The sequence below is a fragment of the Marmota monax genome, unplaced genomic scaffold, assembly GCF_021218885.2.
Source record: "Marmota monax isolate L192 unplaced genomic scaffold, Marmota_monax_Labrador192_F-V1.1 WCK01_AAM20220418_F8-fsc00632, whole genome shotgun sequence".
Classification (NCBI taxonomy): Eukaryota; Metazoa; Chordata; class Mammalia; order Rodentia; family Sciuridae; genus Marmota; species Marmota monax.
Genome location: NW_026694799.1, coordinates 162,988 through 230,267, shown reverse-complemented (window position 1 = coordinate 230,267; position 67,280 = coordinate 162,988). Strand labels below are relative to the sequence as shown.

Genomic DNA, 67,280 nt, shown 5'->3' with positions numbered 1-67,280 from the left:
GTATGTACACATGCAGAGATATACATTATGTAATACTTTGTTCCTTTTAGCCTGCTTTGGAACCTCCTGAAAATAAAATCTCTTATTCTTACGTACATTCTTTTGCAGATTTCCCTCCTTAATTTGTACCCCTTAAGCTGAGCATCAGGAAGAAGGAAACACCAGAGAAACTCAAAGATCCGAAGGACACCAACCCTGCTCAAGTCACTCTGGAAGCTGACTAGCCTGAATGTGCCCAAAGCTTGAGGAAACATCAGCCCTGCTTCAGCCACTCTGGGTTGGATGTACAAGGTGAAAGATATACTAACCAAAAGGAAAATGGACTGTTTCACTCTTTAAGACAGCTCTTATACTGTCATTGCCATCCCTTACTTCTGTCATATACAGAGTTCTTTGTTTCATCTTGACTCTAGGACTGATAACAATCAAACACATAGTTAATAATATCAGAAAAAAAAAAACAAACACATGTACCAGTTCAATCCTGAAAGGATTGATCCAAGCTCACTATTTGGAGGATGGTTTCCTTTTCTTGGTGGATTCAAAAGCTTAATTGACATAGCATGGATTATGCTATGAACTTGTTTATTGCTTCCATGTTTGTTTCCTCTTTACATTAATACTAGTGGTTCTACAATAGAAGCAGGTTTTTTTTTTAAAAAAAAAGAGAAACAACAACTATGATATTACATTATATAAAGCTTTAAGCCAAGAAGATAATAATGCCCTTTAACTTAGAGGATTAAATAATGAGCATCAAATGGGGTAATGATGTAGTTCCCAAAAGACTCCCACCTTAATTGTAACACAGAAGTCTCTCTCCTAAACAAGAAGAGATAATTTTAAGAAGTCAGCAAAATATCCAGAGCACTCATTGTGCTTTGAGCTCCTTTTTGTTGTAAAGGCCAGGTTTCTCTTTCTTGTAAGAGTTAGGCCTGCAGGGCTGGGGTTGTGGCTCAGTGATAGAACACTTGCCTAGCACATGTGAGGCCTGGTGTTCAATTCTCAGCACCACATAAAAATAAAGGTATTGTGCTCATCTACAACCTAAAAAAAAAAGTCTCCAATCAAGTTTGTTGATGTGCAAAAATTTCTGTTTTCTGTGTAAAAAATTGTGAAACCTCTGTCCAACCTATGAATGTGGAACAAAATTAAGTTTTATTAAACATTGTGCTGTGTAACCACCCACTGAAATCTTAGAGAATTTCCAGATCTGGGGTCCAGAGCTTGTTTGGTGTTAGCCCCTCTGGATTGCTGCAGCTTAAATAAATCTGCTTCCTCCAAATTCCTCAGGTGTCCAGACTCATCTTTCCTGCTTGAAATGCTAGAATGTCCTAATTCTTGAAGGGCCTGAAGAGACAGTCTCTCAGACTCTGTCACAGTATGAATTCTAGGAAAAGTAATTCATCACAATGAAACTAAATTCAGGTTTCATTATAGGGAATTCCTGGATGTAATATCAAAGTTGCATGATAAAACTTGTATACATCTATTGAGTTGCCATAATATACCCCATAAAGATATAGAAATGATATATGTGAAAAAAAATTAATCTGGGGGAAAATATGTTTTGTGAGAAATCTAAAGTGTTGCTTGCATTTTGTGTTGTTGTAAATATTATTCTGTAATAATATTATATTTTATTATTACATTTTTAAATCTGAAAAAGACATCAGAGTTTTGTACCATAATATTGTCAAAAAGGGAAAATTTTATTGATTAGAACATATGCTTTCCTGTTTTTAGAGCTAACAGTTGTATTAAAGTTTTGCACCAGACACCAACTCCATCAGAACCTCAGTCTGGTGAAACCACATCTCTTGGTGCCTGCCCAGGCCCGTGCCCATGTGTGCCTGGCTCTTTGCCACCCAATAGATATGAGCCCTGAACGAGGGTGGTGGGACCTGAATTCCAACCCCCTTAGTGCTTATGTTTGGGCCACTTGGACAGCTGTGCTCTGCTTGAATTTCTTATCTGTGAGGACTTGTGTACAATCTGCCCACAGGGCTGTGCAAGATCAGTGAAGAACTTCACCAAGTTTTAGGAAGCCTGGTTGCTGTACAGTGTGAGGAGGGACATCCTGACAAAGGTAGCTCTGTGACTGACCCCCACCCTCTTACCTGCTTTCCTTCATGGTCTTTGTGGAAGGCAGGGGGATTTTGTTCATCTGCCATGCAGCCTGCCAGCTCCAAGGCAAAGGGACCCTCCTCTGACCTCTACCTGCCAAACCAAAGAAGGCCATTGTCAGTTCTCTCAGTGGGTGAGAGATGTTAGATCGAAGTTAGTAGTGAGCACTGAAATGCAAACAAATAACAGCCAATGTCATGGGTTTTCTTTATGTTGTTCTTAAGGCTTTCTTTAAATTACTTTTAAGGCAAGTGGGTAGGCAGATAATGCAGAAAAACAACAGGTACACAAATAATCAGAACAAAGAGTCAATTAAGAAATACACCAAGAAAGATTAATGGGGCTATTACTAACTCTTGTCAGGGTCATTGTGAAGCTAGAATTTATGGTCATAAGTGTCTCAATAAATTTCAGAAGAGACATTTTCTTAGCATTACAGGAGAAAAAAGTTAAGTTCTTTCTGGCCATTGACCCCAATACTCACAGTAACATAGTATTTACTTGTAAATGAAGCCCCCCCCCCACTTAATATGATGGCCAATATGACAGTTCTGGAGAAGAACAACTAAGTAAAAACTCTACCCCTTGACATGAAGGAGTTGAACACCTGATTGTCAAAAAGTGGTGAATGTGGACCCAGTTCTCAGGGCAACCATAAAATACCAAAGAATTTGGAGACAGGACTCTTTCCTTCATTGTTCTCTGCTGGGAGTGAACCACTGTTTGGAGAATGCTCTTTGTTTGAGCCTTACTTTATTTTTACTTTAAGAAAAAGTTATCTTGCATTATCTTTGGTTTCTGACTTCAAATTTTCTTTGTTTGGAACACAAGACCTGAGGTTTGGAGTTTCAACTCCCCACTCACCAGTGACATCTAATCAAGTGCCTTGAATCAGATCGACAGCCATCTACAGGAAGGAATTTAAACTTCACCTTTTCCTCTCCCAGCTTTGGTTGAGATTATGTCTAACTTAGCCTCTGATATCTTACAGTTTGCTTTAGTTTCTCTGTCTACACTTTCCTCTGCTGAATCCTCTTCCATATGTCACACCCATGCTTTGTCTAATGTCATTTATGTGGTCACTGTTCATCTTTATTTTTCCTCTTAATAACAGTGACATTTTTTTCCTGCTGACATGTAGATGTAAACTTTCTCTTGCTTTCTGTGGCATTCTTTTGAGCAAGGCCATCAGAGAGGCAATGAGGCTCCACTGTTATGGCTGTTGCCTTATGGTGTCCCCCTGTCTCTCTTCAGTAATGGGCATCACACCACCATTTTTATAGGTTACTTCCAGAATCTGGAGGGCAATGAGTTAACCACCTTTATCTATTTACAAATCTTCTCATGGGGCACTAGTTGAAGATCCCTCATAGCTAAGAAATATATTCTCAGTTGGTGTCTTTTCTTCACCAAAGTGGTAGTTATGGTCCTTATTCTATAGTGCCTTTGCATGGACCCCATGTCCCCTCACATTTATTATTCCAAAGGAAAGCCAAGGAATACAATGATTCTTGCTCTTTTCTATGTCAGTAATCCTGTTGTTATTTTTGGACTATCTATGTTTCCAATAGAGTGACACAAAAACTCTTGGTTCCCTCCCCCACTTTTCAATATCATGCCCATCCTACTCTGATGAGGCCTTTCTAGTTCAATGAGTCAAAACATTACTGGCCTAGGGACCCCCAAACCACACCTTCCTTCCTCTCAACAATGTACCTAACACTCTTCTGTCAGTATCAAATTCTCCCACTCTCCTCTGTACCCACCATTACCTGCTCCCATTCCCGCAACCCTGTTTCCCTCATCATGAGTCTGTCCCTATTTAGCCTACTACCAGTTTATACACATTACAAGAGGAAAATGGAGAATATTGACTGGTAAGAATGCAGGTACCTTTTTCTATGCAAGGTCTAAAACAGGCCCAACAGGATTTAGAAAGGTTTGCTGATGACCCTGATAAATATATAGAGGGATTCAAACTCAGGCCTTGAGATAATCTGGAGAGATATAACAATAATTTTGAGTCAAACTCTAACAGAGACCTCAGTTTGCTAAGGTTTGGAGGATGATTTATATTTTCCTAACACTTTATACCTTGTGGGCCCTTCTGCTGTTCAAACTGAGCATCCTCATTGGACTTATGATGAATAACTTTGAAGGTGATACAGAGATCACCTGATAATTTGTCTCCAGGCAGCACTTAAAAATAATAGGATGAAACCCATTCTATGACATTGGCATCACTTGATCAGGAGTTGGCATGAAATCCCAGAACTTTTGTAGAAATATTGAAGGAAGGCTTAGTAAAATATACATTCTTAGATCCTGCATCTCTTGAAAGGCAACTTATTTTAAAAGATATATTTATTCTTCAATTTGCCCCAGATTTTAGAAATTACAAAATTGGTAGCAGGCCCTGGGACTTCCCTTAAAGTTAGCCATGTAGGTCTTTTATGATCAAACCAGGAGGAAACATGGAGTGACCTAAGAAAGGAGAAAAGAGGGACAAGAGACCGATACAATTATTGACTGCAGCTCTTCATGGCCACCCTCTTTTCTTCCCCACAGAATCCTTGAGCCTCTGTAGGTGTCTGTCATCATTACAGAAAGTGAGGGCACTAGAAGAAAATCTGCCCAATTAAGGGCAGGCTTCCAAAGACTTCTTGCCCTTTATGTGGCAGGAGAAGCCACTGGAAAGTGAAACACATGCCTGAACCCCAGTGGCTGGGGAGGCTCTGGCAGGAAGATTGTAAGTACAAAGCCAGCCTCAGCAAAGTAGCAAGGCCCAAGCAATTCAGGAAGACCCTGTCTTTGAATAAAATATAAAAATGGTTGGGGATGTTGGTTAGTGGTGAGTTTCCCCTGACTTCAGTCTCTGGTAACCCCTACCATAAAAACCAGATTTGCATTCCCCAAAAGATGCTCTGTCCTCACCACCCTTGCCATGGAGTTTTTTTTAATTGGTTGTTCAAAACATTACAAAGCTCATGACATATCATCTTTCATACATTTGATTCAAGTGGGTTATGAACTCCAAGTTTTACCCCAAATACTAGTTGCAGAATCACATCGGTTACATATCAACATTTTTACGTAATGCCATATTAGTGACTGTTGTATTCTGCTACCTTTCCTATCCCCTATTATCCCCCCTCCCCTTCGCTCCCATCTTCCCTCTCTACCCCATCTGCTGTTATTCAATTCTCTCCCTTGTTTTTTTTCCCCCTTCCCCTCACAAGCTCTTATATGTAATTTTGTGTAACAATGAGGGTCTCCTTCCATTTCCATACAGTTTCCCTTCTGTCACCCTTTCCCTCCCACCACTCATCTCTGTTTAATGCTAGTCTTTTCCTCATGCTCTTCCTCCCTGCTCTGTTCTTAGTTGCTCTCCTTATATCAAAGAAGACATTTGGCATTTGTTTTTTAAGGATTGGCTAGCTTCACTTAGCATAATCTGCTCTAATGCCATCCATTTACCTGCAAATGCCATGATTTTGTCATTTTTTAGTGCTGTGTAATACTCCATTGTGTATAAATGCCACATAATTTTTATCCATTCATCTATTGAAGGGCATCTAGGTTGATTCCAGAGTCTAGCTATTGTGAATTGTGCTGCTATGATCATTGATGTGGCAGTATCCCTATAGTATGCTCTTTTATGGTCCTCAGGGAATAGACCGAGAAGGGCGATAGCTGGGTCAAATGGTGGCTCCATTCCCAGCTTTCCCAGGAACCTCCATAATGCTTTCCATGTTGGCCGCAACAATTTGCAGTCCCACCAGCAGTGCACAAATGTACCCTTTTCCCCACATCCTCGCCAACACTTATTGTTGTTTGACTTCATAATGGCTGCCAATCTTACTGGAGTGAGATGGTATCTTAGGGTGGTTTTGATTTGCATTTCTCTGACTGCTAGAGATGGTGAGCATTTTTTCATGTACTTGTTGATTGATTGTATGTCCTTCTCTGAGAAGTGTCTGTTCAGGTCCTTGACCCATTTGTTGATTGGGTTATTTGTTATCTTATTGTTTAATTTTTTTGAGTTCTTTGTATATTCTGGATATTAGGGCTCTATCTGAAGTGTGAGGGGTAAAAATTTGTTCCCAGGATGTAGGCTCTCTATTTACCTCTCTTATTGTTTCTCTTGCTGAGAAAAAACCTTTTTAGTTTAAGTAAGTCCAATTTGTTTATTCTTGTTATTAACTCTTGTGCTATGGGTGTCCTATTAAGGAATTTGGAGCCCGACCCCACAATATGTAGATGGTAGCCAACCTTTTCTTCTATCAGACGCAGTGTCTCTGATTTGATATCTAGGTCCTTGATCCATTTTCAGTTAACTTTTGTGCATGGCGAGACAAAGGGATTCAGTTTCATTTTGTTGCATATGGATTTCCAATTTTCCCAGCACCATTTGTTGAAGATGCTATCCTTCCTCCATTGCATGTTTTTGGCCCCTTTATCAAATATAAGAAAGTTGTAATTTTGTGGATTTGTTTCTGTGTCCTCTATTCTGTACCATTGGCCCACCTGCCTGTTTTGGTACCAGTACCATGCTGTTTTTGTTACTATTGCTTTGTAGTACAGTTTGAACTCTGGTATCGCTATACCTCCAGATTCACACTTCCTGCTTAGAATTGCTTTTGCTATTCTGGGTCTTTTGTTTTTCCATATGAATTTCATGATTGCTTTATCTATTTCTACAAGAAATGCCATTGGGATTTTGATTGGCATCGCATTAAACCTGTAGAGAACTTTGGGTAATATCGCCATTTTGATGATGTTAGTTCTGCCTATCCATGAACAGGGTACATTTTTCCATCTTCTAAGATCTTCTTCTATCTCTCTCTTTAGGGTTCTGTAGTTTTCATTGTATAAATCTTTCACCTCTTTTGTTAGGTTGATTCCCAAGTATCTTATTTTCTTTGAGCATATTGTGAATGGAGTGGTTTTCCTCATTTCCATTTCAGAAGTTTTGTTGCTGATATACAGGAATGCCTTTGATTTATGTGTGTTGATTTTATATCCTGCCACTTTGCTGAATTCATTTATTAACTCTAGCAGTTTCTTTGTAGACCCTTTTGGGTCTGTTAAATATATTATCATGTCATCCGCAAATAGCGATAATTTAAGTTCTTCTTTTCCTATTTTTATGCCTTTAATTTCTTTTGTCCCTCTAATTGCTCTGGCTAGTATTTCAAGAACTAAATTGAATAGAAGTGGTGATAGAGGGTATCCCTGTCTTGTTCCAGATTTTACAAGGAATGCCTTCAGTTTTTCTCCATTTAGGATGATGCTAGCGTGAAGTTTAGCATATATAGCTTTTTCCAAGTTGAGGTAAGTTCCTGTTATCCCTAGTTTTTTCTAGTGTTTTGAACGTAAAGGATGCTGTACTTTGTCAAATGCTTTTTCTGCATCTATCGAGATGATCATATGGTTCTTGTCTTTAAGTCTATTGATGTGGTGGATTACATTTATTGATTTCTGTATATTGAACCAGCCTTGCATCCCAGGGATGAATCCTACTTGATCATGATGCACAATTTTTTTGATATGCTTTTGTATTCGATTCGCCAGGATTTTATTGAGAATTTTTGCATCCAAGTTCATTAGAGATATTGGTCTGTAGTTTTCTTTCTTTGAAGTGTCTTTGTCTGGTTTCAGGATCAGGGTGATGTTGGCCTCATAGAATGAATTTGGAAGAACTCCTTCTTTTTCTATTTCTTGAAATAGCTTGAAAAGTATTGGTTTTAATTCTTCTTTGAAGGTTTTGTGGAACTCCGCTGTATACCCATCCGGTCCAGGGCTTTTTTTGGTTGGTAGTCTTTTGATGGCTTCTTCTATTTCTTCTTTTGTTATTGGTCTGTTTAAATTGTGTGTGTCTTCCTGACTCAAACTGGGTAGATCGTATGACTTAAGAAATTTATCGATATCTTCATTATCTTCTAATTTATTGGAATATCGGGTTTCAAAATACTTTCTAATTATCTTCTGTATTTCTGTAATGTCTGTTGTGATATTGCCTTTTTCATCCTGTATGTTAGTAATTTGAGTTCTCTCTCTTCTTCTCTTCGTTAGCATGGCTAAGGCCTGTCGATCTTATTTATTTTTTCAAAGAACCAACTTTTAGTTTTTTCAATTTTTTTCAATGTTTTTTTTGTTTCAATTTCGTTGATTTCTGCTCTAATTTTAATTATTTCTTGTCTTCTACTACATTTGCTGTTGTTTTGCTCTTCCTTTTCTAGGTTTTTGAGGTGTAGTGTGAGTTAATTTATTTGTTGGTTTTTATCTTTTTTTGAGGAAAGAACTCCAAGAAATGAATTTCCCTCTTAAAACTGCTTTCATTGTGTCCCATAGATTCCGGTATGTTGTGTCTGTATTGTCATTTGTCTCTAAGAATTTTTTTATCTCCTCCTTTATGTTTTCTGTAACCCATTGATCATTCAGTAACATATTGTTCATTTTCCATGTGATGTAGGATTTTTCCTTCCTTCTTTTATCATTGATTTCCAGTTTCATTCCATTATGATCAGATGTGGTTCATGGTATTATCTCCACACCTTTATATTTACTGAGAGTCACCCTATGGCATAATATATGGTCTATCTTTGAGTAGGATCCATGTGCTGCTGAGAAGAACGTGTATCCACTTGATGATGGTTGATATATTCTATATATGTCAGTTAAGTCTAGGTTATTGATTGCGTTATTGAGTTTTATAGTTTCTTTGTTCAGCTTTTGTCTAGAGGATCTGTCCAATGGTGAGAGCGGTGTGTTGAAGTCCCCCATAATTATTGTGTTGTGGTCTATTTGACTCTTGAACTTGAGGAGAGTTTGTTTTATGAACGTTGCAGCACCATTGTTTGGTGCATACAAATTGATAATTGTTATGTCTTGATGGTGGATGGTTCCTTTTTACAGTATATAGTGTCCTTCTTTATCCCTTTTGATTAACTTAGGTTTGAAGTTGATTTTATTCAATATGAGTATGGCCACTCCTGCTTGCTTCCGAGGGCCATGTGAGTGGTATGATTTTTCCCAACCTTTCACCTTCAGCCTGTGTATGTCTTTTCCTTTCATATGAGTCTCCTGAAGGCAGCATATTGTTGGATTTGTTTTTTTAATCCAGGTTACTAGCCTATGTCAATTGATTGGTGAATTTAAGCCATTAACATTTAAGGTTACAATTGAAATATGGTTTGTACTTCCAGTCATGTTTATTTATTTATTTATTTTAGTTTGGCTAGTTTTTACTCTTTGGTTATTTTTCTCCCCCTTTACTGAGATACCTCCCACTGTTACTTTTGGGCACTATTTTTCAATTCCTCTTCTTGTAGTATTTTGCTCAAAATGCTTTGCAGTGCTGGTTTTCTGGCTGCAAATTCTTTTAGCTTTTGTTTATCGTGAAAGATTTTAATTTCATTGTCAAATCTGAAGCTTAATTTTGCTGGATACAGTATTCTTGGTTGGAATCCATTATTTTTCAGTGTTTGAAATACGTTGTTCCAGGATCTTCTCGCTTTCAAAGTCTGTGATGAAAAATCAGTTGTTAACCTAATTGGTTTACCTCTGAATGTAATCTGCCTCCTTTCTCTCGTAGCTTTTAATATTCTCTCCTTGTTCTGTATGTTAGCTATCTTCATAATTATATGTCTTGGAGTTGGTCTATTATGGTTTTGGATGTTTGGGGTCCTGTAGGCTTCCAGAATTTGGCAATCCATTCCATCTTTCATCTCTGGGAAGTTTTCTAGGATTATTTCATTTGATAAGTTGTCCATTCCTTTGGTTTGATCCTCTGTCCCTTCTTCTATCCCAATGACTCTCAAATTTGGTTTTTTTTTATGAGATCCCATATCTCTTGGACAGATTGCTTATGAGATTTAAGCATCTTTTCTGTGTTGACTATATTCTTTTCAAGTTGATAAACTTTGTCTTCATTAACTGATGTTCTGACTTCTACTTGATCTAGTGTATTTGTAATATTCTCGTTAGAGTTTTTAATCTGGTTTATGGTTTTTTGCATTTCTAGGATTACTGTTTTTTGTTTTTTTTTTTTTTTTAAATCTCTATCTCCTGGTAAAGCTCGTTCTTTGCAGTTTGAATTTGTTTGTTTAGTTCGTTTTCAAAATATACTTTCAATGCTTTGACTTGCTGTCTCATGTCTTTTCTAATATTCCGTTCCATCTGAGTTAGGTATGCCTTGATTTCTTTCCCTGTCCATGTTTCTGATGCTTCTAGGTTCTCCTGTAGATTTAAGTTGTCCTGCATTGTTTGTAGCCCTTTTTTCCCTTGTTTTTTCATGTTGTTCATGTTACTTTCCAGCTCTGTTTGACTGCTTTGTAACTGCTTTCTCCTATGCATTTGTTTTGGCTTTGTATATCTCTGTTGTCTCTCCTTTGTGGTGGGAGATTATGTCTAGAAATGTTGGGCTTTATTGTACTTTAAAGCTGATTCATTCAATTCATAAAAGGCTTCCAGGTTCTGTATGCATATAGTGATTTGTTGTTTGTTCTTAGGACTATATGTTTAGGTTAGGTGCTATGATGGTATGAGGGTTAGTATGTCTTGGCTACTTTAGAAGATTGCTCTACTGAAGGTGGATACTAACAGGCAATTGGATCAGGGTGTTGGTAGTAGCTAGGTATTTAGGAGCCCTATAGACAGCCTCGAGACATTCACCTATTTGCATTTAGACAATTACACATAATGGAAGACGTAATGCTTGGGATGAAAGTTGGGGGGTAGGGGAATGAAAGTGCTCTTAAAAAGAAAGAAGGAGAGAGAGATAGATAGATTAGAGGAGAATGAAAAGAACAATAAAACTTGAAACAGGAAAGAAAGAGAGAAGGAAAAGGGGAGAAAGGAACAGAGAGAGAAGAAGAAGAAAAAAAAAAGAAACAAAAATATTGAAGTCTTAGAGATCCATTTTCTTCTCTTCCAGTAGGTGGAGCTGTGCCCTCTGAGCGGAGCTTCTGCTCTCTACCTGCCCATAGCAATCCCTGTAAGGCATCTCCTGGGAGTCTCTCGAACTTGTCAGTCCAGAGCCGTTTCACTTTTCCGGCCCTCACCCCGCTTCCTCCTGTCAGCCAGCCAGCCAGGTCCTGTTCACCAGAAGAGGTTCCCCAGAGATCTAGTTACACTTGCAGCCCCACCGCGTGTCCCATTTAAGCACCAGTGCTGTGGTAAACTGGAGGCTAAGACCTTGGGAGTCACCGCTGGTGATATGGGGGGTTGGGGGTCGGGGATCCCCTCTGCTTCCCTACAGAAACGACCCCTGAGAGGTCCATGAAGTTTCCTGGCTGCTTGTATCTGGATGGGGAGGGAGTCACACACCTGCTAAAGTGGATTCTGCTGGGAAGGAATTCTGTTGGCCAACCTGTGATGATGTCACCTCTCTGCTATGGAGGGCCCCAGGCTCCTTGCCGGAGTGCCAGAAGGGAGGGGTGGGACTGGTCCGTCCCGGTTGGCTTCAGCTCCCAGCTCACTATTTCATGAAGGCTTGGCTAAAGACTTCTTCCTGCCAAGCTGCATCTCGGAGGCTAGCGGGACCCAGTCATGTTTGCTGCTGGCAGACAGGCCAGCAGCCACGCCGTGGCGTGCGGACTGTGGCTATCGGATCTGGACCTCTGCGTCTCCTGGCAGGGATTCGCTCGTCTGGGGCAATCTGTCACTTCAAAAAGTCCTAGTAGCTCCTGCCGGTCTCTCTTCAGTGGAATTTTGCTAGGAGATTCTCCGTTGGTAGAATCTAAGTGTTATCTATGTGTCTTTATGACCCCATCACTGGGGGGGGGGGTATTGAAAATGCTGCCTCTCCGCCCGCCGCCATGTTGGATCTCTGAAGTTTTCTTTTTATGTGTCTTTGCCTTGTTTTGGATTCAGGGTGATATTGGCCTCACTGAATGAATTTGGCTCTTTTTCTACTTCTGAAATAAATTGGAAAGTATTGGTATTATTTCTTCTTTAAAGGTCTTGCAGAATTAGGCTGTGTATGAGTCTGGTCCTGGGCTTTTCTTGGTTGGTAGACTTTTGATGGCATCTTTTATTTTGTCACTTAAAATTGATCTGTTTAAACTGTGTATATCTTCTTGATTTAATCTGGGCAAATTATATAACTCTAGAAATTTGTTGATGCCTTCGTTATTTTCTATTTTATTGGAGTACAAGTTTTCAAAATAATTTCTAATTATCTTCTGTATTTCTATAGAGTCTGTTGCAATATTTCCTTTTTGATTATGTATGTTAGTTGAGTTTTCTCTCTCCTTCTCTATGTTAGCATGGCTAAGGGTCTGTCAATTTTATTTATTTTTTCAAAGAACCCACTTTTTGTTCTGTAAATTTTTTCAATTGTTTATTTGTTTCAATTTTATTGATTTCAGCTCTGATTTTAATTATTTCCTGTTTTCTGCTGCTTTTGGTGTCAATTTGTTCTTCTTTTTCTAGGGCTTTGAGATGTAATGCTAGGTCATTTATTTTTGACTTTTTCTTCTTTTAAGGAATGCACTCTATGCAATGAACTTTCCTCTTAAAACTGCTTTCATAGTGTCCTAGAGATTTTTGATATGTTGTATCTGTGTTCTCATTCAGCTCTAAAAAATTTTTAATTTCCTCCTTGATGTCTTCTGTAACCCATTTTTAAAATTCAGTAGCATGTTATTTAGTCTCCAGGTGTTGGAGTGCGTTTTATATCTTATTTTATCATTGATTTCTAATTTCATTACATAATGATCTGATAGAATGCAGGATAGTATCTCTACTTTTTAATATTTGCTAAGAGTTGCTTTGTGGCATAGTATATGGTCTGTTTTAGAGAAGGATCCATGTACTGCTGAGAAGAAAGTATATTCTCTCATTGAAGAATGGAATATTCTATATATGTCAGTTAAGTCTAAGTTATTGTTTGTATTATTGAGTTCTATAGTTTCTTTGTTCAGCTTTTGTTTGGAAGATGTATCTAGTGATAAAAAAGGTGTGTTAAAGTCACCCAAAATTATTATGTTGTGGTCTATTTGACTCTTGAATGTGAGAAGAGTTGGTTTGATGAACATAGATGCTCCATGGTTTGGGGCATATACATTTATAATTCTTAAGTCTTGTTGGTGTATGGGTCCCTTGAGCAGTATGTAGTATCCTTCTTTATCTTTTTTGATTGACTTTTGTTTAAAGTCTACTCTATTTGATATGAGGATGAAACCCCTTCTTGCTTTCACAGTCCATGTGAGTGATATGATTTTTCCCCAACCCCTCACCTTCAGTTTGTGAATGTCTTTTTCTATGAGATGAGTCTCTTGGAGGCAGCATATTGTTGGGTCTTTTTTACTTGATACAATCTGCTAGTGTATGTCTTTTGATTGGTGAGTTTAGGCCATTAACCTTCAGGGTTATTATTGAGACATGATTTGTATTCCCAGCCATTTTGTTTATTTTTTGTATTTAACTTGATTTGTTTTCTTCTCTGATTAGATTTTCCTTTAGTGTAATCCCTCCCACTGCTGATTTTCATCATTGTTTTTAATTTCCTATGGTGACTTTCTGCCCTGAAGGGGGAGTGGTGGAAGGGGATGCTGTGTGCCTGGGACCTGCACAGGCTGGTATGAGTGGATCTGGTCCTGGCTTGATGTCCTGCGGTAGTCTGCTGGCAGGAAAGGGCGGCATTATTTTGATCATTCTAATCTTGTTCCTGAGGCTCTGCCCTGTTGGAGGCAAAAGCTTTCCAATTAAAGACTTTTTAGAGTGTATGACATATGTTAACTTTTCTTTGGTCAATGACCTTCCTTCCTTTTGAACATGAAGTATGGAGGTTGGGAGAGACTTATGTGGCCTTGGACAGTGGGGGGAAAGAGGCCATGTGTTTTCTCTTAGTTATTTCAGGTCCTCACCATTAGTAGGCTACTCTGAACTGGTTCCTAAGACCTTTGGGTTGGTGTCTCCTGAGAAAAGGAAGGTCTCATCTCATTGCTTGGTCCCCTTCTCCTGACCTGAGGTAAAGTCCAAAGTCTGGGTCACCTATTTCTGGTTGCTATTGGGCTTTCTCCTCAAACTTCAGACCTCCTCTGGTTCACTGGCTCACTGGGAACCTGTCTCTTCACCTTCTAGTGGAGCATGTGAAATTTTCAGGGTCCTGGCTTCCTATGTGCAGAAGATAAGGAGTTTCATGCTTTCTGCAAGCACATTTCTCTGCCAGTGCTTTGTTCCACATTGGGTGTGGCACCTATGTAGGCATATTAGTTTTGTATTGGCTGCCAAGTTACTACAAACTTATTGGCTTAAGCCAACAGAAATATATTATCTTACATGTTTATAGGTCAGAAGTCCAAGAAGGTGTGGACAAGCCTTTGTTCCTTTCTGGAGGCTGTTGTCTTGTGTGGTTTCTAGAGGCCATCTATATTCCTTTGTTTAGGGGCCTGTTCCTCCATCTTCAATGCCAGAAACACAGCATGTTTGATAACTCTATCAACAGGATCTGTCACTTTGGATCCAGACTCTGCTCACTACAGGCTTTCTGTGTCTCATGAAAAGATATGTCTGACTTGGAAGGAGCCATGTGTGTCCCATAATGAAAAATGCAGTGTGTTAGGTCTTGAGGGCATCACATCAGGAAGATGTTACTGGGAAGTGGAGATAGAGAATGGATCTTTCAGCAGGTGGACTCTGGGAGTCTGTAAGTAAGTGAGCAGAACACACTGGCACAAGGAATTACCAGATAGGGGGTTTTGGGTCATGGAGAAGTTTAACAATAGATATTGTGCCAAGATAGATCCTGTGACTTCATTATCTTCTAGGGAGGATCCCTTCAGGGTGGGGGTTTTCCTGGACTACAGTGAAGGGGATGTCTCCTTCTATAACATGATTGATGAGTCTCACATTTTCTATTTCCGTCCAGCTTCCTTCTCTAGAGCACTCTTTCCATACTTCATGATTATGTATGAAGATGTTCCCATGACAATCTGCTCCATGAAGAGTGGGTCTGTACCCCTTAACAATTATCCTTTGGAGGAGATCCTGAGCATCCCAAGGGAGAGGTTCAGCTCAGGCTGTGGTGTTGATGATGCTCCCCCAGAGGCTGAAATCCATTACTTCCCTGACACTGCAAGGTTTTCTTCCCACATGGTCCCTTGCTGTTCCTGAGTTCCCACTGTGGTCCTTCCTTTGGCTACAGACTCCCTGTGACAAATCCCCTGATATGAGACTTGGAAGGCTCAGTGGACTTGTCCTCCTGCTCTTGTTCAGATGTATTGTTATGAGAGTTCTCTTCATGTCTTATAAGCAGATAGCAGAAGATAAAGTTGACTGTCTTGTAACTGGTTTAGGGAATGTGGAATTTAACTAAGAGGAGCATTTATTTTATTTTTTTTTGGTATTAAAAGTTATTTCAGACAGGTGTGGCAGCACATACCTATTGTCCTAGATACTGGGGAGGCTAAGGCAGGAGGATAAATTTAGCCCATAAGTTTGAGACCAGCATGGGCACATTGTGGTACATTATCTAAAAAAAAAAAACTAACTAAGGGGACACCACATTACTGGACTTAAATGTTTGCAGAGGAACCTTGAGGTTGAGAATGTTTCCCCGTTCTGTTTTCGCAGATTTGTACTATGAGATGATAGAAAGTTTATCATCCAAAAATTTCCAGAGAAATGAATAGTGTGTTAGTCACCTTTTTGTCTCTGTGAGGCAATCAACCTAAAGGAGGAGAGATTTATTATCCTCAAAATCTTAAGGTTTCAGTCCCTAGTCACCTGGCTTTATTGTTTCTGAGGCAGAATGTGATGTGATGACAGGGAACAGTTGGTGGAGCTAGTGGCTCACCTCATGGCAGACAGAAGGCAAGGGGGTGGGGAGGCAAGAGCAAGAGAGACAGAGGGCCTAGGACAAGACATAGTCTTCAAGAACACAGCCAAGTTACCTATTTCTTTCCTGTTTCCTAGTCCCCACCTCCTAAAGTTTCTACCACCTCCCAAAAGGGCCACTAGCTGGGGACCAAGCTTTTAACACATGATTCTTTGGAGGATATTTCAGTTCCAAACTCCAAAGAATGATTGAGTATTAAGAGAAGAGTCCAACATTCTATGTTATCTGCTTCTTATTCTGGGATGAATAAAACATACCTGTTTTTCCATACCTCAGTAAATTTCTGGTACCATTGAGAATGTTGTGCTGTGTTAATCCAGGGAATTAAGAATAAGGCAGTAGATCCCCTCCTTAAAAAGCTATTAGTACATATTCATTGTACAAAACATTGGGTTTTATTTTGATAATTCCATACATGCATATAATGTACTTTGATCATATCCACCCTTCCTGCTACCCTTTTTGACTTTTCTCTCCATTTCCCTTTTGTGTCAATACTCCAACAGAGGAAAGAGAAGTATTACTTGAGGAACATAAATGAAAATGAGAATTTTCAGATGCAAGATGAATTGCAGCAAGCTTTGACCATAAGCATAGGTCCAGTTAATTTGTCTTCTCTTGGTGCTTCCAAGTCTGATGTTAATGGTATGGAAAACCACAGAAAGAAGAAGAGTCAGGACTATTGAAGAATTAGACCCTGTAAAATAAAGGTGTGTTCACTCTACCAGGTGAATAACTGTGACCAGTTGTTATGACTGGGGGAAAGATGACACAGGGAACTGGAAGATAGAAAGTACATATAACCACAGTCTTTCTAGAAATAAGAACTTGAATAGCTTTGTATATTTTCATTTTGCTTGTGGTGTATATGTGTGTATTTGTATATATTGACCATTTGCTTCCTCTCTCTTATATTTATGATTTTCTATACAAATTATTATCTTTTAGGTAACAGTATAGTCAATGAGTCTGACTGAATTTGAAGAGTAGATAATATAGCAGTGTAGTGTACAGTGCTTGGGAGTGCTTCTTTCCTTATGTGGGGAAACAGATGAGAACCTCTTCATTTGTCTGGTGGCTTTGTCATGATAGATTTGTTGTTTTATGGAAGTTCAAATGGTTTGGTGTAACATGTATGCATACATAAAATATAACGTCAAAAGTGTGGACAGAGTCCTGTATCATTTCATTGCATTCCTGTTACAAATCCACTCTATGTTGGTCTTCTTTAATTATTGGAACTGGACCTTGTAAACACTTTTTTGCCATCTGACACAATGTGAGATTGTTGGTACAATGCACTGGAAGGGCCACTGCAAGGCAAGTTAATTCATTCTTTCTTTTTCTTTCTTTCTCTCTCTCTCTCTCTCTCTCTCTCTCTCTCTCTCTCTCTCTCTCTCTCTCTCTCTCTTTCTTTCTTTCTTTCTTGGTACCAGGGATTGAACCAAGGGATGCTTAACCACTAAGCCACATCCCAATATTTTTTTAAAAAATATTTTTCTTTACTTGAGGATGGACACAATGCCATTTAATTTAGTTTATTTTTTTAATGTGGTGCTGAGGATCAAAGCTAGTGCCTCACACTTGCTTCACCACTGAGCTAAAACCCCCAACTCTTTTTAAATTTTAAGACACAGTTTTGCTACATTGCTTAGGGCCTGGCTAAGTTGTTGAGGCTGGCTTGTGATACTCCTGCCTCAGGGATTGCAGACATGGGCCACAATATTGGGCTGTTTTTTCTTTTTGATGCACCTTCCAGTGGTGTGCAAAAGGCTAACCTTTTGGTCACATAGTAAGAAATGTCTATATTGATATTTTATCTATAATTTTAGTCGCTGCTTTAGTTTCCTGAAAAATTGTTTCTCTCCCTTGTCCCTAAAAACAGTTACTAATATCCTTAGAATTTCCTGGTGGAGATGAAAGCAGAGTCTGTTGTTATTAATAACCAGCCCCTTTCAGCCATCTGAGTTTATGTTAATAAGGTAACTTTTAGAAATCCCCTGTATTACTTCAGGATGGGGGCAAGTTGCCAAAGGAACAAATTTTGAGTAGAAAATTGAAAGAGGGGAGAAGGTAGGGCAGAAGGTTGAGTTAATTAATTTCAAGCAGTCACTGATTTAATTAATCATAGTGGGAGTGTTTCTCCATAAAAACTTTGAGGGACTTTCTGAGTTGATGAACAACCTGTATTCTTATGGTGCCTCTCAAACTCCACCATGGGGACAGATACTCCTGAGCTCAAGAATTTTCTGGGCCTCAACCTGTGTACATGTTCAGCTGGCTATTCACTATATCCTTTTCAAGATCTTTTGTAATAAATGGTTAGTAAACAGAGTTGTTTCTCTTGGTTTTGTGAGCCACTCTAGTAAATGGCTGTAGAAAATCATCCAATATGAGGATGGATCTTGGGAATGGAGGATGGGCCTTTGGAATGGGGTAGAAATTTAGGGATACTAAGGAAAAAACTGTGTAAAGGAGAAATATGCCTATTGGGATGTGGAACAATAACATGTGAACTGCCTGTAACCTGGACAAAGAAACTTAAGGAACAGAAAGAGACCAAAATATAAAAATGCACCAAATAATCCCCTAAATTACTTTACAACTTTCCAGTTCTGCATAAATTTTCTGGAATGCAGCAAAGCAGAAACAAGATTTCAATAGAAAGACAATTCTACCCTTGTAAAGCAAGGGGCTAACATGATTGGATCAATCACCTGATCAATCAGATGAAACAAGATACAAGACTAGATTCCCTGAAGGGAAAACATCTTGCTCAATATTTCCCAATCTCCAGGGAAGTCCTGTCCCTTTGGATCATATATTATACTTTTGTACCCTAATAAAGAAACCTGACCTTAATCCCTGGTTGTGTGTCTCTTTTTGCCCACATTATTCTCTGAGGGTTCCTATATTCACTTTTCATTTTCTAATGATGGTCTTCCTCTCTTTGCTAAAGCCCAATACATCCTTAAGTTCTTTTCTATGTTATGGGCAAGAGTCTGAAAGGTCTGAGTAGAGGTTTCCTTTCCTACTGGAGAAACTTCACTGGATCTCCTATGGTGACAGGAATTTCAGAAACAAGTGGGTAACTTGAGGAGTCATCTTGTGATTGTCATCTGAAGTCAGGGGGGCATACTTTTAAGACTGTGGGGCCCACTTGACCTGTGGGGTCTCTGCTCATCCCTTAATTGAATTACAGGACACACAGATATGTGCAGAGAATTGGAGAATAACTTGGTGTGGAAAACTCCAAACATTTGGTGTCAGAAGTATTCTGGAGGGCATTATGAAAGAGGACACCCAATTAGTTGGAGTATTATAAATCCCTTTCAACCTTCCAGTGGGCCATAGTCCCATCTTACCCATTGAGTTCTGCACCTCAGTCTCACTGGAAACCCTATCGTACATTTCTTCCTTCCTTTGCTACTCTGCCTCATCCCAAGAGGTAGTATCTGCTCACTATATATGTCATTTCTGCATTCTTTGGAGCCACCTTTTACTTCTTTTAGTAGATAACCACCTTTTACTTGTTAATTCTTTTCTTTTTTAAGTGCTAGGGAATAAACCCAGGGCCTCAGGCATGAATAAGACTGTACTAAGTTTTCCTTGTTCAAATGGTTTCTGGACTTTGATAGAAGCATCTAAACCACAATAATTTAGTACCTTCTAAAGAAGAGCACTGGCATGCTCACAGCATGTGAAGAAGAGCAATTAAGGCATTGATCAATTTAGTAAAATGGTTAACTCCAACAATAATGTTATATAAATATCTTGATTTTTTGTAGATTTTAAGTATTTTCTATATGTAAATAGATTATTTGTCAGGTCAATGGAAAAAGTGTCAGCAACAGATGAGGAAGGAAAGAGAAGGAGGAGGATGAGTTCATCTCCTCACTCCACAATTTTTGTTTCCTCATCTTGCTTGCAGTCTACTCAGAATTATATCATCTGATTTAGAATGTGATTACATTAATCCTATATCATGTTGCTCAGAATTTTTTGGCCATACCATTGTCACCATATTCTGCTTGTTTCATTGCACTGCTTCATCTTCTCTCTAAACTTACCTGTTTCTACTTGGAATGTATATATTCCATATATATATATATATATATATATATATATATATATATATACTGGGCAGCATATATATGGAATATATATATTCCATATATATACTGGGCACCATAATGAATATATATATATATATATATATATATATATATGCCCAGTGGGGCAACATGGGGGTGTTTGATCCAACAGAAATACAAAATTGAGGTCTACTGAAGTCACACATGAAAGAAGCCATGATCAAATTTGTTTCCACTTGCTTCATTTACTCATGTATTTTATAACATGATTTTAGCTGTGATAAATGTCTGAAGCCAGAGAAACTGTGGTTGGAGTTAATATACACTACAGTGGCATATGATCAACCCAAACTGAGTCATAGGACATACACAATTTAAATAGATCAATTTCAAGCAAGGAATTAGATTATACCATCAAAAGCCTATCAACAAAGAATCCTGAGACCAGACAGATTCACAGCTGAGTTGTACAAGACCTATAAGAAGGAATTAATACCAAATACTCCTCAAATTTTTCCATGAAATAGACTAGGAAGTAGCCCTTCTGAACTCATTCTACAAAGTCAGTATCATCCTGAAACCAAAACCAGGAAAAGACACATCAAGAAAAGAAAATTTCAGACAAATATCCCTGATGTAAATTGATGCAAAAATTCCCAGTAAAATTCTGGCAAATTGCATACAAAAGCACATTAAAAAAGTAGCACACCATGATCAAGTGGGGTTCTTTCCAGGGATGCAAAGTTGGTTCTACATATGGAAATCAATAAATATAATTGATCACATCAATAGATTTAAAGATAAGAATCATATAATTTTATCAATTGATTCAGAGAAAGCATTTGACAAAATACAGCACCTTTTCATGTTCAAAACACTATAAAATCTAGAAATAGTAGGAACATACATCAACATTGTAAAAGCTATCTATGCTAAACCCAAGGCCAACATCATTCTAAATGGCAAAAATTGGAGGCATTTTCTCTAAAAACTGGGACAAGACAGGGATATCCTCTTTCACCTCTTCTATTCCTTGAAAAACTCTGCCCAGAGCAATTAGACAGATGAAAGGAATTAAAAGTGTACAAATAGAAAAAGAAGAACTCAAATCATTATTTGTTGGTGATATGATTCTATACTTAAAAGATCCAAAAAACTCCACCAGAAAACTCGTGGAATTAATGAATGAATTTAGCAAAGTAGCAGGATGTAAAACCAATACCCATAAATCAAATGCATTTCTATATATCAGTGATAAATCCTCTGACAGAGAAATTAGAAAAAATACCCCATTCACAATGGCCTCAAAAATATATAAAATCCTTGGGAATCAACTTATCAAAATAGGCAAAAGACCTCTACAATGAAAACTACAGAACACATCTTAGAAAATGAAAAGATCTCCCATGCTCTTGGATAGGCAAAATTAATATTGTCAATATGGCCACACTACCCAAAGTACTATACAGATTCAATGCAATTCCAATTAAAATCATAATGTCATTCCTTAAAGAAATAGAAAAAGCAATTATGAAATTTATTTGGAAAAATAAGAGACCCAGAATAGCCAAAGCAATCCTTATCAAGAAGATTGAAGCAGGAGACATCACAATACCAGACCTTAAACTATACTACAATGCTATAGTAACAAAAACAGCATGGTATTGGCACCCATATAGACATGTAGACCAATGGTATAGAATAGAAGACAGAGAGAAACCAATTTAAATATCCAATTTAAAAAACCAATTTAAATCTTATAGTAGACAATGGCTCCAAAAACATACATTGGAGAAAAGATAGCCTCTTCAACAAATGGTGCTGGGAGAACTGGACATCCATATGTAGCAAAATGAAATTAAACCCCCACTTTCTCCATGCACAAAACTCAACTCAAAGTGGATCATGGACCTAGGAATTAGTTCAGAGACCCTGCACCTAATAGAGGAAAGAGTAGGCCCAAAACTTAATCAGGTCAGATTAGGCCCTGTCTTCCTTAAAAAAAAGAGTCCTAAATTGCAAGAGATAAAATCAAGAATTAATAAGTGGGATGGACTCAAACTATAAAGCTTCTTCTCAGCAAAAGAAACAATCAATGAGGTGAACAGAGCCTACATTTTTGGAGCAAATTTTTGCCATACACACGTCAGATAGAGCACAAATCTCCAGGATTTATAAAGAACTGAAAAAACATAAAACCAACAAACCCAACAATCCAATCAACAAATGAGCTAAGGAGCTGAATGGACACTTTTCAGAAGAAGATTTATATTCAATCAACAAATATATAAAAAATTTTCAACATCTCTAGTAACTAGAGAAATGCAAATTAAAACTACTCTAAGATTTCATCTCGCGCCAGTCAGAATGGCAGTTATCAAGAAACAGACAACAATAAATTTTGGCGAGGATGTGGGGGAAAAGGCATACATATACATTGCTGATAGGACTGCAAATTGGTGCAACCACAATTCAAAGTAGCTGAACTGTGGAGCCAACCTAGGTGCCCTTCAGGGATGAATGGATAAAAAAATGTGGCATATATACACAATGGAATTTTACTCAGCAATAAGAGAATAAAATCATGCCATTCACATGTAAATGGATGGCATTGGAGATGATAATGCTAAGTGAAGTTAGCCCATGCCCAAACAAACAAATGCTGAATGTTTTCTCTGATATAAGAAGGCTGACTCATAGTCGGGTAAGGAGGGGTAACATGGGAGGAATAGATGAATTCTAGACAGGGAAGAGGGGAGGGAGGGAAATGTAGGAGGCAGGGGAGTAGCAAGGATGGTGGAATTTGATGGATATCATTATCCAAAGTACATGTATGAAGACACAAATTGGGTATCAACCTACTTTATATACAGAGATATAAAAAATTCATGATATATATGTGTAATAAGAATTGTAATGCAAAAAAAAAACAAAGTACATGTATAAAGACATGAATTGGCATGAACATACATTATATACAAAGATATGAAAAATTGTGCCCTGTATGTGTAATAAGAATTATAGTGCATTCTTCTGTCATGTATTTAAAAAAATCAATTAAATAAAAAAAATTGGTGCAATCAATCTGTAAAGCAGTATGAAGATTCCTTAGAAAACTTGGAATGGAACCACCATTTGACCCACTCCTTTGTCTATTCCCAATGGACACAATAACGCAGCCACATCAATGTTCATAGCAGCTCAATTCACAATAGCTCAACTGTGGAAGCAACCTAGATGCCCTTCATTAGATGAATGGATGAATAAACTGTAGTATATATACACAATGGAATATTACTCTGCATTAGACGAGAATAAAATCATGGCATTTGCAGGTAAGTGCATGGATTTAGAGAATATAATGCTAAGCGAAGTAAGTCAATCCCAAAAAACCAAAGCCGAATGTTGTCTCCGATAAGTGGATGCTGATCCAAAATGGGGAGGGAGAGGCATGAGGAAAATGGAGGAAATTTGATTGGGCAAAGTGGAGGGAGGGTGGGGAGGGGGCACGGGGACAGAAAGATGATGGAATGAGGTGAATATCATTACCCTAGGTACATGGAAGACTGCACATAGGCTACATGGTGTACAACGAGAGAAATGAAAATTTGTGCAGCAATGTATATAATGAATCAAAATACATTTTGCTGTCATATATTCCTAATTTTTTTAAAAAAGATATATTACAGTGAACAGTTGAGGAGTCAGTGACTACTTACATCATCCTGAGAATCATGACCATAGCAGTATATAATTTTGTATTTGAACAAGAGTATTTTTACCATATAAAATATTTTAAAAACAACAGAAAAATATTAATTGTCATATTCTTCCTTCCATTTAGACTGTACATTTATGAACTATATTATTTTTGAAGGAGCTACAGGCACACTTCTTTTGAAACAGAAAAGATAGTATGCAGATAACATGATTTTATCCATAGAGAATAGAAGTAATCTTTCTAACAAGTGGACCAGCTGCCTAATTCCAGAGAGAGTGTTTAACATCCTCACTATTGGTAAAGCTTTGTTAACATTGTTTTGATTTATAAATTACCTAGGTATACATATTGCAATGAGTTTATCCTGGGAAGTTATACTGATCAAGGTTGTAAAGTAATTTTCTGAGCTTTTAAATTTTGTTAAAAGGGAAATGTTTTATTATACAGAAGGAAGACTTTTTTCCTGGCTACATTTATTACATCCAAATCCATGATGTAGATCCTTGAAACCCTACTGTCTTTGTTTTACATCAGAGCTCACTTCTCCAAAAGATTTTTTGATGCTTCTCTACAGGCTCAGGTTCTGCAAAGCCCCCCAGATTTCATAAGGGCGTGAACTTAACCCCACAGGCCAGCTCCACTTCACTGTCCACATTGAATGGCTGCTGCAGGGCCTGTTTGAGCAGTTCTACTCAGTCTCTGGTTGTTTTGTCATTCTTTATTCCTATTTTAATACTAAATATATTATTAATATATTTAATAATAAATATAATATATTATTCATGGCATCCATTCTTTATATTGCCATGAAAAATTATTTAAAACCTAATAATGTTAAAGAGTTGGGTTTGTGTTCTTTCAGTGTCATACTGGAGCAATAATAGGCTAATACAAATATTATGTATTACTTGTAGATATGTGTACATGTGCATTTGTGTTTGTGTGTTTGTTCATATATTTTCTTTATCTATCCATCCATCCATGGACACCAAGGTTGATTCCATATCTTGGCAATTGTGAATAGTGTTTCAGTAAACATGGGAGTGCAGATATCTCTTTTCCACACTGATTTCCTTTCCTTTGGATATATTATTAGTCTTGGTATTGCTGGATCTTAGCATCTTTAATTTAAATTGTATTTCTTGTTGCACAATAAGTATCCTATTCCTTAAAATACTCTGTGAATTAGCCTACAGTAATACCAATTGTTATACTGATTAATTAATTAAATAAGTTCTTTGATTTATATACTTATCCCAGAATCTTATTTATTTATTTACTGTTTTTGTATCAGAAAAATTTATGAAAAATTTCTTGCCTCTAGCTGGTGTAGTATGTAATACTGAAGTAGCATTCATTGAAACTGGAGGGAGAAATAAAGAAAGAATAACATCAGAATGAGTCAATGTGGTTTGTTTGAGAAATTTTATATATATATATATATATAATTATATATATTATAAATTATATATATAAAAATTATATATAATATATATAATTTTCTTTTATCCTATTATATATATATATAGTATATATTTATATATAATATTATTTTCCTTTTTCTATATTTAATTTGAGCGTTATAATTATACATAACTGTGGGAGTCTAGTTCTATATTCATAATTGCGTGTGATATATACTTGGTCAGTATTTTTCCTCAGAAAGAAAGGTATTTATTTATTTATTAATTATTTCTTACATACATGACAATAGTGGAATGCATTACAATCATAATAATCCATTCACAGCACAATTTTTTGTAACTCTGTATATAAAGTATGTTCACGCCAAATTCTACCATTACACATGATCTCTCTTATTATTATTATTATTATTTTGCATTACAATTCTTAACATACCTTTATACCCCAATTTATCATATCTCTGTTTGTATATAAGGAATGTTGACATCAAATTCATGACTTCATACATGTACTCTGTATAATGATGAGGGTCTCATCATTCCACCATCCATGCTATTCCCCTTCTCCCTCCCTTTTCCTCCCACCCCTATTCCCTATCTTGAGGTAATCTTCCTCCCATGCTCTCCCTCCCTATCTCATATTGAGTCATCCCCTTATAATAAAGAAGACATTCGGCATTTATTTTTTTGGGATTGGCTAACTTCACTTAGCATAATCTGCTCCAATGCCATCCATTTCCCTCAAATGCCATGATCTTATTCTTTTTTAGTGCTGAGTAATATTCCATTGTATACAATTGCCACATTTTTTTATCCATTTATCCACTGAAGGACATCTAGGTCGGCTCCACAATTTAGCTATTGTGAATTGTGCTGCTATAAACATTGATGTGGCTGTGTCCCTGTAGTATGCTGCCTTTAGGTCCTTTGGGTATAGTCTGAGAAGAGGAATACCTGAGTCAAATGGTGGTTCCATTCCCAGCTTACCAAGTAATCTCCATACTGTTTTCCAAATTGGCTGCACCAATTTGCAGTCCTACTAGCAGTGTATGAGTGTGCCTTTTTCCCCGCATCCTCTCCAGCACTTGTTGTTTTTTGTCTTCATCATGGCTGCATTTGCATTTCTCTGATTGCTAGAGATGATGAGCATTTTTAAATGTATTTGTTGATTGATTGTATATCCTCTTTAGAGAAATGTCTGTTCAGGTCCTTGGTCCATTTATTGTTTGGATAATTTGTTTTTTTTTTTTGGTGCTTATCTTGTTGAGCTCTTTGTATACCCTAGAGACTAGAGCTCTATCTGATATGTGAGGGGTAAATATCTGTTCTCAGGATGTAGGCTCCCTGTTTGCCTCACAGATTATTTCTTTTGCTGAGAAAAAACATTTTATTTTGAATCCATCCCATTTGTTGATTATTGGTCTTAATTCTTGTGCTATAGGCATTTTATTAAGGAAGTTGGGCCCTAATCCCACGTGATGAAGATTAGAGCCTACTTTTTCTCCTATTAGACACAGAGTCTCTGGTTTAATTCCTAGATACTTGATCCATTTTGAGTTAACTTTTGTGCATGGGGAGAGTGAGAGAGATTCAATTTCATTTTTTGCATATTTATTTCCAGTTTTCCCAGCACCATTTGTTGAAGATACTATCCTTTTCCAGTGTGTGGTTTTGGCACCTTTGTCTAATATAAGATAGTTGTAATTTTGTGGGTTAGTCTCTGTGTCCTCTATTCTGTACCATCTATCAGCCTGTTTTGGTGTCAGTACCATGCCGTTTTGTTACTATTGCTCTGTAGTATAGTTTAAGGTCTGGTATAGCAATACCACCTGTTTCACTTGTCCTGCTTAGAATTTCTTTAGCTATTCTGTGTCTCTTATTTTTCCAGATGAATTTCATGATTGCTTTTTCTATTTCTATGAGGATTGCCATTGGAATTTTGATCGGAATTGCACTGAACCTTTATAGTGCTTTTGGTAGTATGGACATTTTCATAATATTAATTTTGACTATTCATGAGCAAGGTAGATCTTTCCATCTTCTAAGGTCTTCTTTTATTTCTCTCTTTAGGGTTTTATAGTTTTGATTGTATAGATCTTTCACCTGTTTTTTTAAGTTGATTCCCAAGTATTTTTTTGAGGATATTGTGAGTGGGGTAGTTTTTCTCATTTTCTTTTCTGATATACAGAGATGCCTTTTATTTATGGGTGTTGATTTTATATCAAAACCCATAAATCAAAATCCCAAAGGAAATCCTGACTCTTTGCTGAATTCATTTACTAGTTCTAGAAGTTTCTTGGTAGTGTTTTTTGGGTCTTCTAGGTATAGAATTATATCCCAGCAAATAGTGCTAGTTTAAGTTATTCTTTTCCTATATTTATTCCTTTAATTTCTTTCATCTGTCAAATTGCTCTGGCCAGTGTTTCAAGAACTATGTTGAGTAGAAATGGTAAGAAAGAGCATCCCTGTCTTGTTCCAGATTTTAGAGGGAATGCCTTCAGTTTTTCTCCATTTAGAATGATGGTGGCCTGAGGCTTAGCGTAGACAGCTTTTACAATGTTGAGGTAAGTTCCCTAGTTTTTCTAGTGTTTTGAACATAGAGGGGTTATGTATTTTGTCAAATGCCTTTTCTGCATCTATTGAGATGATCATATGGTTCTTATCTTTAAGTCTATTGATGTGATGAATTACATTTATTGATTTCCATATGTTGAACTAACCTTTCATCCTGCGGATGAATCCCACTTAATCATGGTGCACAATCTTTTTGATATGCTTTTGTATCCAATTTGCCAGAATTTTATTGAGGATTTTTGCATCTATGTTCATTAGAGATATTGGTCTGAAGTTTTCTTTCTTTGAAGTGTCCTTATCTGGTTTTGGAATCAGGGTGACATTGGCCTCATAGAATGAGTTTAGAAGTACTCCCTCTTTCTCTATTTCCTGAAATAGATTGAAGAGTATTGGTATTAGTTCTTCTTTAAAGGTCCTATAAACCTTGGCTGTATATCCATCTGGTCCTGGGCTTTTCTTGGTTGTTAATCTTTTGACAGCTTCTTCTATTTCCTCACTTGATATAGGTCTGTTTAAGTTGTGTATATCTTTCTGACTCAATCTGGGCAGATCATATAACTTAAGGAATTTATCAATGCCTTCACTGTCTTCTATTTTATTAGAGTATAATGTTTCAAAATAATTTCTAATTATCTTCTGTATTTCTGTAGTGTCTGTTGTGATATTGCCTTTTTCATCTTGTATGATAGTAATGTGGGTTCTCTCTCTTCTTCTCTTTGTTAGCATGGCTAAGGGTCTGTCAATTTTATTTATTTTTTCAAAGAATCAACTTTTAGTTTTGTCAATTTTTTCAATTGTTTCTTTTGTTTCAATTTTATTGACTTCATCTCTGATTTTAATTATTTCTTGCCTTCTACTGCTTTTGCTGCTGATTTGTTCTTTTTTTCTAGAGTTTTGAGATGTAGTGTGAGGTCATTTATTTGTTGGCTTTTTCTTATTTTAAGGAATGAACTCCATGCAATGAATTTTCCTCTTAGTACTGCTTTCATAGTGTCCCAGAGATTTTGATATGTTGTGTCTGTATTCTCATTTACCTCTAAGAATTTTAAAATTTCCTCCTTGATGTCTTCTGTAACCCATTGTTCATTCAGTAGCATATTGTTTATTCTCCATGTTCTTCCTTATTTTATCATTGATTTTCAATTTCATTCCATTATGATCAGATAAAAATGCATGGTAATATCTCTACTCCTTTGTATTTGCTAAGAGTTGCCCTGTGGCATAATATATGGTCTATTTTTGAGAAGGATCCATGTGCTTCTGAGAAAAAAGTGGATCTGCTTGATTTTGGTTTATATATTCTATATATGTCAATTAAGTCTAAGTTATTAATTGTGTTATTGAGTTCTATAGTTTCTTTATTCAACTTTTGTTTGGAAGATCTGTCCAGCGTTGAGAGAGGTGTGTTAAAATCACCCAAGATTATTGACTCTTAAACTTGAGAAGAGTTTGTTTGATATACATGGCTGCACCATTGTTTGGGGCATATATATTAATGATTGTTATGTCTTGCTGGTGTTTGGTACCCTTGAGCAGCATGTAGTGTCCATCTTTATCCCTTTGATTAACTGTGGCTTGAAGACTACTTTATTTAATATAGTATGGACACCCCTGCTTGCTTCCACAGTCCACGTGAGTGGTATGATTTTCCCAACCTTTAATCTTCAGTCTGTATATGCCTTTTTCTATCAGAGTCTCCTGTAGGCAGTATATTGTTGAATCTGTTTTTTTTTAATCCAGTCTACTAGCCTATGTCTCTTGATTAGTGAGGTTAAACCATTAACATTTAGGGTTACTATTGAGATATAGTTTGTATTTCCAGTCATATTTGTTTACTTTTGTTATTTAACTTGATTTGTTTTTCCTCTTTGATTAGTTTTTCCTTTACTACCTCCCACTGTTGGTGTTCATTATTACTTTTCATTTCCTCTCCATGTAATGTTTTGCCAAGGATATTTTGAAGCACCAGTTTTCTAGCTACAAATTCTTTTAACTTTTTTTATTGTGGAAGGTTTTTTATTTCATCTGCAATCCTGAAGCTTAATTTTGCTGGATACAAGATTCTTGGTTGGATCCCATTATCTTTCAGCGTTTGAAATATGTTGTTCCAGGATTTTCTAGCTTTCAGAGTCTGTGTTGAAAGATCAGCTGTTAACCTAATTAGTTTACCCCTAAATGTATTCTCATTGCTTTTTCTTGTGGCTTTTAAAATTCTCTCCTTGTTCTGTATGTTGGGCATTTTCATTATAATTTGTCTTGGTGTAGATCTCTTGTGATTTTGCACATTTGACATCCTGTAGGCTTCCAGAATTTGGATTTCCATTACATTCTTCATGTCTGGAAAGTTCTCTAATATTATTTCATTGAACAGAATGCTCATTCCTTTGGTTTGGTCCTCTATACCTTCCTCTATCACAATAACTTTTAAATTTTGTCTCTTTATGCTATCCCACATTTCTTGGATGATCTGCTCGTGGTTTCTTATCATTCTCACTGTGTGGTCCACACTCTTTGAGATGATATACTTTGTCTTCCTTGTCTGATATTCTGTCTTCTAAGTGTACTACTCTGCTGGTGATACTCTTTTAAAATTTGGTTTATTATTTCCTTCATTTCCAGGATTTCTGTTTCTTTCTTTCTTTTTCTTTTTTTTTAATAACCTCTCTATCCCTGTAAAGTTGATCTTTTGCTTCTTGGATTTGTTTATGTAATTCATTGTCAAAATGATCTTTCATTGTCTGCATTTGCTGTCTAAAGTCTTCCTTAAGACTCCAGATCATCTGACCTATGTATAACTTTAGATCTTTATCTGACATTTTTTCTGCTGTAGATGATTCCTCTTCTAATGTTGAATTGTCCTGCATTGTTTGTGGTTTTTTCTTTCTTTGCTTTTTCATGCTGCTCACGTTTCTTTATATCTCTGTGTGACTGTTGTGTTATTGTTTTTCCCCTGTAGATTTGTATTGCTCTTGCATAGTTTCAAGATCTCTGCTTTGTATGGGAAACAATGTTAACAGTTCCCAATATCAACTATATATCATCTATGAGTTAGTTTTTGTTATTAATACATTTATAGTTAGTCTTTATTCATGGAGATGTTGGATTCAATTATTATTTAAAATATATTCATTAGTTTCATAAAAGGCTGTTTCCGGTGACATATAGAGGACTGAGGGTCAGGAATCAGATGTTATGTTCAGGGGGAAAGATGTGAGGGTGTGGGATAAATATATATTAGCTTCTTTGGAGGAGAACTCTAATGAAGGGATTTATTATCAGGAGAATAGACAGGAGGTATTTTAGGGTAGTTAGTTAAGTATGTGGGAGGACAATAAAAAACAGAAACAAATGCCTATTTGCATTTAGTAAATTACACATTGTAGAAATAGTAACTTTGGGAGGTTGAGAGAGGAAGAGAAGGAGGAAGAAAATTAAAATGAAAAGAAGAAGAAAAAAGGGGGAAAAGATAGAGAGAAAGGAATAAAAAAAGAAAGGAAAAGAGAGAAGAAAAAGCTAAAAAGAAAAAAGGAAATAACAAAAAAAATGCACTCTTAGAATTCTGTTTTCTTCTCTTCCAGTAAATGGCATTGTGCATCCCAGATTGAGTCTCTGCCCTCAGGGTGGTGAAAGCAATCCATTTGAAGAGGCTTTCCCTTACCTGCTGGGTGCCCCTCCAATCCTGGTCTCTTTGGGTTGCCTGCGGTCTCTATCCCCCTTCCCTCTCCACCAGACCCCAATTGATGGATCTCTTGTCCGTAGCCCTGAGTTTATTCTGGGCATGCTGTGCCCTGGTCGCCCCATGCTCCTGATCAACTGAGTGCTATATCTGTGTAGTCACCAAGTGATCACAGCTGTGGAGAGGGGGAGTTGGAAACCATCAACCTGTTCTGTCATATTCCCTCTGATAGCCACGCCCACCAAGAGCTGACATGAAAGGTTTTGTGTTATCACAGCTGTGGAGATGGCAATGGCGCTGACAGCTACACTGGCCAAAAATTGATGAGGTAGATTTTCCAAGATGGCAGCCACCCATTTCTGGGCTGTGGTGTCCAGTGAGGTGGAGGGGGCTAGGTTATTCCTATACTACATCCAGAATTCAGTCCTTGGTCCAGTGCCCTGTGTGAGCTGGGTGGCAGTCTGGTGTGCTCCAGCCCTGATGGATCAGTAATCCTGTGTCTCCATGCTGCCAGAACTCTGTGGTGCTCAAACTCCACCTGTCTGTGGCAGTTCCTGCACCCCTACTGAGGGTCGGCATCCACGTCAAAGAGCGACTCTGGTTTCCCCACATTCTGGCCTGTGTGTTCAACAAACCACTGTTTAAAATCCTGCCACACCCTCAATGAAGCTTAAATTCATGAATGGGAGCCTCTGTGGGGGAAAACATCTGACTGCTCACTCAGAGTCATGCTAGTAATGGGTTCTCTTCTCCTCTGCCATCTTGGAACCTCCAAGAAAGATATTTATGACTATGAAAATTATACAGTATTTTCTTGCTTTCAATAGATCAATTTTATACAAATTTTTATATTAGTTGTATATAGAACATTTTTTATATTAGGTAATTTTAATGATAGACATGTTTCAAAATTTCTTTTTATTAATTTGGAAATATGAAATATTGAAATATAAGTTGCAACATACCTAAATATTTTTCCCTTGCATAACTGACAAGAGTAAAGAGAGCAAGAGACTTTTGGGGATCATCCCTACAGGACTGGAACTCAGATCCTTGAAATCTCATCTTATAAACATAGACCCCATTTTCTTTCCCTTATCTTGGTCTTCCCCACAGCTGAGTACCTTCCAGTTTCCACTTCATCACAGAATTCTTGGCTAATGTTTTCTTTGCCTCATTTTCTGTATGAATCTTCCATTGCTGTCCACCACCTTTCCACTCACCTTTCTGATTATCTCTGCATCAGTGAAGAGGACATCTGATGGGAAACAGAGTTCTTTACCAAAGGGAGAGGGACTCTCATAAAGGCCAAGGGATGTTTGGGAGAGTTAGTTTCTGTTTTCAAGAGTCATCCTCCCCAAATGGCTTTGGTTTTCCTTCTTTGGTACCTCCTGTGTGTCCTCTCACCACACAAAGCTCTGGAGAAACATCCGAGACTCTTGAGTGAATCCCAGACTAGATATCTGATCAGTGGTTCTAAGGGAGATCATTAACCTTTCACTTCCATTGGGTCCTATATTCTTTCCTTCTTTTTCTCCTCTACTTTTCTACGTTGACTAGCCACATGGGCTTTGCAGTGGGGTTGGAGGGATGCTCTAATAATCCTATTATGATCAAGATATTCTTCATGTCCGTCATCATTTCCAGTACCAGCAGGATACTTTAACAAAGTTTTATGTGAGCTGAGCACCATGAGGAAGGGTACACAGCTCATCTGTTCCTTTATCAACTTACCTCTGAAGGAGGTTCCTGCCCCATAACCTCTAATTCCCTCTGGAGATTGCTCCTTTGACCTGGACTTTGGCATTTTGCCCTGCTCCACACCAGAAAGTGTAACAAAGGATGATCTGACTGGACTCACTGTTGGGTGTATTGTGGGGCTTTTGCTTGCTCTATTAAGTGATGTGTCATTTTTCTGAGGGATGACAGGGGTGGGATCTCTCTGGTCTTATTTCCAGGAAACAATGGAGTAGTACCATGCTATTATGATTTGGGTCTCCAATGTCCCCACATTTAAATGTTTGGCTCCCACCTTGGTGCCAGTGGGAGGTGGTGGATCCTTTAGAAGGTGGGGCCAACTGGAGCTCTTTAGGTCATTGTGGATGTTCCCTTGAAGGAAATTTTTAGGACACTATTCTCTTTGTGTGTCTCACTTCATGGCCATGAGATGAGAGGTTTTGCTGCTGCATGTGCTCCCACCATGATGAGCTGAGTCACCCCAAAGCATCAGGGCAATCCATGTGATCAGTTATAGTCACTGAAAAAATATTTATTAAGTAGCCCTGATATGACAGGCACAGTAATCTCAGGCTTTGGGAACACATTTACACCACCATGAAATTTATATTCTAGAGGATACTTGGACATTAATCAAATAATGAAGACTAACTGTAAACTGAAAAATTTTATGTATGCTTTATGTGTGTTATAAGGATTTTTCAGCGTTATTTTAGCCATGCATAAGTTTTACCTGCCTAAAACCTTTGTGTAAGTTGAATAGTATTTTTTTCTCTTCCCCTCCATAAACTCTTTCCTTCTATACATATATTTTTTTGTAGTAGGGATTGAACCAAGGGGTGCTTAATCATTGAGGCACATTCCCAGCCCTTTTTATTTTGTATTTTGAGAAAGAGTCTTGCTCAGTTGCTTAGATTCTTGCTAAATTGCTAAGTCTGGCCTCCAATTTATAATCCTCCTATCTAAGCCTCCCGATCTGCTGGAATTACAGGTGTGTCCACTGTGCTCAGCTTTTTCTTCTTTTTAGCATTGAAAGTGAATGAATGCCCTGATCACCAGTTTCCAGTTACATGGTTTACATGTGTGTGTACCTGAGGAAGCACCCCAGATTAAGATATGAAGCCTTCCTTTATCTTAGAAGGTGCCATGCTGTCTCTTCCTGTCTTAACTACCTCCTCAGCATGCCAGAGAGCTCCTCATTAGACTTCTGTCATCATAGCTTCCATCTCTGTATTCTTTAATTTCATATATTTGGAAACATACAGCATCTGGCATTTTATATCTGGTTTCCTTTGATCCCTTCCACATTTTTAAGATTCATTTTTTTAAAAACTTGATTTTATTCATATATTTTTTATGGGTTGCTGAGGATAGAACCCAGTGGCTCACATATGCTAGGTAAGCTTCTTACCCCTGAGCAACAACCCCAGCTCCCCACAGTTTTAATGTTTCTTGTCTGCACCTCCATACCCTCTCTGTCTTCCTTCTGGAAACTGCCCCTCCTTTCTGCCACATTCTAGCCACAAGGGGCAGCAGAGGCCAAAGAAACTGGGCAAGACTGCCTGGGTGACCTTTCCATTGGCCCAAAGTAATCTGGCAACCACAGAGCATGCTCTTGCTGGGTGCTTGTTGTTCCTTCCTCTCTGGGAGGGAGTTTCCAAATGGTTCCAGATATGCTCTCTCTCTCTCTTTCTTTTTAATATTTTTTTTATTGTAAATGAACTTTTATTTTATTTATTTTTATATGGTGCTGAGAATTGAACCAGTTACCTCACACATGCTAGGAAAGCACTCTACCACTGAGCCACAACCCCAGCCCCACATGCCCTTCCTTAAAGTTATGAATTTTGAACTTGCACTTAACAAATATGTACACATACTATTCAGCTAAAAAAAAATAGATATAATGCCGTAGTCCGGCTGCAGCAAAATAACCGGGGGGTGACAAGGAACTTGTGTAGATTGATACAGCAGGAGTGGGAGCCGTTTATTGTAGGACAGGAGGGGTATTTATACATTCCACACAGCTTATCTAATTAACATAAACTAGATACAGCAGTCAACCAATAAGGAATCTCCATACTTAATGGCTTGCTGGCATTACTTCATAAACCACTCCCTCTGGCAAAATGCCAGGCGCCATCCAGACTTGTTTACAGACTCTCACATTTCTCTGGCAAAATGCCAGGCACCATCCAGACTTGTTTACAGACTCTAACAATATAAGAGTAAAATTTTTATGATAGAAGTTCTAACATAATCTTTGCCTCCCCTTTTGCCCTTCAGGTCTCTGGAACACACCAAGGGCTGGTGCCCCAAACTGTTTTAGACTGTGCTTTGGAGGCAGTCCTGCTCCTGTCAGTGTTTGTCCATGTGACCCTATGACCTTGGAAAGTTTCCACTATTGTAGAGGCTCCATCCCTCAGCTCTCAGTGAATGGTGTGCCTAAGTATTTCTTGGTGGTTATTAAAGAGCAGAGGCCCTGGCTGTGCCTGGTGGGAGGAGTCTCTGTGTCAGGAGAGGAACAGGGTGTGCAGCATCCCAAGGACTCTTAGAATGTGCCTCTTGGGGCTGGACATGGACTCTCCTGCCCTGGGCCCCTCTCTACTTTTCTGAGGGGCATAGGTCAACATTTGAGACAACTAGGCCTTTTCCATGACCCAGTTCTGAAATCCCTCCACTGTGACTTACCTGTTTCACCCTTGACTGTACATGGGCCTGATCTACCTGGGATTGGGAGGGTCAGTAAATTCTTCCTGGGTCACTGATGGGTCACACATATGATCAGTGCCTGTGCTGGCTCTCTGCAACTGATCTGACATTGCAGTAACTGGGGAACAAGTTTCAGATACTCTGGGCTGATGTGTTCATTCTGGTGTCTCATCTCCTGATAGGTCAGACCAATGGCAGGCCCCTCGACCCTTCTTCTTCTTCTTCTTTTTTTTTTAAATATTTTTAGTTGTAGATGGACACAATACCTTTATTTTATGTATTTTTATGTGGTGCTGATGATCAAACCCAGTGCCTCACAAGTGCAGGGCAAGAGCTCAACCACTGAACCAGACTCCCAGCCGTGCTCCTTCCTTTTCATGCCAGCTTTCTCTCAGTCTGCTGACTTTTCATTTAAATTTTTATTTATTGTTTGCTTTTCATTAATCTAATACATTTCACTCAATTTTCTATAGAAATGTATATTTTTCTCCTTCTGACTTCACTCCCTTACCCTTTTCTATCTCAGGGCTTGAGTGGGAGGGATACTTTATGTCCCTGGAATCTCAGATGAGGAAGGGGTGGATGCTCATGCAGAGGGTGGTGGGGCAGGTGCCTTAGCCAGGAGGGCTCAGCAGCTGAATTCGGGGGGAGGATGGCTGGGCCAGGTCCTGGCTCCAATAAGAGAGAGAGAGAGAGGCACAGGGAGGTCTCTCAGCCACTTCTGGTTGGATATTTCAGGATGTGTTCATTCCGCAGTATCAATAAAATTGGGGGTTTGGGTGAGTTAAGTACTTTATATCAACTGTCACATTTTTAGAATCTCAATGTATTTCACTAACCATTGTTTTATGGTTTAGGTATTTATCTGAAGCTATTTAGAAAACACTTAATACTTGAAAAAGATAAGAGGTATTTATTACATATTATTCATAAAAGAAAGTTAATATTAACCTCATTAGTATTAGGATCATTTAAGTTTATACAAGAAAATTATTTGTTGTTTCGTGAATAGAGTTTCTTGTCAAGGCAGCTGAACGGTGATCCTGATGAGCTGGGAGAGGACAGTGCTGAGGTTTAGTGTCCCCTGCCAGTGCTGGTCAAGGATTCTGCCAGTGTTCTTTAAGGAGACCTGACCTGCACTTTGTCACTGCTTCCACCCCCTCCTCCCCAAATGGAAGGCAAAGGGCAACCTTGGGAGGGAGAATGCTCAGGTCAGGGTGAGATAAGCTTTCTGGCCCTGTAATTGAGGCAACTGAGAGTCCAAAATCCCTTTCAGGATCTTGCTCATTTGAGTTACCTGGGTCAGGGGGCTGGGCTGGCCTGGAGATGTGGTGGTGGGAGGCAGTCTCTTGGCACAGCCAGCTCCTCCCTCATCTAGGAAGTTACTAGATTGATGTTACCAGATGGCAGGGCTCATGGCTTTATCTCTGCAGTTGTGATAATGAGACCCATAAGTAAAGTTTATGTAGCACAGTTCTTGATACTTAGTAGGGATTCAATATAATTTTGTTTTCTTATTTTTGTAAGATTTCCCTGACATCTCTAAGCCTCCAGGATTCTGCTGTTTGGGCAGGGATTGGTGGTGGCATTCTGGGCTTGTTCTGCAGTGTTCCAGGAAAATTGTGGGCACACTTTTTTTGCTGCTCTGCTCTACTGCCTTCTTCCTGGTGAAGGGAGCGATGTCCAGAGGGCAGGGCACACTCTGCCCAGGCTCCTTTGGCAAGCTTTCACTTTAGATGTTGGAAGAAGCCAGAGAGGGATTTCTCCTCTGATTGGGAGGGCTTAGTGGGGTCTCCAGTGTCAGAGACTCTGCAGAGATCACTGCAACTTATGTGTGGCTCTGCTTTTTCCCTGTTTCCTGGGGACAAACTGCCTCTTGGAAATGAAAAATTTGGGCCCCCAGCATTGGACTCAGAAGTAAGGATTGGTCTCTGAGAGCAGCCTGGGGCAGGTGCAGATTCTGAAGGCAGATTTGGGGCCTGCCAGGGTCCTTGTGAGTCTGACCTTTCTCCAGCTGTTGTGTTTAGAGACGCTCCAGGAAGTCACAGCCTTTCATAGGTGGGAGAACAGAGAAGCAGGTAAGTTGGCTTTGAAGACACCTGTGACCTAAGAGGAGGAAACCAGGGAGAAGCTGGTGGCAGGAAGAAGCTGAGGATGAGGTGGTGTGAGAGGCAGTGGGGTTGGGTAGGTGGGACAGTCTTGTTCTAGGAAGAACCAGGAGAAGCTTAATGAGGGTTGTTCTTTTATTCATTTGTTTTAATGATATTTCTGTAACATTTTCTGGGACCAGTCCTGTTCTAATTACATGTAGTGACTATAAATTCATGTCATTTTTATTACAAATAGGGAGGTAGAAGTTGTGACTATGCCCATCATATAGATAAGGAAACTGAGGCCAAGAAGGTCATAGTGAGAGTGGCTGAGCCTGGAGGGCAGCCTAGAAGTCATCTCCCAGAATTTGTTCTTCCTTATACCACAGACTGCTTTCTCCCTGCTCCTTCCAAACAGTAGGTAATTTGGGGTCTTTTCTCTGACTAGGGCTATTTTATCTCTATGCCCTGTCTCCAGGAAGGGTCCCTTACCTCTCAGGCAGAAATCTTTCTCAAAGAAAAAGAAGGCAAGGACAAACATGTTGGTGGGGAAGTGCTTGGCACCTGCCATATGAAGCACCATGTCCTGAGCCCACAGTGGAAGGGATTGGGCTGAGATTCAGGTTTAGGTGAACTCCCCATCTAAAAAGGCAAGATGGGGTTCTGGGCTTCTGTGATGGGACCACAGCCTCCTTGAATATCTCTGACACTGTCCAAGTCAAACCTGGGAATAACTATGGGGCAGAACAAGGGGGAAGCAGGAGCTGCATGTGCTTCCTGATGGGGACCCTGAATCTGACCATCTTTTCTGGTGGGTTATCAGTGGTGTGCAATAACAGAGAGTTAGAGGAATGGTTTCCACCACAGAGCTCCAGGTATGGGGAAGGAAAGAGCCTGGTGTTCTGGGCCTAGTAGAGCTGCCCCGTGGTTGGCATTGGAAAGGAAGGAACAGTTTCTTACCAGGTAACTAATGGTTTCCTGATACCACAGTCTTCTAAGAAAAGCTGGAAGGAGCCCAGACTCAGCTGTTTGTCAGTATCAGGGTTCTGGGGTCCCAGCACCCTGTTGGTATGATGTGCCAATAGGAATGCTTTGCTCCAGCAGGGGACTGCTGTCCAGCCCTAAGCCCTGCTCTCTATGCTGATGTACTGGAGCTCTGGGCTGGACCTGACTCCTGCCTGCAGGTCTTGGCCCTCATCCCCATCTCTCTCCCCAGCTCTAAAGATGGAGGGGTCGTGCAGTCGCTCCTTGCTCTGCTGTCTCACTTCTCTGCTTTTCCTTGTCCAGCTGTCCACAGGTGAGTGTTCCCATTTGTCTTCCTTTGTGGTTTTAAAAATCAAGATAGAAAAACATTTGAAAATACATTTTTCCCTCATTTTTTGTTGTTTTCTTGCCTTTTTTTGTGCTGCAAGCATTCATTCATTCATTTTCTTTTTGAAATATTTATGAAATGTTGATTATTAAGTGCTATTCTATGAAAGAATCAAACAGAAATTCTGTCATACAGTTTACCTTCTAGCAGGAGAGAGTGAGTAATAAAAGCACCTAGGCAGAGAGGCCTAAGTGTGTTGGAAGAGATGACCATGATTGGAAATGCAACAGGGCAGGGTTTGGACAGTGAGGGGCATGGGAGGCAGGTGTGGGCAGGCAGCAGTGTTCAGTGAGGTGGTGTGTAGATGGGAACATAACTCTGGAGAAGGAGAAGTGAGCTGTAGGACTATTTGGAAGGAGGGTTCCTGCAGGGGAAGGAGCCTGTGCAGAGCTGGCAGTGTGCTGAGGTGTGAGGAAGCTCAGAGGCCAGCGTTGCTGGACTAGAGCATATGGGGAGAGAAGCAGCAGGTGAGTTCAGAGGGGTCTTGGGAAGGAGGGTCCACCTTGTCAAGCCTGGGGACAAGTGGGGAACCATGTGGAGGCTACAATGGGTAGCCTCAGAAGACCAAGAGCACCAAGGGGGTGGAGAGTGAGGTGAACTTGCTCCTTGAACATGCAGTGATGGGGGTTTCTGTGAATTGCAAGAGCAGGAGTTTCACAGAAGTAAGTAGCATTTGACTCTGTTTTAAAGTGCATATATATTTCTCTCCTCCATCAGTGGAGGAGAAAAATATAGACTGAAGTAACAAATTTAGAATAGGAATAGGGGAATTTTCTAGGTTTGGCTGAATGATCAAAGAGTGCTGACCTAGGCCACAGGTATGCCCTTGGTCTGTTTTCAGGTTTTCCTGAAAAAGGGCAAGTTAGACCTGTGGTTCCCAAAGAGTGCTCCCCAGACCATCCTTGGAACTCGTTGTACATGTGCATTCATTGGTCCACCCCAGATCTAGTGAATGTGATGCTCTGGAATGAGGTCCAGTGATGTGTGCTGTATAAGGCATCCTAGTGCTTCTGGTGCATGAAATCTTGAGAACCACTGAATTTGAGATTACTTCATGGGAGGGACTTGGACCAGGAGCAGAAGCCAATGAGGGAGTGTCTTTTGTATAATTTCTGGCCACATCACTTTGATCAGAAAACCTCTTCTAAATTCATCAGACCTCCGGGGTCATCTCATGTGGCCCCTGCCCCAGCTTTCTGGCCTTTCCACCTGATGTTGTGTGTTCTATGTTGTTTGGTCTGTGTCTCTATAGTTTCCCTCCCCATGTCTCTGTCCACAGAGCAGTTCCAGGTTGTTGGCCCTCGACATCCCATTGTGGCAGTGCTGGGCGAGGATGCCATACTGCCCTGTGCCCTACTCCCAGCCATGAATGCAGAGAACATGGAACTGGGGTGGTTCCGTACCACATTCTCACAGGCAGTGTTCATCTACTGGAACCAACAGGAACAGACTGAGGAGCAGATGGCTGAATACAGAGGGCGAACCTCACTGCTGAGGGACATCCTTACTGAGGGTCAGGCTTCCGTGCACATCCACAAGGTCCGGGTTTCTGACAATGGAATGTACACCTGCTTCTTCAGACATGGAAGCTTCTATGATGAGGCTGATTTTGAAGTGAAGGTGGCAGGTTAGTTACTTGACCTCTATTCTAGTGAACTTGGGAGTACTGGGCTCTGTGGGAATATCAGAGATCATCCAATTTTGCCTCACATTTTATAGGTGAAATGGAAGAAAAAAGTGGCTCATCTTTTATTCATTGATTTAATACAAACACTGTATATGGGTCATCTGAAATATGTGGGGACTTGTTCTGTGCATTAGAGATATATCAGTGTAACAGAGATCCCATCAGTGAGGAGGTCACCTTCTAGAGACAAAGGAACAAAAGTTATAACAAATAATTCAGTACAAGATGTTATAAGGTGATAAGTACTTAAGATAAAAGACCAAGTAGAATTAAGAAAGGGGCTCAGGATGTGGGCTGGGGTGTTAGGACAAGCTGCAGTGTTACATAGGGGCTCAGGCAGAGTCTTATTCACAGTCTGAGCAAGGCTCAAAGAAAGTAGGTATTTAGCCAGGTGGGTATCTGGGGGGCCATGGTTTAATGCAGAGGGAGCCCCTGGTATGAAACCTTTGAGTTGAAGTTTGGTTTATTATTCTGTGTATAATGAGGCCATCATGGTTGATAGTAGGAGTGAGGGAGAGGATGGTAATAGTGGTATTACTGGAACAAAGAGATGATCCTGTATTAACATCACTCACAGGTGTCAGGATGAGGTCCTTAGGAGTGGACACCTGGGCTGGCACAAGAGCCCTGGAGGTTGATGGGGTGGAAGGTGAAAAGGCAGAGGGCATACAACATGGTGATTGTGGCTACTTGCACTTGACCAGATAGTTCTTGGGGTTGAGTGTGTGGGCCCTGAGGGTCTCAGGTGGTGGAGTTTGGGGAGAAGTGATGGAGGGGAAGGCAGTTACCAGATCAGTAAAGGCTTTGTGTGCTGTGTTATGGAGTTTGGATGCAGAGTAGGGGGAATCCTAAACAGAGCCATGCTGGGAATGCTCATGTTGGCAGCTGTGAATGGATGGATGGGAGGTGAGCAAGAAGGAGGCATGGAGTGCAGTTATGATGTGGAGAGAATGAGGGCCTGACCTGAGACATGGCAGTGGGGTGGGGGAGGAGGGGTCAGACAGGTTTAGAAACTAGAGTCAACTGAGTAGATTTGTGGTCACAAAGTTTGGAAGGGGAAGAGAAGACTTCAGAGACTTACAAGGTTTTATTTGAACCATTTGTTGTTTTGTGGCAGGACACTTGAAAATTATATGTCAGTTCTACTGCTGTAATAATGCTGTGTAACAAACAACCACAATCTCAGGTGCATCTGGCAATAAAAATGTATATTTTCAAGCACTGAGGGAGTTCAACTAATTGGGGTTGAACTTGCCTAATCTCATCTGGGTTTACTCATACATGTTTGTCATTTATGAGAAATATAATTAAAACAAAATCTCTCATGCTAGGAGAAAACACTTTTTATTACAGAATAAGCATCAAAACAGAGTGTTAAACATATTATGGTGATCTGTGAATGGATTACACAACCAGAAAGGAGTTTCATCTTTCTTTTTAGAGCCAAGCATATATAATCTCCTGTATGCTTGTTGCCAAGTTGAAGAATAACTAATATTCAACTAAGAGGGCTCAAAGCACTATTGTTCCACATAATTCTTCCTAAATTTACCTGGTAGTTTGGGAGACCATCAGTGTCATCTAATAGGCTTTATCTGGAAGCAAAATAAACTCCTCTAGCTTTATGACAGGAAGTAGTTTTACATTTTGGAGCAAGATACCCACATAAGTTATGCACCTACCTTTCCAGAGAAAAGGGGGGCAAAGGGTTGCTATCTTCCCTCATGCTTACATTTCAAAGAAATGGGTCCCAGGTCCTTGAGTAAGATATTCCTGAGCCACAAAGCTGGCAAAAAACCTAGTCAGTTTTCAAAATTATGTATAAACATTTTAAAAGAGGAGAAAGTGCCTATTTGTAATTGCAATTTTCTAAAGCAAATGGTGTAATAAAAAGAAATAGAGACTTCTTTTATCAACAGGGAGAATTAACTTTTTTACTTGTAATTTTTATTTGTTCTTAAGTCAGCCGAAAAGTTCACCAGGTTCACCTTCGTTTGGTGTGCTCAAGTTTCAGGTGGTCATGTGGCTGACCTAGGGCAGCTGTAGCAGGTTGACCAGGCAATGTTACAGGAGTCCATCCTCCACTGGGGAGCCCACGATTGTCCTCCTGTGGGAATGGTAGAGGTTAAAACCAAGTTGCAAATGTTTTAAAAACCTCTGCACTAGTCATATTAGCTAATTTCTCATTGCCAAATTGAGTCCCATGACTGAGCCGAGAGGCAGAAGGTAAAGGCAGTAATAAGTCTGTGGAAGTGGGAGAACTGTCTATAAAGAAGGGTGAGGAATTGGGGAGATTTTAATAGTTGTTTTGTCACAAGTGGTGCAAATTTATGAATTCAGTTTGGAGTTTTGAGTTTGAAAGGAGGAAACCTGGTAAAGTTAACTCATGGGAACATGGGTGTTGTGGAAGAGAATTCAGGAGAAAAGGTGGTCACTAAATATAATTTTGTGAAATACACAGAGATACAGATGTCTTAGGAGAGTGTGTGAGGTGAGAAGACTGAGATTCAATAAGGAAGCCCTGGGACAAAATCATTCCTGTTTACTGTGGTACTCATGGTTGGGGAGCAAAGCCCAGTGCCCTTTGTGGGACTCTGTGCTGCTTTCTTTTATTCCCTCTTCCCCTAGAACTCCCAGAATTCAACATGAAAGCTTATCCCCTGATGTTGTATAATATGTAGGCAACTCTGGAGTCTCAAGGCCGAAGATGGCCTCCTGGGGCTCCACAGCTTCCTTCCCACAGGGATGGGCTCTGACCCTCAAGTGCACATAGAAGGGCCAGAAGAGGATGGAGTGTGTGTGGTGTGCAAAGCCTCAGGATGGTTCCCAAAGCCCCAGGTGCAGTGGAGAGACCTCAGTGGAAACAAGTTCCCAGCGCTTTCTGAGGCCCACACCCAAGACACTGAGGAGCTGTTTAGTGTGGAGGCCACTCTGGTGGTGAGAGACAGTTCTGTGGGGAATGTGACCTGCTCAGTCCTCAACCCTGTCCTGGGCCAGGAGAAGGCCATGGCTATTTACATCCCAGGTCAGTGCTGCTTCCCACTCCCAGCAGAGCTGTGGGGAGGGGCTGGCCTCTCTGAGTGTGCTGGCTCTCCTGGGTGTGCCCCTGACCTGCTGTCTGCCTGGGCCACAGAGCCCTTCTTCCCTCAGGCTTCTCCCTGGAAACCAGCATTTGCTGTGATCCTGACCATGCTGGGACTCCTACTCTTGGTGGCTAGCTATTTTATCACAAAAGCACATTCTACTAGAATGCTTAAGAAAAAGGAACAGCAGGCTAAAGAAGAGGTGTTGAAGGCCATTGGTAAGACGGCACAGGGCAAGTGCAGACCTGGTGGTGAGTGGGACAGCTGACACAGGGCAGAGTCTGGGGTCCAGCTCTCTGGAGAGATCCAGGGTCCTGAGCCCAGAGGAGGAGACTGAGGCGATCAGATAGGACAGCTAGAGCCTGGTGGGGTTGAGTGGGTGTGTAGGTAGAAATTCTAGTATCAAAGTTTTTTCTTAGGTTTTTCAGGCACACAGACTTTTCTTTTTTTTTTTTTTTTTTTTTTAATTTTTTATTGTGGGTTGTTCAAAACATTACAAATTTCTTGACATATCATATTCCACACTTTGATTCTAGTGGGTTATGAACTCCCACCTTCACCCCATACACAGATTGCAGATTCACATCAGTTACACATCCATTGATTTACAAATTGCCATACTAGTGTCTGTTGTGCTCCGCTGCCTTTCCCATCATCCACCCTCCCCCCTCCCCACCTCTCCCCTCCCCTCCCCTCCTCTCTCTCTACCCCCTCCACTGTATAACCCTGAGGGTCTCCTTCCATTACCGTGCAATTTACCTTCTCTCTCCCTTTCCCTCCCACCTCTCATCCCTGTTAAATGTTAATCTTCTTCTCCTGTTCTTCGTCCCTACTCTGTTCTTAGTTACTTTCCTTATATCAAAGAAGACATTTGGCATTTGTTTTTTAGGGATTGGCTAGCTTCACTTAGCATAATCTGCTCTAATGCCATCCATTTCCCTGTAAATTCTATGATTTTGTCATTTTTTAATGCAGAGTAATACTCCATTGTGTATAAATGCCACATTTTTTTTATCCATTCGTCTATTGAAGGGCATCTAGGTTGGTTCCACAGTCTTGCTATTGTGAACTGTGCTGCTATGAACATCGATGTAGCAGTGTCCCTGTAGCATGCTCTTTTTAGGTCTTTAGGGAATAGACCAAGAAGGGGAATAGCTGGGTCAAATGGTGGCTCCATTCCCAGCTTTCCAAGAAATCTCCATACTGCTTTCCAAATTGGCTGCACCAATCTGCAGTCCCACCAGCAATGTACAAGTGTACCCTTTTCCCCACATCCTCGCCAGCACTTGTTGTTGTTTGACTTCCTAATGGCTGCCAATCTTACTGGAGTGAGATGGTATCTTAGGGTGGTTTTGATTTGCATTTCTCTGACAGCTAGAGATGTTGAGCATTTTTTCATGTACTTGTTGATTGACTGTATGTCCTCCTCTGTGAAGTGTCTGTTCAGGTCCTTGGCCCATTTGTTGATTGGGTTGTTTGTTCTCTTATTGTCTAATTTTTTGAGTTCTTTGTATACTCTGGATATTAGGGCTCTATCTGAAGTGTGAGGAGTAAAGACTTGTTCCCAGGATGTAGGCTCCCTATTTACCTCTCTTATTGTTTCTTTTGCTGAGAAAAAACTTCTTAGTTTGAGTAAGTCCCATTTGTTGATTCTAGTTATTAACTTTTGTGCTATGGGTGTCCTATTGAGGAATTTGGAGCCCGACCCCACCGACTGTAGATCGTAGCCAACTTTTTCTTCTATCAGACGGCGCGTCTCTGATTTGATATCAAGTTCCTTGATCCATTTTGAATTCACTTTTGTGCATGGCGAGAGAAAGGGATTCAGTTTCATTTTGTTGCATATGGATTTCCAGTTTTCCCAGCACCATTTGTTGAAGATGCTATCCTTCCTCCATTGCATGCTTTTAGCCCCTTTATCAAATATAAGATAGTTGTAGTTTTGTGGATTGGTTTCTGTGTCCTCTATTCTGTACCATTGGTCCACACGCCTGTTTTGGTACCAGTACCATGCTGTTTTTGTTACTATTGCTCTGTAGTATAGTTTGAAGTCTGGTATCGCTATACCGCCTGATTCACACTTCTTGCTTAGCATTGTTTTTGCTATTCTGGGTCTTTTATTTTTCCATATGAATTTCATGATTGCTTTCTCTATTTCTACAAGAAATGCCATTGGGATTTTGATTGGCATTGCATTAAACCTATAGAGAACTTTTGGTAATATCGCCATTTTGATGATGTTAGTTCTGCCTATCCATGAACAGGGTATATTTTTCCATCTTCTAAGATCTTCTTCTATTTCTCTCTTTAGGGTTCTGTAGTTTTCATTGTATAAGTCTTTCACCTCTTTTGTTAGGTTGATTCCCAAGTATTTTATTTTTTTTGAAGATATTTTGAATGGAGTGGTTGTCCTCATTTCCATTTCAGAGGATTTGTCGCTGATATACAGGAATGCCTTTGATTTATGCGTGTTGATTTTAAATCCTGCCACTTTGCTGAATTCATTTATTAGCTCTAATAGTTTCTTTGTAGAGCCTTTTGGGTCTGCTAGATATAGAATCATATCATCTGCAAATAGTGATAATTTAATTTCTTCTTTTCCTATTTTTATGCCTTTAATTTCTTTCGTCTGTCTAATTGCTCTGGCCAGTGTTTCGAGAACTATGTTGAAGAGAAGTGGAGAGAGAGGGCATCCCTGTCTTGTTCCAGATTTTAGAGGGAATGCCTTCAGTTTTTCTCCATTCAGAATAATGCTAGCCTGAGGCTTAGCATAGATTGCTTTTACAATATTGAGGTATGTTCCTGTTATCCCTAGACTTTTCTTTTCTTGTGGATGAAGGTTCACGCTGTTTTTCATTTTCTTTCAGATGAACTCCAAGCAGATCTTAGTAAGTTCTGCTTTCATTCTTAATTTTCTATGATGTGTTGATAGTGCATTTGCTAGTTCCCACCTCTCCTAATTCCTGGGTTGTTTTTCAGATCAGAGGAAAGCTTCTTATCTTTCTGGTAAGTGATTGTCCCGGTATCCTTGATTTTCTTATCCTGCCTGTGATCTGGTGTTCCCTTTCCTTGTTTCTATCTAGGCACAGACATGTGGGTTCCCATCCCTGGGAGGCTAATTGTGAGCTAGTGGAAGCCAGAACACTGCTCCCTGGGCTTTCTTAGATCTGGGCTGCTGTTTCCTATTTAGTGCTTGGAAACCTGGGTGTGATGGTGACTCCTGGTCTGTCATGTATTTTGCATCTTATTTCAATCCTGTCTTGCCCATTATATTGTGCTGGAAGCCATCCTTGAATTACTTGGGGTCTTCTCTAGATATGGCAACCAGGGAGATTTTCGGTTTATCCTTGGCTCTCCTATGCAATGGATTGCCCAAGGCACATGACCTTTATCTCAGCCCTACTAGGAAGATTCCTCATAGTAGCTGGTACTCGTTGGGTACCAGACAGTCCACCTATAACCTTTTTGGTGAAGAACATTCTATGGAAGGCCTTTGATCTTCCCCAATATAAAAAAGCAAGTGTAGGCTCCATTTTATGTTTTTAGTACAGAAACTCAATCTGTATGATAGTCCCGGCCTGTCCCCTCTTTCTAAAAATATTTTCTGTTGTGTCCTGCCTTTTTTTCATTGTTTCATTTTTATTAGCTTTTATTTTGCAGCCAGCTCATTCCACCGAGGGGAACCCCATTCCCATCACTGGTGAGGGACATGTATGAGAATATTGTTTTTTAGCCTTCAATACATCTAGCTGTTGGTCTGCACTCAGAAGCTTAAAGGCAGATACTAGATATTATTAAATGATACATATAAGGAAATGGAGTAATCGGGTTTAGGAGTGCGGCCTTCTGTTCATCTCCCAACAAATCACCATACAAGGATTATGTTTTCTCCAGCTCCCAAAGGTGCTAATCCAAGTGGGCTGTCACCACAGGTGGGAATGTAATGGAGTGAACCAAGTACTTCCTGAAATAATGTTTCTTATTCTCTAGAAATATTTCATCTGTAAGAAATTGGGCATTTTTACACCAGAACTTACCTCACGTACCTATCTTTAAATAATTCTTCACTTTTTGGTAATTTCCCAAATGTCTTTTTAAATTTTTATTTTATTTTTTCATTGTGGTGCTGAGGACTGAACTTTGTGCCTTGTGCATGCTAGATAAGCCCTCTACCAGGGGCCAAATACCTACCCCTTTCCCAAGTATATCTTTGCCAGAAAATGTCTGGATATAATAATGCCTTCTGATAATTGTGGAATGATTTATATTTTATTCTCTCAAATATTTTCACACATAGTATGATTTTTATCCTTAGCAGAAAACTGAGAAAAGACAGATAGAATATGGATTTTTATGGGTTTTGAGTCAGAAATTTTTCTGAGAGAAAGCAGTGGGACAGTGGTAGAATTTGGCCTGTAAAGCAGCCATCTTGATCTGTGGTCCAGGGCATTTCCCACAACACCCTGGGGTCCCTGCATACTGCAAGAGCACATCTCCTTTCTTGGCTCTGTCCTCCTGTGGGCAGTCTCATCTTTAGAATGGAGGGGAGGCCAGGGCAGGTACATTCATCCTGAGAAGGCTTGTTTTAACTGTGATCTCTCCATTGTGTGTTCCCTTTCAGCCTGGAGGAAGGCCCCTCTGTATGCAGGTAAGTGACTCTGATGTTTCCTTGGCCTTCACTTCTCCATCCTCCTCCTCTGCCCTTCTGTATCAGTGGTCTCCACCCAGGATGGGATGGGTTTTCCTGCTCTGCTGTCTCTAATTTGTTTCCCTCCCCTCCCAGTAAACACTTTTAATTTCTCTTTTTTTTCGTTTAATAATCGTCACACATTAATCTGTCCCCTGCCCAAACTAACCAAAGCCAAGCACAACAGGAAAGCAAAATTCTCCTAAATGGAGAGAAAAGTGATTGTAACTTGCATTGGAAGACCACAGGGACTTCTCCTTGGGATTGGACCACAGAACTCACCTCACATTCCTGTCTTTAAATCATTCTTCATTTTTTTTCAACATTTTTTTAGTTGTAGGTAGACACAATAATTTTATTTTTATGTGGTACTGAGTATTGATCCTAGTGCCTTTCACATGCTGGGCAATCACTCTACAACTGAGCCACAACCAAACCCTCAATCATTCTTCATTTTTGGTAATTTCCCTATAGTCTTGTTTAATTTTAATTTTATTTTTTCGTATTGTAGTTCTCAGGAGTGAACCTATTCTAGGACCATCCTCCCCTGCAGGTTAGGGTTAGCTGTACCCCCTGAAAACATACTTTGAAAAGGTATTTGTTGTTGGTGCAATGACACTGGAGAGTTCAGTTGTGAGGAGATCCCAGATGGAGCAGAGTTGGAGCTGTGTAGATAAGAATTGGTGGTCTCCATGAAATTTCAGAAATTATATTTTACATCTTGGGACTTACATCTTCCTAATGTGGGGCCTTGGTTCTGTATTCCCTTTACCCCAGATTCCTATTTTGGGGTCCAGGTTTAGTTTTCTTGTTTCTTTCTTGTCCTCTGGATATTGGTCTTCTCTCAGCCCCCTCATACTCTGACTCACTGTCCTAGCTAGGATTCTTCTAAGTACTTTGTTTGCTCAGAAATGAATTTCTGGTATTCTCAGTTTGGGGTCCAGGATGCTTAGGGCATCGGTGAACTACTTAAATTTATATGCAACATTCTGTGTTTGTGTTTGTGTTACAGGAACAAAATGCAAGTTAATGTTCACAACAATTTTCTCTGCTTTTAAGAGAATTTTGCTTTGTCTGTTGGCTTGGTCTTTAATGCCTTTGTTATTTTAATGTGTGAAGATCATAAAAGGAGGAACCTGGATAGTTTAAAATTGTTTACCTGACAAAGGGTATTGAGCAAATCAGAGAAGAAAGGATGAGGTGGGATGAGAGAGGAGATGAGAAGAAAAGTAGAGTGCCCAAGACTCACAATGAAATTTTGGGTGTGCTGAAGCAGTGAGAGCTGGAGGATCATATCCAAGGTGGTTTGAGTTCAATGTGAAGAGCATTTTCAGGTTCTTTGTGTGCATGTATTGTAACCAACTTCTTGATACATCTTTGAGAGAGTTCAATGAATACTTTCTCTCTCTCTCTCTCTCTCTCTCTCTCTCTCTCTCTCTCTCTCTCTGAATTCTATTAAGCCATTTCTAAGTATTTATCTCATTGGTTTTGCCTGTGATAATGAGACCACCTGAACCTTCCAGTAGCAGTTAGGACAAGTATATGCTAAGGCAGTTTCCAATGCAATGAAAGATTATCTAGAAGACTCTTTAACTCTGGGGATTAGTATAGGACCTGTGCTATCTGAATTTGTATAATCTTCCCTTTTTCTACTCTTGTTATTTCTTTTTGACATCAGGGATATAGACTGTGAGAAACAGAGAAAGGTGACCCATGGCATCAAGCAGGCTTTGGTTTCACATGTATGTGGAACACTCTTTGAGAATCTTAATGATTTTTTTGTGGACAGGTTTATTATAAAAGAAGGATCAAATAGTCATTTCTTTTTAACCAACTCCCCCATTCTCTGCTGAATTAATGGCTGTATTTTCATGTATAACTTGCATACTCTTTTATTTTGTAAGGATAAACACATTATTGTACTAGAATTAATACTTTAATATTGACAGGCCAATAGTGTGAGGTGAACTAATGTCTGATCTCATCTTGTTTATGAAATTGTAACAATGAGTTATATATTCAAATTTTTGGTGGGAATTATGTGAAGGCTGCATTAAGGTGCATAGCATGGTACTAGATACACTGGAAAATCTCAAAAGTTTTTTTTTTCTTTCACTCCTTCTCCTTTTCTCCCCTGGCTGCTTTCTTCACCTCTCTTTTCTCCTTTGATAATCTCAGTCAGTTATTACATATGAAATTATAATGGATTACCAAATAATGTCTTGGTAAAAAATGAGAAATATTTACTTTTCTCCAAGGGTCATCTGGGTCTCCTCAGTCATTTAATATGATCTAGTTTCTATGAAGAAATTCAACAAAGATGGAAATACCAATGTATCTGATTGAACCTGTATTATTGGATATGGTGGGCACAAATTTAAACACAAATCTTTAAGAAAGAAAAATGTTGTTTAGTTATTATTTTAACTATTCTAATCTTATTCCTGAGGCTCTGCCCTGTTGGAGGCAAAAGCTTTCCAGTTGAAGACATTTTGGAGTGTATGACATATGTATACTTTGCTTTGGTCAATGACTTTCCTATCTCATTCCCAAAAGGGAATATGGAAGGTGGAGGAGAGTTATGTGGCCTTGGGACTGTGGGAGAAGATGGACCTTGTGTTTTCTCTTGGTTATTGGAGGTCCTCACCATCAGGAGGCTCATCTGAACTGGTTAATAATACCCTTGGGTTGGTGTCTCCTGAGAAAAGGCAGGTCTCATCTCATTGCTTGGTCTCCCTTCCCCTGACCCTGAGGTTATGTCCAAGGTCTGGGTCACTTATTCCTGTTTGACATTGGGCTTTTTACTCTGAACTTCAGACTTTCTCTGGTTCACTGGCTCACTTGGAAACTATCTGTCTCTTCATCATCTAGCAGAGAATTTGACATTTTCTGGGTCCTCAGCTTCCTGTGTGCAGGAGACAGGGAATTTTATGCTTTCTGCAAGAACATTTATCTGCCAGTGCTTTGTTCAACACTGGTTTTGACACCTATATAGGCATAGTAGTTTTCTGTTTGCTTCCAAATTTCTACAAACTTAGATCTTTATAGACCAGAAGTTCAAGAAAGTTGGGACAAGGCTGTGTTTCTTTCTGAGGCTGTTGTCTTGCTCAGTTTCTAGAGGCCATCTGTAATTTTTCATTTGAGGGCCTGTTCTTGCATCTTCAAAGCCAGCAACACAGTATGTTTTTGACCTTGTTACTGTGATTCTATCTGCTTCTCTGACTATAGCCATGAAAGGTCTCTGTTTACAAGGGTTCATGTGAGTAGTTTTGGAGTGATGCATAGGATCCAGAATAATCTCAGCTCCAGAACCTGAATCTTAATCACATTTGTAAAGTTGCCTAGTCATGTATTTAACACATTCACACTTTATGAAGTTCAGGAATGTGGGTTCTATCATAGCTGGAAGTTTTGAAACTCTTCAGGGAATTCTTGTGGGAGGCAAAGGACTAGGTCCTAGATTTTTGGGTTCACCCATATATGTCAGGATGTTTTTCTCCTCTTGGTCTGTGAGAAGTGGAAGAAAAGTCACTAGTGATGACCTCTCACTGTATATATTTGTTTCCTGCTTTGAACTTCTTTCTTTCCCATCCTAAATCCCTCTCCATTGCCACCTACCTTGGCAAAATTTCTCTGAGGTCCTAGCACTCATGATTTCTAGTCATCCTCCAAGTTCAGCTAAGCTAGATGTAATTCTCTACTCATGGCTTAGAGGTAACCTTACAAGTCCAGCACAGTCAGTTCTTTATAAGTAAAAGAGGTCTTGGAAATTTTGGTAACCTCAACTGTATCACAAGATAACCTAGTTTTTAGCATGGTTGTATGTTTGGGTCTTGAGAAAGTATTATTTTGTAGTTAAATCTAAACAGTGACTTTTCAGTTTGTTATACAGAATTTTGATCCCAGGGTGTGAAGCTTTTGGACATAGTCTTCATGGGAATGTTGCAGTGGCCTCTCCATACTTCATGTTTATGTGTGAGGTGTGTGTGTGTGTGTGTGTGTGTGTGTGTGTGTGTGTGTGATTAAAAAATAAATACAGCAGCTGAATTTTTTCACACAGCTTTTCCATTCTTCCTCCCACATTGTTGTGTTTCAGTAGACTGGGTGCTGGTCATGATGTGTGGAGTACCTGCAAATCCCTGATATGAAATATGTGTTCTCTCCTAGATTGGCGGAAGGAACAGTTCCAAGCCTGTGAGTGATTGTGTGCTTCCAGATGTTCCTCCTGTTGCTCTCATAGTTTGTGGCTTCTCCTTAAGCCCTCTGTGGTGATTCAGATACTGACATCACCAATGGTGTTACCGTGGCAGAAGTGATGGTCACAAAACTGTAACCAATGGTCCTGTCACATGGCTACCCTCAAGTCAGCCTTCTGGCTCCTTCTTCTGGTTGAGGACGTTGGTTTGAGTTATAAGACTTATATCTCAGGAGTCTAATCCCCTCCTCAGCTCAGGCAGCTATGTGGCTGTGAGGTGGTGGGTGGCTGTGTGCTATGTGTTGGGGCAAGGGCGCACCTTACATGATTGATAACTCTCTCAACAGGGTCTGTCACGCTGGATCCAGACTCTGCTCACCCCATGCTGTGTGTGTCTCATGAAAAGACGTGTCTGAAGGACCCCTCTGTGAATAGTGATAAAAATTTCAGTGTGTTGGGTCTTGAGGGCATCACATCAGGAAGATGTTACTGGGAAGTGGAGATAAAGAATAAATCCCATAGCAGGTGGACTCTGGGAGTCTGTTGGAAAGATTTAAAAAGAACAGACTCATACAGAGAATTACCAGATAAGGGGTTTTGGGTTATGGGGAAACATGACAATAGTTATTTTGCCGGGACTGGTCCTGTGACTTGGTTATCTCCTAGGCAGGATCCCTGCAGGGTGGGGGTTTTCCTGGACTACAGTGAAGGGGATGTCTCCTTCTATAACATGAATGATGGGTCCCACATTTTCTCTTTCCCTCCAGCTTCCTTCTCTGGAGCTCTCTTTCCGTACTTCATGATTATGTATGGAGATGTGTCCATGACCATCTGCTCCATGGAGAGTGGGTCTGAGGGGCTCCCTGTACCCCTTAACAATTCTCCTACTTTGGAGGAGACCCTGAGCACTCCAAAGGAGGGGTTCATCTCAAGCTGTGGTGTTGATGGTGCTTACCCAGAGGCTAAATCTTTATTACTTCCGTGACACCAAAAGGTTTTGTCTTCATAGAGTCCCTTGGTATGTGTGATCACTCACTGTGGCTGTTGCTGTGGCTATAGACTCAATGTGGCAAAATCCCCTGAGATGAGACTTGGAAGGTGCAATGTACTTGTCCTCCTGCTCTTGCTCAGACTTCAGATGTGTGGTTAAAAGGGTTCATATCTTATATATTCAGATAGCAGAGGTTAAAAGTTAACTCTTTTTGAACTGGTTTAGGGAATGTGGAATTTAAATATAAGGAACCATATCTTTTTGGTATTGAAAAATATTTTAGATAGGTGTGACAGCTCATACCTCTATCCCAGCTACTGGGGAGGCTAAGGCAGGAGGATCACTTTAGCCCTTAAGTCTCAGACTATCTTGGGCACCTTAGAGGTACCCTGTCTGAAAAAAATTCAAACAAAGGGGAGATCACATTACTGGACTTGCATGTTTGTAGAGGAAACGAGATTGAGAAGGTTTTCCAGTTCTATTTTTGCAATTTTGGACTATCAGATGCCAGAAAGTTTATCATCCAAAAGTTTTCTGGGATATGAATAGGTGTGTTAGTCATCTTGTTGACTCTGTGACAAAATACTGAGAAATCAACCTATAGGAGGAGAGATTTATTTTCCTCGTAGTTTTAGAGGTTTCAGTTCATAATTGTCTAGCTTCATTGTTTCTGAGGCAGAATGTCATGTAATGATTGATAACATGTGGTGGAGCAAGTGATTCATCTTATAGAAGACACAAAGCAAGAGAGGGAGACAGAGGAAAAGGGTAGGGGGAAGGGAGGGAGTTAAAAGTGAGGGTAGAGAGAGAAAAAAGAGAGAGGGAGGAAGGGAAAAATAAGGGTCTGGGACAAGACCTAGTCTTCAATTACACAGCCACATTTACCTACTTCCTTCCTGTTTCCTAGTCCCCACCACCCAAAGTTTCCACCACTTCCAAAAAGGGCCACAAGCAGAACCAAGCTTTTAACACATAAGCCTTTGGAAGATATTTCTGTTCCAATCTCCAAACAATGGTGGATTTTTAAGAGAATGGTCCAACTTTCTATGGTATTTGCTTTCTATTCTGGGATGAATGGAACATATTTGTTTTCCCTTGCCTCAGTAACTTTCTGGTACCATTGAGAATATTGTGATATGTTAATCCAAGGAATTAGGGATAAGGGAATGGATCCCCCTTAGAAGCTATTAGTACACATTCATTGTACAAAATGTCAGGTTTTATTGTGACAATTTCATACATGCATATAATGTACTTTGATCATATCCACCCTTCCTGCTACCTTTTGATTTTTTCCTCCATTCCTCTTTTGTGTCAATACTGTAACTGAGGAAAGGCAAGAATTACTAGAGTAAATATAAATGAAAAAGAGAATTTTCAGATGCAAAGTGAATTTCAAAAAGCTTTGATCATGAGCATAGGTCCAGTTAGTATATTTCCTCTTAGTACTTCCAAGTCTGATCTTAAGGGTTAATGGAAAACCACAGCAAACAAGAAGAGACAGGACTATTGAGAATTAGACCCTGCAAAAATAAAGGTGTGTTCACTCTACCAGATTTTTGTGACTAGTTTTCTGACTTGGGGAGAGGAAACAGAGAATGGGATTTGGAAGAAAGAGAGTACATATAACACACAGTACTTCTAGAAACAAGGATGTATTAGTTTTGTATATTTTCTCTTTGCTTGTGGTGTATATGTGTGTAACTGTATGTATTGACCATTTGCTTCCTCTCTCTTCTTATATTTTGATTTTCTATACAAATTGTTATCTTTTAGGTAATAGTATAGTCAATGAGACTGAGTGAATCTGAAGAGATCATATAGTAGTGTAGTGTACAGTGATTGGGAGTGCTTTTTCCTTATGTTGGGGAGTAGATAAGAACTTCTTCCTTAGTCAGGTTGCTTTGTCATGATGGATTTGTTGTTTTATGGAAGTTCAAAATTTGTAAAATGGTATAACATGTATGTATACATAAAGTATAAAGTCAAAGGTGTGGACAGAGTCCAGTATCATTTTATTGCATTTCTGTTCCAAATCTGCTCTATGTTGGTTTTCTTTGTGTTAATGGAGCTGGACCGTGTAAACACTTTTTTGCCAACTGAGACAATGTGAGATATTTTGTACAATGCAGTGGAGGGGCCACTTCATTGCAAGGTAGTTCTGTTTTTTTTTTCTTTTTTCTTTTGGATGTGGGTTGGGGGACCAGGGATTCAATTCAGGCTCCTTAACCACTGAGTGATGTCCCCAATCTTTTTTAAAAACTATTTTTATTTAGTTGTGGTTGGACACAATAAATTTATTTAGTTTATTCTTTAATGTGGTGCTGAGAATTGAAGCCAGTGCCTCACAATGCTCCCGCACTGAGCTACAACTCCAGCACCACCAAACCTTTTTAAATTTTATTTTAAGACAGTGTTTTGTTGCATTGCTTAGAGCCTGGCTATGGTGCTTAGACTGGCTTTGAGCTTGTGATACTCCTGCCTCAGGGATCACAGGCATGGGTTACTAAACTGGGCTGTTTTTTTCTTTTTGAATCACCTTCCAGCAGTGTGCAGAAGGCTCACCTTTTGGTTACATAGTAGGAAATGTGTATATTGATATCTTTATCCATAATTTTAGTCTTCACTCTAGGTCCCTGAAAAGTGGTTTCTCTCCCTGATCCCTGAAAACAGCTCCTAAAACTCTTGGAATTTCCTGATGCAGATGAAAGGAGAGTCTCTTGTTATTAATAACCAGCCCCTTTCAGCCATCTGAGTTTATGTTAATAAGATAACTTTTAGAAAGTCATCTTATTAACATGGGTCACCTCAGGAGGGGGGCAGATTGCCAAAGTAACAAATTTTATGAGTAGAAAGTTGAAAGAGAGGAGGAAATAGGGCTGAAGGTTGAGTTTATTATTTGCCAGTAGTCAGTGATTTAATCAATCATAGTGACTCAGTGAAACCTCCATGCAAACATTGAGGGAGCATCTGACTTGATGAATAACAATGCATCCATGTGTGTTTTGGGGTGGTGCCTCTGAAACTCCACCATGGGACAGATACTCATGTGTTCCAGATATTTTGGGCCTCACCCTATGCACATGTTCATCTGGCTATTCACTGTGTCTTTCCAAGATCTTTCATAATAAATTGGCTAATAAACAAAGTTGTTTCTCTTGGTTTTATGATCCCTTCTAGAAAAGGGCTGTAGAAAATCATCCATTCTGAAGATGAATCTTGGGAATGGAGGATCGTCCTTGGGAATAAGGTAGAAATTTAGGGATACTAAGGAAAAAAACTCTCTAAAGGAGAAATGTGCCTTTTGGGATGTGGAACAATAATTTGTGAACTGCTCCTGACCTGGACAAAGAAGCTTAAGGGACAGAAAGAGACCAAAATATAAAAATGCACCAAACAATCCCATAAGTTACTTTATAACTTTCCAGTTCCCCATAAATGTTCTGGAATGAAGCAAAGCGGAACAAGATTTCAATAGAAACACACTACTAGCTAGAGGCTAAAATTTGATTGGATTAATCACCTGATCCATCAGATGCAAACTACATTCCAGACTAGACTCCCTAATAGAAAACCATCTTGCTTTATATATCCCAATCTCTAGGGATGTTCTGTCCCTTTGGATCATATATTCTACGTTTGTACCCTATTAAAATAAACCTGACCTTAATCCCTGGTGGTGTGTCTCTTTTTGCTTTTGAGATTGCCCACATTATTCTCTGAGGGTTCCTTTATTCACTTTTCACTTTCTAATGATGCTCATCCTCTCTTTGCTAAAGCCCAACACATCTTTATGTCTTTTCTGTGGTATGGGCAAGGGTCTGAAAGTCTAGTAGAGGTTTACTTTTCCAATGGAGAGACTACATTGGACCTCCTTACAGTGACAACTACTTCAGAAACATGTGGGTAACTTGAGGCGCCATCTTGTGATTATCATCTCTAGTCATGGGTACATACTTGTAAGACTGTGGGGTCTCTGATAGTTCCTTAATTCAACTATAGGACACCCAGATATATGCAGAGAATTGGAGAATAACTTGGTGTGGAAAACCCCATACATCTGGTATCAGAAATGGTCGGGGGAATATTATGAAATTACATCTGATTTGTCGATGCATTACAGATCCCTTTCAACCTCCAGTGGGCCATGGTTCATCTTCCTCAATGAGTTATGCTCCTCAGTCTCATGGGTCCCTCTTGTACATTTCTTCCTTTTGTGGCTACTCTGCCTCATCCCAAGAAGCAGTATCTGCTTGCTATATATGCCATTTCTGCATTCTTTGGAGCCTTATTTTACTTCTTTTAGTGGTTCACCACCTTTTACTAGTTAATTATTATACTTATTTTTCTTTTCAGTATTGGGGATAAAAACTGGAGCCTCGGGCATGAATAAGTCTATATTAGTTTTCCTTGTTCAAATGATTTATGTGGTTTCTGGACTTTGGTAGAAGCATCTAAATCACAATAACTTAGTTCCCTTTAAAAGAGGGTACTGAATTACTCACAGATGTGATAATGAGTAATTGAGGCATTTATAAATTTACTAAAATGATTAACTCCAACAATAACGTTATATAGATATCTTGATGTTTTATGGATTTTAAGTATTTTCTATATGTAAATATAATACTTGACAGTTTGATAAAAGGAGTGTCAGCAACACAAGAGGAAGGAAATGAAAAGGAGGAGGATGGAGGCAGTAGTGTTCATCTCCTCACTCCACAATTGTTGTGTCTTCATCTCCCTCTCAGTCTGCTTCAAATTATATCATTTGATTTAGAATGTGATTACATTAATTAGGCTACATCATGTTGGATCTAGCCTAATTAATGTAATCACATTAATTAATTAATTAAGTGGATAATTCCAGAATTAATTAATGTAATCATATTAATTAATTTTGGAATTACCCACTTATTTATTCAGAATTAAATAGGTGAGTAATTCCAGAATTGCTTAGCCATACCAATGTCACTGTATATTAGTTGTTTCACTGCACTGGTTTGGATTCTCTCTCAACTTACCTGTTGCTACTTTGAATATATATTGGTTTATTGTGGTGCCAAGTGGCAACGTGGGGGTGTCTGATTCAACAGAAATACAAAGTTGAGGGCAACTGAAGTGACATATGAAAGAAGCCATGATCAAGCTTGATTTGCACTTGCTCTGTTTCTTCATGTATCTTTATAGTATGATTTTAGCTGTGATAAATAACTGAAGCCAGAGAAGCTGAATTTGGACTTAGGATACACTACGTTGAACAGTTAAGGAGCCAGGGACTACTTACATCATCCTGGGAACTGTGACCATATCATATATATTTTAGTGTTTGAACAAGATAGATTTTTTGCTGTATTTTTACCATATAAAGTATTTAAAAAATAACGGAAAAATATTACTGGTTCATATAGCAGAACTCTATTCTCTTTAACCTGTACCTTTGTGAACTACATTATATTTGAATGAGTTCAGGCACACTTCCTTTGAAACATAATGGATGGTATGCAAATAATATGATTTTACCCATACAAAATAGAAGTAATCTTTCTAACTAGTGGACCAGCTGCCTAATTCCTGAGAGAGTGCTTAATGTAAAGCTTTGTTAACATTGTTCGGATTTATAAGTTACCTAGGTATACATATTGCAATTAGTTTCTCTTGGAAAGTTGCAAAGTGATTTTCTGAGATTGCAAAGTGATTTTCTGAGATTTTTAATTTCGTTGTGAGGAATTTTTTTCTGGCTACATTTATTACATCACAATCCATGGTGTAGATCCTTGAAACCCTACTCTCTTTGTTTTGCATCAGAGATCCCTTCTCCAAAAAGCTTCTTGGATCTTCTGTATAGGCCCAGGTTCTGCAAAGACCCCAGATTTCATAAGAGTGCATGAACTTGGGGATACCAGGATACCAGCTGTGGCACAATTCTCCCTTTTGTGAGAAGTCAATGTTCCCTCTTTCTAAACAACCTTGCTTCATATGCTTGCCTTGGAGTGTTTCTCTAATGTTCAAACTTCAACATGTGAGGGAGCAGAACTCATCACTGGTAACCAGTGGTATCATATTTGGAGGCCCTGCTGGGATCTACACTGAGGTATACAAGTCTTTAACAAAGAAGGTTTAAAAGAACATTATATCAAGCTGGTGTTCCCCAAACTAAAGTTGTAGGAAGTACCCACCCCTGATGACTTTACAACTTGTTCTTCCTCAAACATATTTGAATCCAACCTGACTTCTAAAAGGGAACCCCAAAGCAACTTGCCCCACTTGACATTGCCCCCTCTGAGCTCAAGTTTGCCAGAGTGGTCTTTGCCCCTTTTCCTACAGCAAGAAGGAGTTTCTAAAATTAGAGGGGGAGTGAAGCCAGAATTAGATAGGGGGTCAGTATAGACAGGTAAATCGAGTCAGGTCAGATCAAGGAGGCCAATTTTGAGTGAGTCTGGAAAGTTGGAGACTGTCCCGTGAGGGAGTGAAATTTATTTAGAGCCCATCCTCCATCCTATCAAAGATTTGAAAGGGACACAGAAGACAAGAGGGATATGATGAACCCAGCCTAATTCCATTTTAAGATTGGGATCCACAATCTTAAATCCAGGTCATGAAATGTTGATTTCTGTTTTACTATAAAATACTAAGATTTCTATTTGGCCTGACCACATTTTGATATTTTAAACTTGCTTGGAACTCTTGCCCATGCTTTGAACTTACCCAGGCCTGGCTCTCCCTGACCAGATAACAACTCTCCCTGAAATCTCAGCTGCTCCTCATTAACTTTGGTTTTTGATTCTGAGCTCACTCCCTACCTTGAGATGTTAAATCATATAGATCATTAACCTGCTATCTGCTCTTACATTAGTCTTGCCAGAACCCTGTCAGCTGTGAGCTCCCAAGACACCCACCTTTGTAACTTTTGTGTTATAAAAACCTCCTTGATCTTGGGCCAGATGCTGTCTGTCCCTGCATTTGTGTGGGGCAGTTTCTGATCAGGTCTCTTGTGTACACAATATAAGCTTGCTGCAATTTGGTTTAAAAAGAGAGAGAGAGTGTGTTTGTGAACATAACCCCCCAGGCCAGCTCCACTTCACTGTCCACATAAAATGTCTGATGCAGTTTCTTGTTTGAGCAGTTCTACTCAGTCTCTGGTTGTTTTTGTCATGGTTTATTCCTATTTTAGTAGTACTTCAATATTATTGATGACATCCATTCTTTATATTGTCAATAAAAGTTATTTGTAATATAAAAAGGTTAAAGAGTTGGGTTTTATGCCCTTTCAATGTCATACTGGAGCATTAATAGGCTAATACGAAGATTACATATTCCCTGTATGTATGTGTATGTGTGTGTTTGTGTTTTTTTCTTTATCTACTCATCCATCCTTGAAACCTAGGTTGATTCCATATCTTGCCAATTGTGAATAGAGCTGCAGTGAACATGGAAGTGCAGATATCTCTTTACTCTCTGATTTGTTTTTCATGGATATGTTACCAGTCGTAGGATTGCTGGATCATAGCATCTTTAATTTAAATTTTATTTCTTGTTGCACAATAAGCATCCTTGAAATGCTCTGTGAATCAGCCTTCAGTAATACCAATTCTAATACTGATTAATTAATCAAATAAGTTCTTTGATTTCTCTACTTGTACCAGATTCTTACTTATTTACTATTTTTGTATTAGAAAAGATTTTATTAAAAAATTTCTTGCGTGTAGTATGTGATATAGAACTACATTAATTAAAACCAAAGGAAAGAGAAAGAAAAAAAAATGTCTGAATGAATGCATGTGGTTGGTTTGAGAGAGATTACATATATAAGATAATATATATATATATATATATATATATATATATATGATAAATATATTACAAAACACCTTTTTATTTATATATATATATGATATATACATTATATATGATAAATAAATTATATATATGATAAGTATTTTATATATGATAAATACAATACAAAACACCTTTTTATTAATTCGGAAATACAAAACATTGACATATAAGTTGCAACATACCTAAATATTTTTCCCTGCAGAATTGACAAGAAGAATTAAAAGAGCAAGAGACTTTTCTGGATCATCCCCACAGGACTGGAATTCAGATCCTTGAAAGCTTTTCATCTCATAACCGTGGACCCCCCTCTCATTCCCTTACCTTGGTCTTCCCCACAGCTGAGTACCTTCCAGTTTCCACTTCATCACAAAGTCATTGGCTAATGTTTTCTTTGCCTCATTCTCTGTATGAACCTTTGCTTTTTGTCTGTCACCTTTTCCACTCACCTTTCTGACTCTCTCTGCCTCAGTGAGGAGGACATCTGATGGGAAGCAGAGTTCTTTACCAGAGGGAGAGGGAATATCAGAAAGGCAAACAGATGTTTGGGAGAGTTAGTTTCTGTTCTCAAATGTCATCCTCCCCAAATGGCTTTTATTTTCCTTCTTTGACACCTCCTATGTGTCTTACCACAAAAAGCTCTGGAGACCTTGAGAGCTTGTTTGGAGGTTCTAGTAGGGGAGCGCAGCTACTCGTATACCCTTGACCGAAGAACGGTCCTCCTCTATCGGGGAAGGTCGTCCTCTTCAACCGAGCGCGCAGCTTCGGGAGGGACGCACATGGAGCGGTGAGGGAGGAAGGGGACACCCGCCTAGCCAGCCAGATCAGCCGAATCAACCCTGGCGATCAATGGGGTGACAGATGTCGCAGCCCTGAAGACCTTAAAAGAGCGTACTACAGGGATACTGCTACATCGATGTTCATAGCAGCACAATTCACAATTGCTAGACTGTGGAACCAACCCAGATGCCCTTCAATAGATGAATGGATAAAAAAAATGTGGCATTTATACACCATGGAGTATTACGCAGCACTAAAAAATGACAAAATCATAGAATTTGCAGGGAAATGGATGGCACTAGAGCAGATTATGCTTAGTGAAGCTAGCCAATCCCTAAAAAACAAATACCAAATGTCTTCTTTGATATAATGAGAGCAACTAAGAACAGAGCAGGGAGGAAGAGCAGGAAGAAAAGATTAACATTAAACAGATACATGAGGTGGGATGGAAAGGGAGAGAAAAGGGAAATTGCATGGTAATGGAGGGAGACCCTCATTGTTATACAAAATTACATATAAGAGGTTGTGAGGGGAATGGGAAAATAAACAAGGAGAGATATGAATTACAGTGGATGGGGTAGAGAGAGAAGATGGGAGGGGAGGGAGGGGGGATGGTAGAGGATAGGAAAGGTAGCAGAATACAACAGTTACTAATAGGGCATTATGTAAAAATGTGGATGTGTAACCGATGTGATTCTGCAATCTGTATTTGGGGTAAAATTGGGAGTTCATAACCAACTTGAATCTAATGTATGAAATATGATATGTGAAGAGCTTTATAATGTTTTGAACAACCAATAAAAAAAAAAAAAAAAAAAAAAAAAAAAAAAAAAAAAAAAAAAAAAAAAAAGCTCTGGAGAAACATCAGAGTCTCTTGGGTGATGTTTGATCATTGGTTTTGAGGGAGTTCATTAATCTTTCACTTCCACTGGGTCCTTTATTCTTTCCTTTACTGTTCTACATTGACTAGCCACATGGCCTTTCTGGTGGGATTGGAGGTATACTCTAATAATCCTATTATGACCAAGACTATTCTCTTTGTCCATCATCCCCTCCAGGCCCAACAGGATACTTTATTGAAGCTTCTTTGAGCTGAGCACCATAACCAAGGGCACACAGCCCACCTGTTCCTTTATTAATTTTCCTCTGAACGAGCAAGGGCAGCAGAAAGTTGAGTCCCTGGTCCACTTATTCTTATTCATTCTGGAGATTGTTCCTTTGACCTGGACTTTGGCCTTTTGCCCTTGTCCACACCAAGTGTTACAAAGGATGATCTGACTGGACTCATTGTTGAGTGTATTGTGGGGATTTTGCTTGCTCTATTAATTGGTGTGTCATTTTTCTGGGGGATTGTGGGAGGCTGTCTCACTGAATGATTCACATTCTCCTTCTCGTGAGTGGAGAGGCTCTGACAGTCACTCTTGTAGTGACCTGGACATTGCCCCAGTCCTGGAGGTTGGGGATGAGTCTTCAGGCATAGACATGTGTCCTGCAGCCTCTTGGGCTGAATTACACTCACCTGTCCTTGTAACTCTGTCCCTCTTGACCTTTTTTTGGATGGAACTTTCTAAGAACGAGGGTCTTCCCAACAAAAGCTCACTTCCGAATATGCTTGCTGTGTCTTGCCAACCTCTCGTGACTTTTCTTGCTCTCCCATTTGGGGAGTTTGAGGCTGAGAGTGAAGGAGCAGTCCTGAAGCTTGATTTAAAGGTAAAGTGTGTGTCTGTGTTTTATTTGGTGTCCCAGAATATTCACACAAGCTACGTTAAGTTCAGGTGCCCTTGCAGGTTGGGGGTACCAGGGGACAACAGGGTGGGATCTCTCTGGTCTTAGTACAGTGGAGTAGTACCGTACTACTATAGTTTGAGTCTTAAATATTCCCACACTTAAAGGTTTGGCTCCCAGCATGGTGCCAGTGGGAGGTGGTGGAGCCTTTATGAGGTGGGGCCTAGCAGGAGGTCTTTAGGTCATTGTGGGTGTCCCCTTGATGAAGATTTTAGGACACATTTCTCTTTGTCTCCTTCATTATTTTTCCCACAAGATGAGAAGTTTTTCTCCTGCATGTGCTCCCACCATGATGAGCTGAGTCACCCCAAAGCATCATCAGTTATAGTCACTGAAAAAAATATTTATTATGTAGCCATTATATGACAGGCTCAGTAATACCAGGCTTTGGGAACACATGCACTCCACCAGGAATTTTATATTCTAGAGGAAACTTGAACATCAATCAAATAATGAAGACTAACTGTAAACTGAAAAAGCTTATGGATGTTTGATGTGTGTTTTAAGGATTTTCCAGGATTATTTTGACCATACATAAGTTTTACCTACCTAGGAACTTTGGATAAGTAAATAGTTTTTTTCTATTCTCCTGTCCCATAAACTATTTCCTTGTATTTTTTTTTAAGTAGGGATTGAATCCAGGGGTACTTAAGCACTGAGGCACGTTCCAAGCCCTTTTTATTTTTTATTTTGAGAAAGAGTCTTGCTCAGTTGGTTACATCCTTGCTAAATTGCTGAGTCTGGCCTCCAACTTGTGACTCTCATGTCTCAGCCTTCTGAGCTGGTGGGTTACAGGTGTGTGCCACAGTGCTCAGCTTTTTCTTCTTTTTAACATTGAAGGTGAATGAATGCACTGATCTCCAGTTTCCAGAAGTGCTAATGAACTCTTTTTCTCCTCTTCTGTCCCTCAAATCCCAAGAACACCCCTAGTGCTGATGCCCCCAATATTTTTACATTTAGTCTTTTCCTTAAGGTAGAACTGTTCCTGTAATGTTTTTCCATGTTACCCTATGACCTTGGATAGTTTCTGCATATTGTAGGGGCTCCATCTCTCAGTTCCAAAACGAGGACAGTGAGAACAACCTCATGGTATTGTACTAAATCATCATGGGAATGAAGGATAAAATGTTCAAGGTAAAATGACCCTCAGTGAATGATGTGCCTAAGCATTTCTTTGTGGTTATTAGAGAGCAGAGGCCCTTGCTCTTCATCAGGGGAAGAGTCTCTGTGACAGGAGAGGAACAGGATTTGCAGCATCCTAGGGACTATTAGAATGTGTGCCTCTTGGGATTAAACCCCTATTTCTCACCATGCACAAAAGTAAAAGTGGATCAAGGCTCAATTCTCCCTCATGTTGGATTAGGTCCCAACTTCCTTAATAAGATTCCTATAGCACAAGAATTAAAATCAAGAATCAATAAATGGGATGGACTCAAAGTAAAAGCTTCTTCTTAGCAAATAAACAATCATTGAGTTGAATAGAGAGTCTACAATTTGTGAAGAAATTTTTACCACACATAGGTCAGATAGAGCCCTAATCTCTAGGATATATAAAGAACTCAAAAATCTTAACACCAAAAAACCCCCCAAAAAACCAAAAAAACAAATAAACCAATCAATAAATAGGTTAAGGAACAGAACAGACACTTCTCAGAAGAAGAAAAGCAATGAATCAACAAATATATAAAAAATGTTCAACATCTCTAGCAATTAGAGAAATGCAAATTAAAACTACTTCAAGATTTTATCTCACTTCAGTCAGAATGACAGTTATTAAGAATGCAAACAAATATAAATGTTGGCGAGGATGTGGGGGAAAAGGTACACTCATACATTGCTGGTGGAACTGCAAATTGGTGCAGCCAATATGGAAAGCAGTAAGGCGATTTCTTGGAAAACTGGACATGGAACCACCATTTGACTCAGCTATCCCTCTCCTCGGTCTATACCCAATGGACTTAAAAACAGCATACTACAGGAACACAGCCACATCAATGTTTATAGCAGCACAATTCACAATAGTTGAACTGTGGAGTCAACCTAGATATCTTTCAGGGTATGAATGGATAAAAAATGTGGCATATATACACAATGGAATTTTACTCAGCATTAAAAAAGACACAGAGACTAATCCACAAAGCTACAACTATCTTATATTTGATAAAGGAGCTAAAAGCATGCAATGGAGGGAGGATAGCATCTTCAACAAATGGTGCTGGGAAAACTGGAAATCCATATGCAACAAAATGAAACTGAATCCCCTCCTCTCGCCATGCACAAAAGTTAACTCAAAGTGGATCAAGGAGCTAGATATCAAATCAGAGACTCTGTGTCTGATAGAAGAAAAAGTTGGCTCCGATCTACATATTGTAGGGTCGGGCTCCAAATTCCTTAATAGGACACCCATAGCACAAAAGTTGATAACAAAAATCAACAAATGGGACTTACTTAAACTGAAAAGTTTTCTCTCAGCAAGAGAAACAATAAAAGAGGTAAATAGGGAGCCTACATCATGGGAACAAATTTTTACTCCTCACACTTCAGATAGAGCCCTAATATCCAGAGTATACAAAGAACTCAAAAAATTAAACAATAAGAAAACAAATAACCCAATCAACAAATGGGCCAAAGACCTGAACAGACACTTCTCAGAGGAGGATATACAATCAATCAACAAGTACATGAAAAAATGCTCACCATCTCTAGCAGTCAGAGAAATGCAAATCAAAACCACCCTAAGATACCATCTCACTCCAGTAAGATTGGCAGCCATTATGAAGTCAAACAACAACAAGTGCTGGAGAGGATGTGGGGAAAAGGGTACTCTTGTACATTGCTGGTGGGACTGCAAACTGGTGCGGCC

The 67,280-nt window shown here is 39.4% G+C and overlaps 1 protein-coding gene and 2 pseudogenes across 4 annotated transcripts; all 3 read left to right on the top strand.

The window, feature by feature from the left end:
* Positions 1 to 19,958: 19,958 nt before the first annotated feature.
* Positions 19,959 to 20,359, top strand: LOC124080046 (protein cornichon homolog 4-like; annotated as a pseudogene).
* A 17,266-nt stretch (positions 20,360 to 37,625) lies between these two features.
* On the top strand, positions 37,626 to 56,010 carry LOC124080049 (butyrophilin subfamily 1 member A1-like). Of its 4 annotated transcripts, none has more exons than XM_046425885.2 (11): positions 37,626 to 37,989; positions 38,258 to 38,418; positions 39,218 to 39,298; positions 40,653 to 41,000; positions 43,804 to 44,085; positions 44,194 to 44,361; positions 47,011 to 47,031; positions 47,123 to 47,149; positions 48,765 to 48,791; positions 52,998 to 53,024; positions 53,373 to 56,010. In XM_046425885.2, the coding sequence occupies exons 3-11, from the start codon at positions 39,226 to 39,228 to the stop codon at positions 54,008 to 54,010; spliced, it is 1,611 nt and encodes a 536-aa protein (XP_046281841.1). In that variant the 5' UTR covers positions 37,626 to 37,989; positions 38,258 to 38,418; positions 39,218 to 39,225; the 3' UTR covers positions 54,011 to 56,010. The 4 variants fall into 4 exon arrangements, with proteins under 4 accessions (XP_046281841.1, XP_046281840.1, XP_046281842.1 ...); XM_046425884.2 differs by having other exon boundaries at positions 38,258 to 38,422; XM_046425886.2 differs by lacking the exon at positions 38,258 to 38,418 and having other exon boundaries at positions 40,817 to 41,000.
* Positions 56,011 to 57,307: 1,297 nt separating this feature from the next.
* LOC124080050 (protein cornichon homolog 4-like) lies at positions 57,308 to 59,234 on the top strand (annotated as a pseudogene).
* Positions 59,235 to 67,280: the final 8,046 nt, after the last annotated feature.

Bases quoted from the DNA above. Each gene is read 5' to 3' on its own strand.
- LOC124080049 (XM_046425883.2), top strand. From the start codon at position 39,226: ATGGAGGGGTCGTGCAGTCGCTCCTTGCTCTGCTGTCTCACTTCTCTG. The intron at 41,001-43,803 runs GTTAGTTACTTG...TCCTTCCCACAG, and splicing joins TTTTGAAGTGAAGGTGGCAG to GGATGGGCTCTGACCCTCAA. The intron at 44,086-44,193 runs GTCAGTGCTGCT...CCTGGGCCACAG, and splicing joins CATGGCTATTTACATCCCAG to AGCCCTTCTTCCCTCAGGCT.